This window comes from Vitis riparia, chromosome 13, assembly GCF_004353265.1.
Source record: "Vitis riparia cultivar Riparia Gloire de Montpellier isolate 1030 chromosome 13, EGFV_Vit.rip_1.0, whole genome shotgun sequence".
Classification (NCBI taxonomy): Eukaryota; Viridiplantae; Streptophyta; class Magnoliopsida; order Vitales; family Vitaceae; genus Vitis; species Vitis riparia.
The window spans coordinates 4,875,493-4,947,386 of NC_048443.1; the positions used below are offsets into that span (position 1 = coordinate 4,875,493).

At 34.7% G+C, this 71,894-nt stretch overlaps 5 protein-coding genes and 1 long non-coding RNA gene across 9 annotated transcripts in view; 4 read left to right on the forward strand and 2 right to left on the reverse strand.

The window, feature by feature from the left end:
• The first annotated feature begins 10,001 nt into the window (after positions 1-10,001).
• On the forward strand, positions 10,002-13,177 carry LOC117928199 (putative disease resistance RPP13-like protein 1). The gene has a single exon (XM_034848121.1). It carries the CDS (start codon positions 10,172-10,174, stop codon positions 13,175-13,177), a length of 3,006 nt encoding a protein of 1,001 aa, XP_034704012.1. The 5' UTR covers positions 10,002-10,171.
• A 3,526-nt stretch (positions 13,178-16,703) lies between these two features.
• LOC117928127 lies at positions 16,704-22,374 on the forward strand. The gene is made up of 8 exons (XR_004653511.1): positions 16,704-17,103; positions 17,681-17,776; positions 17,866-18,053; positions 19,228-19,398; positions 19,589-19,758; positions 19,836-20,053; positions 20,152-20,837; positions 21,184-22,374. It is a non-coding gene; the product is annotated as an uncharacterized LOC117928127 (long non-coding RNA).
• Positions 22,375-24,243: 1,869 nt separating this feature from the next.
• Positions 24,244-30,797, forward strand: LOC117928125 (putative disease resistance RPP13-like protein 1). Its single transcript, XM_034847987.1, has 7 exons — positions 24,244-27,080; positions 27,144-28,509; positions 28,617-28,690; positions 29,447-29,621; positions 29,696-29,906; positions 30,006-30,057; positions 30,341-30,797. Exons 1-3 carry the CDS (start codon positions 24,387-24,389, stop codon positions 28,652-28,654), a joined length of 4,098 nt encoding a protein of 1,365 aa, XP_034703878.1. The 5' UTR covers positions 24,244-24,386; the 3' UTR covers positions 28,655-28,690; positions 29,447-29,621; positions 29,696-29,906; positions 30,006-30,057; positions 30,341-30,797.
• Positions 30,798-35,008: 4,211 nt separating this feature from the next.
• Positions 35,009-41,214, forward strand: LOC117928825 (uridine 5'-monophosphate synthase-like). The gene is made up of 6 exons (XM_034848859.1): positions 35,009-35,864; positions 36,811-36,894; positions 38,483-38,565; positions 38,662-38,749; positions 38,849-39,103; positions 40,743-41,214. Exons 1-6 carry the CDS (start codon positions 35,064-35,066, stop codon positions 40,881-40,883), a joined length of 1,452 nt encoding a protein of 483 aa, XP_034704750.1. The 5' UTR covers positions 35,009-35,063; the 3' UTR covers positions 40,884-41,214.
• A 1,211-nt stretch (positions 41,215-42,425) lies between these two features.
• On the reverse strand, positions 42,426-55,386 carry LOC117928124 (golgin candidate 6). Its single transcript, XM_034847986.1, has 20 exons — positions 55,217-55,386; positions 55,058-55,119; positions 53,821-53,873; positions 53,456-53,583; positions 53,312-53,364; positions 52,513-52,659; positions 52,347-52,420; positions 52,183-52,252; positions 51,813-51,866; positions 51,611-51,706; positions 48,512-48,562; positions 48,354-48,440; positions 48,110-48,226; positions 47,956-48,027; positions 47,183-47,368; positions 46,898-47,001; positions 46,668-46,716; positions 46,156-46,221; positions 44,357-45,121; positions 42,426-43,322 (listed from the first exon to the last, which is right to left on the reverse strand). The coding sequence occupies exons 2-20, from the start codon at positions 55,079-55,081 to the stop codon at positions 42,771-42,773; spliced, it is 2,748 nt and encodes a 915-aa protein (XP_034703877.1). The 5' UTR covers positions 55,082-55,119; positions 55,217-55,386; the 3' UTR covers positions 42,426-42,770.
• A 9,699-nt stretch (positions 55,387-65,085) lies between these two features.
• LOC117928871 (E3 ubiquitin-protein ligase DIS1) overlaps positions 65,086-71,894 on the reverse strand; it is an 8,218-nt gene continuing 1,409 nt past the window's right edge. For 2 of the 4 annotated variants that reach the window (XM_034848944.1, XM_034848943.1), the window contains exons 2-5: positions 71,146-71,215; positions 69,043-69,276; positions 66,180-66,566; positions 65,086-65,634 (exon numbers count right to left, since the gene is read on the reverse strand). In XM_034848944.1, coding sequence (XP_034704835.1) covers positions 65,314-65,634; positions 66,180-66,566; positions 69,043-69,252 — 918 coding nt within the window. In that variant the 5' untranslated portion in view covers positions 69,253-69,276; positions 71,146-71,215 and the 3' untranslated portion in view covers positions 65,086-65,313. The remainder of the gene's footprint in view (positions 65,635-66,179; positions 66,567-69,042; positions 69,277-71,145; positions 71,216-71,894) is intronic. The other 2 variants (XM_034848945.1, XM_034848946.1) reach the window with 2 other exon arrangements.

Genomic DNA, 71,894 nt, shown 5'->3' on the forward strand with positions numbered 1-71,894 from the left:
GAAGGGAATGATATGAATGTGTTTGAATTGCTATGACCTCATATGAAAAAGTTTACAGTCAAATTCTATAGGGGAAGAAACTTCCCCAACAAAATAATTTTGAATTAGTCAATTCCACATCTCATTTTAGCTTTTGGTGTTCTTAAACTTTTAGGCTTTGTTTGGCTTCATAAAATTTGAAGAAAAATGAAAGAAAAACTATAAGAAATGAAAAATAAAAAAGCTACTTTAACTCATTTAACTTGTTTTAACTCTCATATATAAAGATTAAATAATTTTAAAATATATAAAATTTTGGCTAATTTTAATTTTATTTGATTTTCTTTTATATTTTATATGATAAAACAAAACATGAAAACATCTTTATTTAAAATATTTTTTCTTTTTCTTTTGGCAAAGTCACTAAATATGTTTTTTAAGGCTTTTTTTTCCACATTTACTTTGTACAATATTGTACTTCAAACAAGTTTTGTAATTAAAATACATAAACAAAATCACTTATAATGATTAATTTAAAAAAAGGTGTAGCAAACCATTTTCAGGTGTCTAAGCATCAATGGGAATATATTACTACCTAAATGGGATTGATTATATATTTTGGGGATTTTTTTTTATAATAAATTTAAGAAAAATGGGAGTGATTGATGAGGTATGAAATTCATTTTTCACAAATCAATATATAGTGAGTGTAATAGAAAAGCACTTGAATAAGATTACGACTATGTTTGGCTCCTAGAATGTACTGAGGAAAAAAAACTAAGAAAAATAGTTTTCTTATGTTTAGTTTCACTATGAAAAATATGAAAAAAAAATAAAATATAATTAAAATTAGTTAGAAATTTATGTAATTTGAAATTATTTAATATTAGTTGTCTACCATGAAGCTTGAGCTAGATGATGAGGTACAAGCTTTACTTTTGTTGAGTTTCTTGCCAGACGGTTGGGAAACTTTGATGGTATCCTTGAGTAATTCAGCCCCAAATGGTGTGATAACTGTCAACATGGTAAAAGACAACATATTTAATGAAGAGGTAAGAAGAAAAGAGTTAGGTATTTCCTCTAATACAGAAGCACTTGTTACAGAGAGGTAGGAAAGAAGTAAAAGCAGAAAACCTTCCAATGATTATAATCATGACAAGTCAAGAGGAAAGTCAAAGTTCAGAAAATAGATAAATTGTTTTTATTGTGGCAAGTCATGGCACATTAAGAGAGAGTGTAGAAAATTCAGAAGAGAACAATTTAAAGGAAAAGGTGAAAAACAGAAAGAGGACAAAGACATTGCAGCAGTTGCATCTGATGGTGATACAATTATTGTTTGTGATGCTGCGTGTGTAAACCTTGCATGCTAGGATTCCACTTGGGTTGTTGATACAATAGCGTCATTTCATATCACTGCACGTAGAGATTTCTTTTCTTCCTACACCAGTGGTAGTTTTGGTTGGGTTGGGATGGGAAATGAAGCAAAATGTGAAATTGTTGGCATGGGAGATGTAGAGCTAGAAACTAGCATTGGGTGCAAATTGGTTTTGAAATATGTTAGACATGTTCTTGAAATGTGCTTTAGTTTGATCTCTATTGGGAAGCTTGATGATGAGGGCTACCATAGTCACCTTGGAGAGGCTAAGTGGAAGTTTACTAAGGGTTCTCTTGTTTTAGCTAGGGGAAAGAAAAACAATACCCTCTATAAGACAGAAGCGAGACTAGTCAAGGGAGAGGTGAACATTGTTGAGAATGAAGCCTCTACTAAGCTATGACATAAGCGACTTGGTCACATAAGTGAAAAGGGACTTCAGGTTCTTACCAGAAAAAAGCTTCTACGAGTTAAAGGTACGTCATTATTACCTTGTACACATTGTTTGTCCGGAAAGCAAAGTAGAGTTGCATTTCATAGATTTCCCTCATGTAGCGAACCATATATTCACACTAATGTTTGTACTATGCAAATTAATACTCTTGGTGGTGCACTTTATTATGTGACTTTTATTGATGATGTTTCAAGAAAGGTGTGGACATATGCTTTGAAATCCAAAGGCCATGTACTTGATGTATTCAAAGATTTTCATGTGAAGTTTGAGAAACAAATTGGCAAGTAGTTAAAATTTGTTAGAGTAGACAACGGTGGTGAGTATAAGGGGCCATTTGAACAATACTGCAGAAGTCATGGCATTAGGCTTGAGAAGATAGTTCTTAAGACCACATAACAAAATGGTGTAGCTGAGAGAATGAATAGAACTATCTGTGATAGAATTAGGTGTATGCTCTCTCATGCAAAATTGCCTAAGTCTTTTTGGGGTGAGGCTATGAGGACAACCATTGATTTAATTAATCTGTCTCCATCATATCCTTTAGAGGGTGATATTCCAAAAAAGGTTTGGATAGGGCATCAAACTATGATTAATCTGTTTCCTTTGAGCACTTGAGAGTGTTTGGCTGTAAGGCATTTGTTCATGTTCCTAGAGACGAGTGGTCCAAGCTTGACAACAAGACTAAACTGTGTATCTTCCTAGGTTATTCAAATGAAGAGTTTGGGTATAGGTTATGAGATCCGACTACTAAAAAGATTACAAGAAGTAGAAATGTTGTCTTTTTTGAAGATCAAACCATTAAAGACTTGATCTGGTTAAGAAGACACAACCTTTTAGTGAAGAACATGTTGATTTGGGTCCAGTCTCTCTTAACTCTATGGGACATAATGAACACAAGGAAGTTGTGCAAGAAGAATAGATTGATACAGTTCATAGAAATGATGAGTCTATAGTTGATGATGTAGAAAAAAATCCTACAGTCGAGAATGATGGCCTAGAACAGCAGCAAGAACAAGCTACTTTAGAGTTGCCTACTAAAACACAATTAAGAAGATTTACCAGAGAGCGTCAACCTTCCAGAAGGTATAATAGTGATGAGTATTTGTTTCTTTTTTATGGGGGAGAGCTAGAAAATTATCAAGAGGTTTTACTGCATGATGAGAAAAAAGAGTGGTTGAAAGCTATGCATGAAGAGATGAAATCCTTGCATAAGAATAACACTTATGAATTGATGGAGTTGTCTAAGGGTAAGAGAGCATTGAAGAATAAATGGGTACTGAAAATGAAGCATGAACAAAACAGATCACAGCCAAGGTACAAGGCAAGACTGGTTGTGAAGGGTTTTAGTAAAAAAAAAGACATTAACTTTGAAGAGATCTTCTCACCCATGGTTAAAATGTCTTCGATTCGAGTTGTGTTAGGCTTGGCTGCCAGTATGAATCTAGAGATTGAACAGTTTGATGTGAAAACTGATTTCCTTCATGGTGACTTACAGGTGGAAATATATATATGGAGCAACCAAAAGGATTTACAATCAAAGGCAAAGAACACTTAGTGTGTCGACTGAAAAAGAGCTTTTATGGTCTCAAGCAGGCACCGAGATAGTGGTACAAGAAGTTTGATTCCTTCATGGTTGAGCATGGGTATAATAGAACTACTTCTGACCATTGTGTGTTTGTGAGGAAATTCTCTGATGGAGAGTTTATGATTCTCTTGCTATATGTGGATGACATGTTGATTGTTAGTCGTGATACTGGTAAAATTGATAAACTGAAAAAGGAGTTAAGCAAGTCCTTTGAAAAGAATGACTTGGGGCCTATAAGTCAAATTCTTGGTATAAATATTTCTCAATATAGGACGAATGGAAAATTGTGGCTATCTCAAGAAAGCTATATTGAGAAGGTTTTAGACAAGTTCAACATGGACAAGGTAAAACCAACGAGTTCTCCACTTGGACGTCATCTAAAGCTAAGTTCCAAACAAAGTCCTTCAAATGAGAAAGAAAAAGAAGAAATGCAAAAGGTGCCCTATGCATCAATCGTGGGTAGTTTGATGTATGCCATGGGTTACACGAGGCCTGATATTGCTCATGTTGTTGGAGTTGTCGGCAGGTTCCTTTCTAATCCTGGCAAAGAACACTGGGTTGTAGAGAAATGGATTCTCAAGTATATAAGGGGTACTTTTAAGACATGTTTATGTTTTTGGATTGACAAACCTATGTTTGTAGGATGCACATATGCAAATATGGTTGGGGATGTTGATTTTAGAAAGTCTACTTCTAGTTATTTGATCATTTTTTTTCAGTGGGAGCAGTGTCATAGCAATCAAGGTTGCAAAAATGTGTTGCTTTGTCGACCACAAAGGCTGAGTATATTGCTATCACTAAAGCTAGCAAGGAGTTACTGTGGATGAAGAAGTTCATATAAGATTGGGTTTACAGTAAGAAAGGTATCTACTTTATTGTGATAATCAAAGTGTTATTTATCTCAGTAAGAATCCAACTTTTTACTCTAAATCCAAGCACATTGATGTGATATATTATTGGATTAGTGATGCACTAGAGATGAAATTGTTTTGCCTTGATAAATTCCATATTGATGAGAATGGATTAGATATGATGACAAAACCAATACCCATAGAGAAGCTACAATTCTGTAGAAAGCAAGCAAGCATGGTAGAGCCCCTCACATAGTCGGGAGAGAGAGATTTGTTGGGCTCCCTCATATGTGAGGGAGTGGGCCCCATATTATTGGGGACCAAGTTAGTTACATTAAAAAAAAAAGTAGATTGAGAGAAAAAAAGAAAAAAAAAACAGAGAAGAGAAAAAAGAGAGGAAAAATGCATCTACCCAGATTTCATTAATAAGCTAATCTCGCTTCATTTGTGGTCCGATCAAGTTGAAATTTGGAGGAAAGGTTTGAAACTTGAGCAAATACAATCTGAATAGTGGAGATTAGATTTTGAGCTCGGGAACTAGTGTTACTGCCCATGAACAATAATGACTTTCTTTGTATACTTTCTCCAATTTTCTTTGGTTTTTTTTACCAAAAGAGATTATATAATCCAAGGCTATATGTGCTCTTGATGTATCTGGCAACCTCTAGAGATTTTTCTAGAATAGACAGGTGTAACCTATTATTGTTGATAGTGGAAATTTGAATTAGACTAGGTCCCGTAGTTTTTCCCTTCGCATTGGGGGGTTTTCCACGTAAAAAATTATGGTGTCTGATTTATTTTCTGTTGCATGAGTTTATTTATTTATTATTGCTAGTTGCTATTCCCTATTTAATTTTGCACAAAGAAATGGTAGAAAAATTCTGATGTTAGTTGAAATATTATGAATTCACCCTAACAGATCATTGTTAGATTGCAAGATATTGCAGTATAAAAAAAAATGATCTCTATTTAACAGAGATCATTGTTGGGGGGAGGTCTAACAGAATAAGTGAAATACCACCTACCACTTCTTTGGTAAATGAGTCTCGTGTTTATGGTAGGGAAACCGATAAAGAAGCCATAGTCAATCTGTTGCATGAGGATGAGCCAACTGATAATATAGTCCATGTAATTCCCATAATTGGCATGTGAGGCATGGGCAAACTACTCTTGCTCAGCTTGCCTTCAACGATGACAAAGTGAAGAGTCATTTCAATTGAGTGGGTTTGTGTATCTGATGATTTTGATGTCATTAGGGTAAGCAAGACAATTCTTCATCAGTTGTTTCTTGTATGTCTGATGTGAATGATCTCAATCTGCTTCAAGTCAAACTGAAATAGGGACTCTTGGGAAAAAAAGTTTCTTCTTGTTTTAGACGGTGTCTAGAATGAGAATTGTGATAAATGGGATGTTTTATACACTTTAATGAGGACTGGAGCACAAGGCAACAAGGATATTGTCACAACTCATAATGAAGGGATTATATCAACAATCGGAGCTAGTTCGGTCTATGTCCTCAATGAGTTATCAAATGATGACTGCTTATCTTTGTTTGCCCAACAAGCACTAGGTACAAGAAACTTTGATACTCATCCACACTTGAAAGAAGTAGGTGAAAATATAGTGAACAAGTGTAAAGGGTTACCTTTAGCTACAAAGACCTTAGGAGGAATGCTGTGCAGAAAACTAGATCATGATACATGGGACCAATATTAAAAAGCAAGATATGAGACTTACCGAAAGACAAAAACAATATTCTTCCGGCTCTTAAATTGAGTTATCACCATCTTCCTTCTCATTTGAAGCATTGTTTTGCATATCGCTCTATATTTCTTAAAGATTATGAATTCGGGGTGAGTGAATTGATCTTGTTATGGATGGGAGAGAGATTCTTGCACCAAGTAAAAGAAAAGAAACTGATGGAGGAGATAGGGGTTGAACACTTTCTTGAATTGTTAGCGAGGTCATTTTTTCAACAATCAAACTGTAGATCATCAAAATTTGTTATGCAGGACCTTATTAATGATCTTACTTGGTTTGTTGTTGGAGATGTATTTTTAAACTTGGAGGACAAATTGGAAGATACTATTTATAAAAAGAACTCGTCATTTATCTTTTATTTGTCAAACTTACGAGATTACTAGAAAATTTGAGGCATTTGGTAATGTGAAGAATTTTTTATCATTAGTAGCATTACCAAAAACTATTTGGGGTTCCTGGGAGAGGGGACATATATCTATGAAAGTGTTACATGGCCTTCTAATGGGAATGAGATGCTTACGAATACTATCTTTAGCTAGCTATTATATAAGCGAGCTACTAGATTAAATTGGTGAGATAAAACACCTACAATATCTTAATTTTTCTAATTGTTCAACAAGAAGGTTACTGGATTCAGTGGGTTATCTCTATAATTTACAAACATTGATATTATGTGATTGTGATGAACTCACTGGATTGCCTATAGGAATTGAAAAGCTAATAAACCTTCACCATTTTGTTATCACTAGTGCAAGTAAACTAAAAGGAATGCCTTTCCAAATGGGCAACCTTACAAATTTGCAAATATTGCCAAGGTTTATTGTGAGCAAAAGTGGAGGGCCAAGAACCGAAGAATTGAATAACCTTTTGAATCTACGAGAAGTGCTTTCTATTTCCGGGTTGCATGAGATAGTGAATGTTAAAGATGCAATAGATACAAATTTAAAAGATAAACAAAAAATTGAATAGTTAATAATGAATTGGAGTAATGGTTGTTGGGATTCACGAAATGATAAAGATGAATTGCATGTCTTGGAGTCCTTACAACCTCATAAAAATTTGGAAAAGCTCACTATTGCATTCTATGGTGGACCAAAATTTCTACAATTGTATTTAATAAAATGAAAGTCCAAGATCGCATTTTCAACCATGATAATAATTTTCACACAAATAAGGATTAGTTGGCTAGTTCTTCCAAAACCTTATGTCCATGCACCGATGAAACTCACACACCTATTCTTGTAGGCTAGAGACCCTTTGTTGTAGATTAAAGACCCTTATCCCACTTCTGAAATTAATGCAGTATATATATATATATATATTGCATTAATATAGGAAATATTAATGTTTTCCGTAGTGTTTTTACTTGAAATGTTTCGTTTGAAAGTTTTTTTTAGGAAAGTCACGTATAAAGAGTGTATTTGACAGTATTTTTATTTAAAATATTTTGTGTTATAAATATGATTTGAAAGACCTTTTATCTTACAATAATTATATATATGGTTGAAAATCATCACTCTTTCTTGCTTCAACCAGGTATGCTTGACTAACCACAGATAAATAAGTCTGTTTCTTATTGGTCCACATATTGGCTTTTTCTTACATAATTAATGGAGACTTCTTTTCTACGTGTAGAGAAGGAAAAATAATGCAGATGGAAATAAATTCCTATCATAGTTTATAGTTTTCCATTTTGATTGTTGAGCAAACATGATAGGTTTCTTTGATAGCAACCTGTTAATATACGGAATCAAAATCTACATGCACTACTCAAGGTTTTTTTTTTTTTCACTATTTTTCATTTCCTTTTTCTTCTCCATTTGTAGAATCATTGTCAAGGTCCATTCTTGATTGTTCAGGTATTGTACAATTTTCTGGAAAGGGGGTTTGGCCCCATCCTAGCTTCAGTTTGGGATCAAGACTGTAAGAAGCTTAGGACAGTACCTGTGTCCAAGTAGGAATGGTCCACTCGGACTTTACAGACCGTGAATTCATGCTTCTTGTTCCTCTAATTTCAAGCAAGGTTTTTATTGGAAGTTCTGCAAGTTACAAACGATGCTTGAAATCTAAGACACAGGTGCTTAAAGCAGTAGGAAAAAGTTTGGGCTATTCATATTGTGGTATGTTATTGACCTCCACCACAGTTGATGGTTTTCCTTTTTTAATACATTTTTTTTTTTTACTAGCTCACCCCCATGTAATCTGCGACCCTTCCATGCAATATAAATAGAAACTTCTTTGTTTCAAATTTATTATATACCCTTCCATGCACCATAACGAAGACACGTGAGTAATTTATTATTATTAAATTAAATATTAATATTACTTTATTATTATTATTATTATTATTAATATCATTCTTATTAACATTATCTATTATTATTCAACTTATTATTCATATTTTTAACGTTATATTAAAAATAATATCATTATATTTTTATGATTACTGCTACAAATAAACCTGGGAAGATAATTTCTCTTTTTTAATTCGTAAAACTTGTAAACTTTATTAAAAATTCTTCTTCTATTTTATTATTTTTATTTTATTTTATTTTTTATTTACCTTTTATGCTTTATATGCTTCATTAAGACTAATTATATTATTATTATTATCTCATTAATATTTATGATAAACTAATATTATATTCAAGTTATACGTATTGATCTAGGTAAATAAAATAAAATAAAACAATGTTTTTAATGCTATTAAATTTGTTACAAAATGTAGGTACAATATTTATATAGTGAACTTACAACATAAATATAGTAAAAGTATGGTACATTACAATACGTCCTAATTTGTTAAAAAAATATAGGCATAATATTTATGTATTGAACTTATAACATAAATATATTATAAATACAATATATTACAACATACCTTAATTTGGCTTTTTATATAACAAATTTATGAAAACTATTTAATAAAAATATAAAAATAAATATTTTATTGTAACATATTCTTAATAGTTATATTGCAAAATTAAACAATTTAAAATTTATGAAATTATATAATAAATAATATATTAAATTCATATTTTTGATTACTAGAATAAAACAATAATCTATAAAATTATTATATATTATTATTGGATAAGTTATTCATAATATTTTTAAAATAATAATTTATAATAATAATAATATTAATATTAATAATTATTTAATAGGTTATTGATGATGATGGTGATTAGAAAGAAAAAAAACGAGAATTGTAATTATAACACTTATGTACTAAATTTACAATATAGGTATTCTAAGAGTACAATACATTATGATATGCCTTTATTTCATTTTTTAACAATTATAAAAACAATTTTTTTATTATAATAATTTCTTAATAATTATATTATAAAGTCAAATAATTAAAATATTTTGAAATCTATTTAGTAAAAATATTAAAAAAAAAAAAGTTGTAATATTTCTTATAATATCTTTATAGTGAAAAATATAATAAATTTTTTTGTATTTTAAGACTTTTTGAAGGCTTATCAAAGTAGATGATCCGATCGTTATTAGACTCGGTCCACCTTACATGGTAATACTCTCTTTTATTTATATGTTAATTTAAACATGAGGTGTAGCTAACAATTCTCAAGTGTTTTTAAGTGCTAATATTTGGGTAGTTTATGTTTTAAAATAATTTTATTTATTTGGATAACATGGATACTGTTACTTATAATATGTATTATAAACCTATAAGAAAACACTTAGATAATTGAGTACTCTCTTTCTTTTACTTTTCCAAAAGCTTCTGTAGCATACGTGACCGTGCCTCCAACGCCCAGCAGCTTTTCCTGTCCGGGCCCCCACGGCCCCACCACTACCAATAATGCAGTTTCCTCTATTCACCATTTTTGGTCTAACAAAAGTTTTTCTGGAGAATATCTGCTAGATCTAACAAAAATCCTTTCTGCTTTTGTTGTTCTGAGTTTTGATTTCTGTTACTTCCTTTCCTTTCCTACAAGGATACCATGGCTTTTGTTGGGGAGGCTGCTCTCACTGCTTTCATTGAGACTTTGTTTGACAAGTTGGTCTCCTCTGAACTGCTCCAGTTTGCCCGTCAAGAGCAAGTCCTTGCTGCTATCAAGAAGTGGGAGAATATATTGCTGAAAATTCATGCAGTGCTGGATGATGCGGAGGAGAAGCAGCTGACAAGCCGGCGGGTGAAGATGCGGCTCGACGACCTCAGAGACTTGGCTTACGATGTGGAGGACATCCTGGACGACTTCGCCACTGAAGCTTTGGGGCGCAAGTTGAAGGCGGAAACTCAACCTAGCACAAGTAAAGTACGGAGACTCATCCCTTCTTGTTGTACTAGTTTCACTCCAAGTGCTGTTAAGTTCAATGTGAAGATGAGGTCCAAGATAGAGGACATCACTTCCAGATTGCAAGATATTTCTGCACAGAAAAATGATCTCCATTTAGCAGAGGATATAGCTGCAGGGAGGTCTACCACAACAAGAGAAATACTACCCACCACTTGTTTGGTAGATGAATCGCGTGTTTGTGGTAGGGAAACCGATAAAGCAGCCATACTCGACTTGTTGCTCCACGATCATGAGCCAAGTGATGACGCAGTCCGTGTCATTCCCATAATTGGCATGGGAGGCGTGGGCAAAACTACTCTTGCTCAGCTTGCCTACAACGATGACAAAGTGGAGAGTCATTTTGATCTAAGAGTTTGGGTTTGTGTCTCTGATGATTTTGATGTCTTGAGGGTAACAAAGACAATTGTTCAGTCTGTTGCTTCTGATATGTCCGATTTCAACGATCTCAACCTGCTTCAAGTCAAACTGAAAGAGAAACTCTCTGGAACAAAGTTTCTTCTTGTTTTAGACGATGTTTGGAATCAGAATTGTGATAAATGGGATACTTTGTACGCTCCAATGAGGACTGGAGCACAAGGCAGCAGGGTTATTGTCACCACTCGTAATCGAGGGGTTGTATCAGCCATCGGAGCCAGCTCAGCCTATCCCCTCAAGGAGTTATCCAATGATGAGTGTTTGTCTTTGTTTGCCCAGCAAGCATTAGGTACAAGAAACTTCCATAATCATCCACACCTGAGAGTTGTTGGTGAAGAAATAGTGAAAAGTTGCAAAGGGCTACCTTTGGCTGCAAAGGCCTTGGGAGGAATGTTGCGCACAAAACTGAATCATGATGCGTGGGAGGATATACTGAAAAGCAAGATATGGGACTTACCAGAAGAGAATAACACTATTCTGCCAGCTCTCAAATTGAGTTATCATCATCTTCCTTCACATTTGAAGCGCTGCTTTGCTTATTGCTCTATATTTCCAAAGGACTACGTGTTCGACGTGGATGAATTAGTCTTGCTGTGGATGGGAGAGGGATTCTTGCACCAAGTAAAACGACAGAAGCAAATGGAGGAGATAGGCACCGAATTCTTACATGAATTATTTGCAAGGTCATTTTTCCAACAATCAAATCATAGTTCATCACGATTGGTGATGCATGATCTTATTCATGATCTTGCTCAATTCGTTGCTGGAGGTGTATGTTTTAATTTGGAGGAAAAAATTGAAAATAATCAGCAACGTACTATTTCTGAAAGAGCTCGTCATTCATCTTTTGTTCATCAAAGCTATGCGGTTGCTGGAAAATTTGAAGCTTTTGGTAAGGCGAAGAATCTCCGAACATTAGTAGCATTACCAATAAATATTCAATTTTCTTGGGAGAGGAGCTATATATCTATGAAAGTGTTACATGGCCTTCTAATGGGAATGAGATGCTTACGAGTACTATCTTTGGCGGGCTATTATATAAGTGAGCTACCGGATTCATTTGGTGAGCTAAAACACCTACGATATCTTAATTTTTCTAATTGTTCAATAAAAAGGCTGCCAGATTCGATGGGTTGTTTTTATAATTTGCAAACATTGATATTATGTGATTGTGGTGAACTTACTCGATTGCCTATGGGGATTGGAATGCTAATAAACCTTCGACATTTTGTTATCACTGGTGCAAGTAAACTAAAAGAAATACCTTTCCAAATAGGCAACCTTACAAATTTGCAAATATTGCCAAGGTTTATTGTGAGCAAAACCGGAGGGTCAGGAATAGGAGAATTGAAGAATTGTTCCAATCTCCAAGGAGTGCTTTCTATTTTTGGGTTGCATGAGATAATGAGTGTTAAAGATGCAAGAGATGCAAATTTAAAAGATAAACAAAAAATTGAAGAGCTAATAATGAATTGGACTAATGATTGTTGGGATTCACGAAATGATGTGGATGAATTGCATGTCTTGGAGTCCTTACAACCTTATAAAAATTTGGAAAAGCTCACAATTGCATTCTATGGTGGATCAAAATTTCCAAGTTGGATTGGGGATGTTTCCTTCTCAAAAATGGTGGAACTAACTCTCAAAAATTGCAAAAAATGCATGTCAGTACCATCTCTAGGTGGACTATCGTTGCTTGAAGTTTTGTGTATTCAAGGTATGGGCAAGGTTAAAAGCATTGGGGCTGAGTTTTATGGAGAGTGTATGAATCCTTTTGCATCTTTGAAGGAATTGAGGTTTGAGGATATGCCAAAATGGGAAAGTTGGTCTCATTCTAATTCGATTAAGGAAGATGTAGGAGCATTTCCTTGCCTTAAAAGGTTTGTAATAAAAAAATGTCCAAAGCTGATTGGGGAATTACCGAAATGTCTGCGCTCCCTGGTGAAGCTTGACGTATCAGAATGTCCAGAATTGGTGTGTGGACTTCCGAAACTTGCATCTCTCCATGAATTAAATTTACAAGAATGTGATGAGGCAATGTTGAGAGGTGATGAGGTTGATCTTAGGTCCCTCGCTACTCTAGAGCTCAAAAAGATATCAAGATTGAATTGTCTAAGGATTGGATTAACAGGATCCTTGGTAGCCTTGGAAAGATTGGTGATAGGGGATTGTGGTGGCCTGACATGTTTGTGGGAGGAGCAAGGGCTGGCTTGCAATCTTAAAAGTTTGGTGGTACAACAGTGTGCTAAACTGGAGAAGCTACCAAATGAATTGCAAAGTCTCATGTCTCTGGAGAATCTGGAAATAATTGGATGCCCCAAACTGGAGTCATTTCCAGAAATGAGTTTGCCTCCAAAGCTAAGATTCCTTGAGGTGTACAATTGTGAAGGTCTAAACCTCATAACTACAACTCATGTGCCCTTGAACACTTGAGGATAGAAAAGTGTCCATCTCTCATTTGCTTTCCACATGATAAGCTTCCCACCACGCTCAAGGAATTATTTATTGGCCATTGTGAAAAGGTAGAGTCTCTACCAGAGGGAATGATTCACCGAAATTCCACCCTGAGCACCAACACTTGTTGTCTTGAAAAGTTGACCATTAAGTGTTGTTCCTCTCTCAAGTCCTTTCCAGTAGGGGAGTTACCTTCTACCCTCAAGCACCTTGAGATTTGGGGATGTAGAAACTTGAAGTCAATGTCAGAGAAAATGTGGCCCAGCAATACAGATCTTGAATATTTAGAGCTTCAGGGTTGTCCAAATCTAAGAACCCTACCAAAATGCCTTAACAGCCTCAAGGTGCTCTATATAGTTGATTGCGAAGGCCTGGAGTGCTTTCCAGCAAGAGGCTTGGCCACCCCCAACCTCACACGACTTGAAATTGGGAGATGTGAGAATCTGAAATCCCTGCCACATCAAATGAGAAACCTCAAATCTCTTCAACAGTTGAAGATATATCAATGTCCAAGGGTGGAGTCCTTTCCAGAAGGGGGTTTGGCCCCCAACCTGACATCACTTGAGATTGGTGACTGTAAGAATCTGAAAACGCCCATATCTGAGTGGGGCCTCCACGCCCTCACCTCTCTTTCGCGGTTGACCATTTGGAACATGTATCTTCCTATGGTTTCCTTTTCGAATGAAGAATGCCTTCTTCCTACATCTCTCACTAATCTTGATATCAGTAGAATGAGATCCCTAGCCTCCCTGGCGCTCCAAAACCTCAACTCTCTTCAGTCCCTACATATCTCATACTGTCGTAAACTCTGCTCTTTAGGGCTGCTGCCTGCGACACTTGGAAGACTTGAAATCAGGAATTGTCCTACACTAAAAGAAAGGTTCTTAAAGGACAAAGGAGAATATTGGTCCAACATCGCCCACATCCCCTGCATTAAATTAGATGGGGAATATATCCATTAATTGAAGTGTAATACTTGGAGATTGAAATGCACTAATTTTGTGGGTTGAGGAAAAGAAACAGAAGCAGAAAGCCATTCAACCCCCCCTTCCTCACAGGTACAAAATCACTACCATTTTCCTATCCTTCCCTTACTTTTCTTATATTTAGGGATGGCTTAATTGTGTGTACAACATCAATCTCGTTTTCTCTGGGGACCATCAATTTGGCTCAAAGGCCATTGAGTTGCCAAATACACCTTCTTTCCTTTGTCTTCTTTCTTTTAAATGACATTTCTTACTTTCCAATTTTTAAATCCATCATCTTGGATTTGCTCCCCAAGTAGTAAATTTATATATAAAGAAACAGTTGATATTCTATCATTTCTTGCAACATGATTTGATGTGACTCTACATTTATTCAGCCCAAACCACAGCTTATGAATTGTCCTACAGCAAAACAAATGCAGTTTCATGGCCCAATCTTTGATGGGATATGTTTTGCTAGTTCCAAATTTCATTTACTCTTTTCAATTACACAACTACTTTTACAAGTTTCTACCTTTGATATTATTGAAATATAGGTTTGCAGTTTTGATACTATTGACTATTTTTTTTACTTTTGAAATTCTCCAGCCTGTCTCATCTGAGGGGGCCTCAATTGGATCTTTGTCTTGGCATTGCCTACATCTTCGATATTAAGCATCATGACCTTATGAGAAAGAGATCACTCTTTCTTGCTTCGACCAGGTAGGCTTGACTAACCACAAATACACAACCTCGGTTTTTTGGGTCCACGTATTGGCTTTTACTTACATAATTAATGGAGACTTCTTTTCTACATGTAGAGGAGGAAAAATAATGCAGATGGAAAGAAATTCCTATCATAGTTTATAGTTTTCCATTTTGATTGTTAAGCAAACATGATAGGTTTCTTTGATAGCAACCTGTTAACATATGGATTCAAAATCTACGACATGCACTACTCAAGGTTTTTTTTTCATTTTCTATTTTTTAATTTTTTAATTTTTTAATTTTTTATTATTTCTCGTTACCTTTTTCTTCTCCATTTGTAGAATCGTTGTCAAGGTCAATTCTTGATTGTTCAGGTATTGTGCAATTTTCTGGAAAGGGAAATTGGCCCCATCTTAGCATCAGTTTGGGTTCAAGACTGTGAGAAGCTTAAGACAGTACCTGTGTCAAAGTAGGAATGGTCCACTAGGACTTTACAGATCATGAATTTATGCTTCTTGTTCCTCGGTTTTTACTGAAAGTTTCTGCAAGTTACAAACAATGCTTGAAATCTAAGACACAGGTGCTTAAAGCAGTAGTAGAAAGTTTGGCCTATTCATATTGTGGTATGTTATTGACCTCAATCATAGTTGATGGTTTCCCTTTTTGATTATTGAGTAAACTTGATAGGTTTTTTCTACTGTGTAGGCTGTAATTTCCACCGTCAACACAATTGCTTTCCAATTATAACTTCATTGAAGTCATGAAGTAGGGTTTATTGGTGGTTGTAGCTTCATGGCCATATTTAAAATGGATGGGCTTCAACATGTGCCATATGATGACTTTTCTCCCAGTTGATGGCTCTCCAAACAGAGTCCAACTCACAGGATGACAGTGCTGAGCTTTTGTGATCGTGATCCCTCAAGGAAAATCAAAGAAAGAAATTTGAAGCTTGTTTTTTCTGGACAATTGCAGCCCATGTTTTTGCAAGATTTTCTTTCTCCTATTTAGAAGTTTGAACATTTGTATTTCTCAAAACTTATCATATCTCAAGTTTTTGCTTGTTCTCTATTTATATTAAATTTATATTGAAAGGTTTCTTCAAGAGATATTTTTTCGAAAGACATATTTAATATAAATTTAATTTTGTGGAATTGTAAAAACGTCTTCAATGTAAATTCAATTTTTTTTTCACTATGTAAATGATATGAAAATATTAGAAGATGTTTCTCTAAGAGACATCTTTAGTATAAATTTAATTTTTTTAATGTGTATGATTAATAAAAAAATTATAAAAAAGTGTCTTTTGAATAAATACTTTTAGCATAAATTTAATTTTATGAAATTATGGAATGTGTCTCTTGAAGATACCTTTAGTATAAATTTTTTTTTTTTTTTTAAGAAACACCTTTAATATGAATTTAATTTTTTTTAATATGTCTCATTGATATGAAAAATAAGGGAGGCGTTTATTTAATAAACATCTTTCAAAGTGTTAAATTTATCAATAGTTTTGTAATTACCATATTTTAAGAATTTTTTTTAAAAGTACCATTTTTTAAAATAGTCGTACAAGTTAAAAAGGTCTAAGAGGAAGGATGTGTGTAGACTGTAGAGAGAGACGGTAGAGAGAGTATGGTTCAAGTTGTATGTTCTCGTAGATTAAAGGTAATAATTAGTATCAAATATAGTACCCTCTAAACAAAAAAATATTAATTATTTTTAAATAGTAGCCTGAAATTTGTTGGAGAGGGTTTAGGCCCAAACCTGACATCACTTAAAGATTGATGACGGTAAGAATATGAAAACGGGCATATCTGAGTGGGGCCGCCTCCACACCCTCACCTCTCTTTGGTCATTGACTATTAAGATTATGTTTCCAGATATGGTTTCCTTTCCAGATGAAGAGTGTCTTCTTCCCATTTCTCTCACCTCCAGTACAATCAATGGAATGGAATCCCTAGCCTCCTTGGCTCTCCGAAACCTCATCTCTCTTCAAGTCCTAGAGATATCAAATTGCTCTAACCTCCGCTCTTTAGCGTCGTTGCCTGCAACACTTGAAAGACTTCAAATCCAGAATTCTCCTATACTAAAAGAAAGGTGCTCAAAGGAGAAAGGAGAATATTGGCCCAACATCGCCCACATCCCCAGCATTCGGATAGTTGGAGAATAGATATTGAGGCAGAAACTTGTAGGTGGAGGCATTACGTTTCATCCATTCTTACATTCAGTCAGGTGTGCTCATTTGCAACTCACCCCCAGTTGCTTTTATTTTAATGCAATTTTAATACCACTAACTTAACTGCTTATGAATTAATTACTGGACTGTTGTTGAATATCTAAATGCATCCAGGAGGTGGCTTCTTGGGTTAGTGGCTTCGTTGTTTCTTGGAAATCTTTTGTTGAACGACTCCTTTGCATTATATATATATATATATATGCAGTTGGGGCATTCTTTCATTTTTTGCAGCATGATTTACTCTGACTTTACATATATAAGGTCCAAACCACAGCTTATGAATTGTTCTGCAGCGAAACAAATGCAGCTTCATGTCTTAATCTTTGATTATGAATTGTTCTGCAGCAAAACAAATGCAAATTCATGTCTCAATCTTTGATGAGATATCTTTCGTTAGTTCCCAATTGCATTTACTCTTTTCGATTACACAGTTACTTATTTAGATCCCTGAGACTGGCATGATATATCAAAGTAATAGAAGTTCATTGTTTACATATACTTCATTGATAAGGTAACAATTAATTTGGAGGTCAATTTATATTAAGATTATTAATAGTTATCTCTTGGTTTCAGTTTGATCTTAAGAAGATTGGAGTAGGCAGGAGTGAAAACCTTCTGGTTGACTTTGGATTTGAACTACAATATCTCAAGGAAGGTGCCTATACATAGGTTGATTTCCTGATTTCAGTCCTTAAGAAGGCTGCCAACAATGCTAAGGCTTATCGCAGGTTCTAAAAGACAGGTTCTAAAAAATGCAGGTGGAATCAAAAGCTTTTCAATAATAAGTTTGCGGTCTATTGAGATCAATGATGCGGAAAGTATCCCCTGCTTTTAGATAGATGGGGAATATATGCATTGAAGTATAATAACTAGAAATAGAAATGCAGTTTGTGGGTACTAGAAAGGAAATGGAAGCAGAAAACCATTCAACCTCCAATCCTTGCAGGTACAATATTACTACCATTTTCCTATCCTTTCCTTACTTTTACTATACTTAGGGATAGCTTTATTGTGTGTACAACATCAACCTCATTTTCTCCAGGGACCATCAATTTGGATCAAAGGCGCCATGCCATTGAGTTGCCAAATTCATCCTCTTTCCTTTGTCTTTTTTTCTTTTAAATGATATTTTTAACTTTCTAATTTTTAAAACCATTGTCTTGGATTTGGTTCGGAAGTAGTAAAATTATATAAAAAAAAAATTATTTCTTTTTCTGCATGCTAATTATATTTGGTGGACTTAGATATGGATACCTAGATGTGAATTGCTATTCCAATATTAGAGTAGCTTAGTAGAGGAAAAATAAACTGAAATTTTGACAAATGAAACAATTTTCTTTTTAATGAAGACAGAAACCTTTTTGAATGATTAAAGTACATTCACATGAGTCCTGCTTTGAGAGGGATGAGGCAGGTACATAGGGTGAAGAAAAAGATGAGAGATGTTTCCATTCCCTAATTAAGAAATGAAAGTAAGCAATTAGTTATATCCACCCATTTAGCTCTCTTCCAACTTCACTGACCCAATATCAAAATGTAGAAGGGAAAAAATTTGTGTAGATCAAATGAAGAAATTTATAAACATAATTGCAGTCTGTTCACTTACTGGTATATTTGTTACTTCTCCTTTGGATGAAATTTTTTCTTTTTGTTCTTGTGTAAGCCGATCAACTTCATTTTTTATGCTAATTATTTCTATCACCAGTGCATTTTGTCTTAAATTTTGTTCATCCTCCTGCTCTCATCCTTTGCTTCACACTATATCTATATATATATATATATATATATATATATATATATAAAGAGAAAGTTGGCATTCTGTAATTTTTTTGCAGCATGATTTACTCTGACTCTACAGTCCAAACCTCAGCTTATGATTGTTCTGCAGCAAAACAAATATAGTTTCATGCCACAATTTTTTATGGGTTATCTTTTGCTAGTTCTCAATTTCATTCACTCTTTTTAATTACACAATTACTTATTTAGATCAGTGAGACTGGCGCGGTATCTCAAATTAACAGAACTTCATTATTCGGATATGCTACATTGATAAGGTCACAGTTAACTAATTTGAAGGTCAATTTATGTTCAGGTTATTAATAATTTTATCTTGGTTTCAGTTTGATCTAAAGAAGGTTGGGGTGGGTAGGAACAAAAACCTTCTGGTTAACTTTGGATTTGAAGTGCAGTATCTCAAGAAACGTGTGAGAATCTGAAAACGCCCATATCTGACTGGGGCCTCCACTCCCTCACCTCTCTTTCCAAATTGATTATTGAGGATATCTTTCCAGGTATGGTTTCCTTCTTGGATGAAGAGTGTCTTCTTCCTACATCTCTCACTTCTCTTGAAATCAGGAGAATGGAATCCCTAGCCTCCCTGTCTCTCCAAAGCCTCATCTCTCTCCGTTATTTTTATTTTTGTTATTTCTTACTCTTGTTCATTATTTGTTTTTCTTTTCCATTTTTACATTCGCTGTCAAGGTTGATCCTTGCATGTTTAGGTCCTGTAATTTCTGGAAGGGGGATTTGGCCCCATGGTAGCTTCAGTTTGGGTTCAATTCTTAAGAGCTTGATGCACATGTTTCTGAGTAGCACTGGTCCACTAGGCCTTTACAGATGATGAAATCATGCTGCCTGTCCTCTAACTTGAAGTAAGCTTTTTTTCTGAAAGTTTCTTCAAGTGTTATTGATCTTAAGTTGTCCTGAGCTCTGGTCCTTTTTCCTAAAGGAAGGGTTGCATGTGACACCCAATGCTGGAAATCCAGATCAATTTTCCTGTCCTAAGACAAAGTTGCTTAAAGGAGAAAGGAGGAAGTTTGGCTCAGGGTTGCCTACATCTCTGACATTCAACAACATGACTTCATTGGAAAATATGAATTTATATTGAATTGTGTTTTGCCCACTCTGGAAGTTGAGAGGGAGATCACTCCTCGTTCCTTCAGCCAGGTATGCTTGACTAACCACAGATGTAGAACCGTCTTTTTTATTGGTCCAAATATGGGGTTCACTTCTATAATTAACAGAAACTTCTTTTCCACATGTAGGAGGGGGGGAAAAACAATGCAGATGCAAATTTAATTCCTAACATAAGTATGGTGGTATGTTATTGACCTCAATCATAATTGATGATTTTCCTTTTTGATTATTGAGTAAACTTGACAGGTTCTATGTAAGTTATAATTTTCATGCCATTGTATTTCTACCACCAACACAACTATTTCTTAATAATAATTTCAATGAGCACTTTTTAAAAGTTTTTGTCCTTGTTATATGGATGCATGGGGTACTTGATTCATATTAGTATCAAGATAGACCCATTATAGTTCATTGTTTGTGTATATAACTGTGTTGATATAGGGCATTTCACATTGCGGGCAATAGCATCCCTCTTACAACTCTAATTGGGCTTTATTACATTTGTGATACTTGGGTTAGGTAAATTCTATTCTGCTGGCCTAACTCTCTTTTCCTTTATCCTTTCTTTTTTTTAATACTTCCTGAATGTAAGCTGGTAGGTGGTGGAAGCATGATGGCCCATTTAAAATGGATGGGCTTGAGAATGTGCCATACAATGATTTCTCTGCTAGTTGATGGCATAAAAATGAGAGGAATTTTGAGACTTATGGCTCTCTAAGAAGAACTCAACTCAATGAATGTCTGTGTGCTTTTTCAGTTTTAGTGGCTCAAGCAAAATCAGCTGTCTCTGATTTTGGAACTTGACGTATATAATGTAAGAAGTTTGAAGCTTGTTTCTCGATCCTTAGACAATTACAGCAAATGTTTCTATAGGATTTGTTTCTCTAGTTTGATGATTTGAACAATTTTATTTTCTTAAAAGTTATAATACCTCAAGTCCTTTTTTTTTCTTTTTTCCTTTCTTAAAAAGAAAATTGTGAGAACATTGTAATTTCCTTTTTACTATAGTGGATTATTTCTATGATTACCCCGTGGTTTTTCCCTTGTTATTAGAGGGTTTTCTAGGTAAATCTTGGTGTACTTTTTATTTCATTATCACACCTTAGTGATACATTTTTCCAGTGGTGTCATACTTAATGACCTATCCTGGGACCATGCAGGATTTGTTATCAGGTTGGCTCCTAAGGATGATGACTGAGAGCCGGAAGGCATATGGAGAGCAGTTCTATTCTAGTCTAGCATTTAGGGGGAAAGGGGGCAAAGATGGAGCATATGTTCCTTAACCAATTATTTTGCTGGGAAAACATGACAAAGAGGGTCTTTGCTGTGGCTTTCCTTTATGAAATGTATTGCATGTGCAGTATATTTTCTTCCTTTAGCAGTTATCTTTTCTTTGTTCTTTCAGAGATCCACATATACATGAGATCTACTTTATTTGGGGTAGCCTACTTTTGTTTTGATGGTTTCAAAAAGAAGATAAAGACATGAAATAGACAGGTTATTACTCATCTAAGAAAGCAGTGTGATTATGATTGCACAATTTACATTGGATGCATAGCCCCTGTTTGTGAAGGTTTAAGCTTATTTTTAAATTATGATCATAATATCATCGAACACTCATTCAAAGTTCACGATGCTTGTGAACAATTGTTGATCACAGTAGCAAGATGTCTCCATTACAGTTACATGGTTCCTTCTTTTGTTATGGATGTACTTGATTTTCACATTGGCATTCATTTCTAAAATTTTTTAATTTTCAGAGGATTCATGTCTAGATGGGTTTTGCAGGGGATCAATTTCTGCAACAATGTGAGTCATGCCCCTCCCCTCCAAGAAGCTCACTTGGGCATATCGTATTCTTGAGTTCGCATGTTAAGAAAGGTAGGGAAAAGTATCGCCCCCTACCTAAAATCATCTCAAAACTATATAACTCTCACTCTTCTTCTGTGCTAACACTTACTTTTTGTTGTTTTGGTTTTGAATTGTCTGTAAGTCAACATGGTTGGTTCTCTAAGCCTGTTGGATACTTATAAGTTGACGGGATTGGAGAATAGGCCTTATGATAACTCCTTTGTAGTCTTCCATGGAAGACAAAGAATCTCAAGTCTGCATATTGATTTGTTCATCTGTTGTTGTTGCCCATTGGCCTGGACTTGGGGATGCATGAAAAGGGAATATGTTTCTTGGAGGCCTCTCAACATATTTCATGGTAACTGAAGACATGATTGTGAAATTACCAAATATTATCACCAAACAAGCCACCATTTTGGTAAAAATGTAGAGAAAATACAAGAAACTCTTGGGATCTTGTTAGAGACTTCAACTTGGCATTGAAACTTTAGGTTTTTGAAGCTTTGCCCCTTTCTTGATTGGTATTTTTGAGGGAAAAATAAATAAATAAAGAGCCGTGAACTTCGAACCCCATCAATAATTTGTAAACAGTAATGGTTGAGCTAGTTGGGTCTCATTATCTTGTTTTAGTGACCAATTGAATCAGTCTTTATTTGTTTTTAAGTATTTACTTTGTATGTAGTTGGTCAGGTATGGATCGTTGAAGTTTCCTTTGATGAGTGCTTTCGGAATTAGTCATTGGGACAATGGGGTAGGTAGCATTCATCCCAATCTCGTTCCATTTATTCAAAATATTTATCATCCTGTCCTATTAAAAAATTAAACAAGACAAGGTGAGTATGAGAAATTTTCGTACCCGCCCTGTCTACCTTGTTTTAACTTTTTTTTAATTACATTAAAATAAATATATTTTATTAATAATTAAAATATTATAATTTTTATAACATATTTTTATTAAAAATAAGAAAATTAAAATTAATTTCATTTAACTTTTTAAATTAAAATTTATATATAATTAAAACGAAATGTGATATGACAAGATAATACCTAAACCCATCGAAACCTTTCCTGAGTTTTAAAAAAATGTCAAATATGTCTCATACTTGTTTATTTAAATTTCAAATTCGTCCCATTAGGAGCGGGCCGGGATGGGTACCCAAAAAAACCTACTTCATTATCATTCCTAATTAGTCATTTACTTTCCAATGTTTACCCAAACTTAAAAAATCCCTCATTTTTATTTTCCATTCTACCCTCCCATACATGCTTCAATGTCATTAGCATAGATCATGAGAATTATTAATGTCACAAAAAATGGTAAATACTAAATTGACTCTCCTTGTTTTCCATTTTTCAATTTTTCAAAAAATAATAAAAAGAAAGTAATTGCCATAACTATTAAACCTAATCACCCCTTGCAAAATACAAATTAGAAAAAAAAGGTAAAAAATAAATAAAAATAATAAATAGGCCTACCCTCATAAATTATAGTAAAATAACCACTTTTATTTGGATTTATTTCCTCTTTTCTAATTCTAAAAATAAAAAATAGTAACAACTTCTCAATGATAACTCTTATTTCTTATTTTTTGTTTTTTAAAAACATAAAATAGTAATAATTGCTATATGAAATATACTAAATCGTATGTAAAAAGTGTGAGTTATCTTATGTTTTCAAAAATCATAATTAAAATTTTAGATAATAAAATTTTTTCAATACTTTAATTTTTTAGCTAAGCATACCTAGCCTTTAATTCTTTTTCAAAAAAAAAAAAAATGCAACAATAACAATAACAACACAAAAAGATTAGATTCGAAATTTCCAAAACTTTTCTTTTATTTTCCTTTATTTTGATACAACCAAACAGATAAAAGAGGATTGGTGAGGAAAATGAGGAGAAATTGATGGGAAAAAGAAAGAAGACATGCAGAGGAGAACGAAGAAGCAAGGGAGGGACTGGCGAGGAGGGCTTTGGCGTGTCGAGGCCCGTAGGTTTTGGGCCTAAATCCCAACTTCTCATGCCCACGACCACAAATACTTAGCCCAATGTTGTGGGGTCTTTTGACTCCCTTCGTGGAGTAATGCCAAATTGGGTAATTTTGATATGGTGAAAATTTTATTAAATATGATTTTTTTTTATTACCTATGGCACAAATATTTCTGAAAATATCATTAAAAATAAAAATGATAATTTAAATAAATTACACATTTTTAATCAATAATTTAACGGTAACATTTTTAATAACATGGATACTCTTATGCATAATTTGTACTATAAAAACATTTAGATTATTGAGTGCTTTTCTTCTACTTTTCCACTCTCACATAATGAAGCCTGGCAGCTTTTCCTCTTTACACCCTGTCTGGGCCCTCACTACCAATAATGCAGATTCCTCCATTGACAAAAGTATTTCTGGAGAATATCTGCTAGATCTAACCAAAATCCTTTCTTGTTCTGGGTATTTTGAGTTTTGATTTCTCTTGCTTCCGTCCCTTTTCCATAAGGATACCATGGCTTTTGTTGGAGAGGCTATTCTCTCTTCTTTCTTTGACACCCTGTTCGACAAGTTATCTTCTGTCCTGATTGATTATGCTCGCCAAGTGCAAGTTCATGCTGAGCTCAACAAGTGGAAGAAAACACTGAACAAAATTCATGCCGTGCTGGAGGATGCGGAGGAGAAGCAGATGGAAAAGCAAGTGGTGAAGATATGGCTCGACGACCTCAGAGACTTGGCTTATGATGTGGAGGACATCCTGGACGAATTGGCCACTGAAGCTTTGGGGCGGAAGTTGCTGGCGGAAACTCAACCCAGCACAAGTAAGTTCCGGAGCCTTATCCCTTCTTGTTGTACTAGTTTCACTCCAAGTGCTATTAAGTTCAATGTTGAGATGAGGTCCAAGATAGAGAATATCACTGAAAGGTTGAAAGATATTTATTCACAGCAAAATAATCTCCTTTTAACTGAAAAAGTTACCGGGAAAAGGTCCGCCAAAGCAAGAGAAATACTACCCACCACTTGTTTGGTAGATGAATCGCGTGTTTGTGGTAGGGAAACAGATAAAGCAGCCATACTCGACTTGTTGCTCCATGATCATGAGCCAAGTGCTGATGCAGTTCGCATAATTCCCATAATTGGCATGGGAGGCGTGGGCAAAACTACTCTTGCTCAGCTTGCCTACAACGATGACAAAGTGGAGAGTCATTTTGATCTAAGAGTTTGGGCTTGTGTCTCTGATGATTTTGATGTCTTGAGGGTAACCAAGACAATTCTTCAGTCTGTTGCTCCTGATATGTCCGATGTCAACGATCTAAACCTGCTTCAAGTCAAACTGAAAGAGAAACTCTCTGGAAAAAAGTTTCTTCTTGTTTTAGACGATGTTTGGAATCAGAATTGTGATAGATGGGACCTTTTACACCAGCCAATAAGAACTGGAGCACGAGGCAGCAGGGTTATTGTCACCACTCGTAATCAAGGGGTTGTATCAGCCATCGGAGCCAGCTCAGCCTATCCCCTCAAGGAGTTATCCAATGATGAGTGCTTGTCTTTGTTTGCCCAGCAAGCATTAGGTACAAGAAACTTCCATAATCATCCACACCTGAGACTTGTTGGTGAAGAAATAGTGAAAAAGTGCAAAGGGCTACCTTTGGCTGCAAAGGCCTTGGGAGGAATGTTGCGCACAAAACTGAATCATGATGCATGGGAGGATATACTGAAAAGCAAGATATGGGACTTACCAAAAGAGAATAACAGTATTCTTCCAGCTCTCAAATTGAGTTATCATCATCTTCCTTCACATTTGAAGCGCTGCTTTGCTTATTGCTCTATATTTCCGAAGGACTACGAATTCGATGTGGATGAATTAGTCTTGCTGTGGATGGGAGAGGGATTCTTGCACCAAGTAAAAAGACAGAAGCAAATGGAGGAGATAGGCACCGAATTCTTTCATGAATTATTTGCAAGGTCATTTTTCCAACAATCAAATCATGGTTCATCACAATTCGTAATGCATGATCTTGTTCATGATCTTGCTCAATTCGTTGCTGGAGGTGTATGTTTTAATTTGGAGGAAAAAATTGAAAATAATCAGCAACATACTATTTCTGAAAGAGCTCGTCATTCATGTTTCACCCAGCGAGTTCTTGAGGTTGCTGGAAAATTTAAAGCCTTTGATACAGCGAAGAATCTACGCACGTTGATAGCCTTACCAAACATGTATACATGCGGATGTATATCTATGCAGGTGGTACATGACCTAATAATGCGAATGAGATGCTTACGGGTACTATCTTTGGCTGGTTATCTCATGGGTGAAGTACCAAGTTCGATTGGTGAGTTAATACATCTGCGTTATCTTAATTTTTCCTACTCTAGGATACGAAGTCTACCTAATTCAGTGGGTAATCTTTATAATTTACAAACGTTGATATTACGTGGTTGCGATCAACTTACCGAATTGCCTATAGGGATTGGAATGTTGAAAAACCTTCGGCACCTTGATATTATGGATACGAGTCAACAACTAGAAATGCCTTTCCAATTAAGCAACCTCACAAATTTGCAAGTGTTGACTAGGTTCATTGTGAGCAAAAGTAGAGGGGTTGGAATTGAAGAACTCAAGAATTGTTCGAACCTCCAAGGAGTGCTTTCTATTTCTGGGTTGCAAGAGGTAGTGGATGTTGGAGATGCAAGAGCTGCTAATTTAAAAGATAAAAAAAAAATTGAAGAGTTGACCATGGAGTGGAGTGATGATTGTTGGGATGCACGAAACGATAAACGTGAATCACGTGTCTTGGAGTCCCTGCAGCCTCGTGAAAATTTAAGAAGGCTCACAATTGCATTTTATGGTGGATCCAAATTTCCAAGTTGGTTAGGAGATCCCTCATTCTCAGTAATGGTGAAACTAACTCTCAAAAATTGCAAAAAATGCATGTTATTACCAAATCTGGGTGGACTACCTTTGCTTGAAGTTTTGCGGATTGGAGGCATGAGCCAAGTTAAAAGCATAGGTGCTGAATTTTATGGAGAGAGTATGAATCCTTTTGCATCTTTGAAGAGGTTGAGGTTTGAGGATATGCCAGAATGGGAAAATTGGTCTCATTCTAATTTCATCAAGGAAGATGTGGGAACATTTCCCCATCTTGAAAAGTTTTTGATAAGGAAATGTCCAAAACTGATTGGGGAATTACCGAAATGCCTGCAGTCCCTAGTAGAGCTTGAAGTGTCAGAATGTCCGGGATTGATGTGTGGCCTTCCAAAACTTGCATCTCTCCGTGAATTAAATTTAAAAGAATGTGATGAGGCAGTGTTGGGAGGTGCTCAGTTTGATCTTCCATCCCTCGTTACTGTAAAGCTCATCCAGATTTCAAGATTGACATGTTTGAGGACCGGATTTACTAGATCCTTGGTAGGCTTGCAAGAATTGGTGATATACAATTGTGATGGGCTGACATGTCTGTGGGAGGAGCAATGGCAGCCTTGCAATCTTAAAAAATTGAGAATACAAGAGTGTGCTAATCTGGAGAAGCTGTCGAATGGATTGCAAACTCTCACACGTCTTGAAGAGTTGGTGATATGGAGATGCCCCAAACTAGAGTCATTTCCTGATTCGGGTTTCCCACCAATGCTAAGACGCCTTGAGTTGCTCTATTGTGAGGGTCTAAAATCGCTGCCTCATAACTACAACATGTGTCCGCTTGTAGTCTTGACGATTGAGCGTTCTCCATTTCTCAAATGCTTCCCAAATGGTGAGCTACCCACCACACTCAAGGAGCTTCACATTGGGGATTGTGAAAGTCTAGAGTCTCTACCAGAGGGGCTGACCTCCAGCAGCAACACTTGTTGTCTTGAAGAATTGTGGATAGAGAATTGTTCCTCTCTTAATTCCTTTCCAATAGGGGAGTTACCCTCTACTCTCAAGAACCTTTCTATTTCGGGATGCACAAACTTGGAGTCCGTGTCAGAGAAAATGTCACCCAACAGTACAGCCCTAGAGTATTTAGGGCTTAAGGGGTATCCAAATCTGAAAAGCCTACTCATAAAAGATTGTGGAGGTCTGGAGTGCTTTCCAGAAAGAGGCTTGTCCATCTCTAACCTCGAATACCTTAAAATTGAGAGATGTGAGAATCTTAAATCTCTAACACATCAGATGAGAAACCTCAAATCTCTGCGCAGCCTGACCATATCCGAATGCCCAGGATTGGAGTCCTTTCCGGAAGAGGGTTTGGCGGCTTTGGCCCCTAACCTAACATCACTTGAGATCGATAACTGTAAGAATCTGAAAATGCCCATATCTGAGTGGGGCCTCGACACCCTGACCACTCTTTCTAATTTGAAGATTACGGAAATGTTTCCAGATATGGTTTCCTTTTCGGTTAAAGAGAGTCGTCTTCCCATTTCTCTCATCGCCCTTACAATCAAAGGAATGGAATCCCTAGCCTCCTTGGCTCTCCGCAACCTCATCTCTCTTCGATCCCTAGGAATCTCAAATTGCCCTAACCTCCGGTCCTTAGGGCTGCTTCCTGCAACACTTGCAGAACTTGCCATCATTGGTTGTCCTACCATAGAAGAAAGATACTTAAAGGAGGGAGGAGAATATTGGTCCAACGTCGCCCACGTTCCCCGCATATCTAAAGGTAGTTGAAGTATGTCCATTCGCAACTTAGTTCCAAATTCTTTTATTTTTACTTTTGAGTTTTTGTTTATTTTACATTTTTCTATCTTAATGCAATTTTGTAACCAGGAGGAGATCTCATTCAAGATTGGTTGGGCCTGGATTGAATCTTAGATCACTCTCCCTTCCTTAATTTCAACTAGGTATGTTCAGCAATTCAAATTTTCTCATCTAAATTTTAAAATCATGAGAATCTTTTTTCTCATCTATCTTATCTCCTTGTTCTCTAAAATGTTTCTAGTGTATTTCTGTTTCTACATAATTAAATCATATTTCCTTTTGCATGCCACCCTTACGCCAAAAGATCTCATACAGATGAAATTCAAGTCAACACCCTTTATTCACATGCTAGTATGTTGTTCTCAATTATTCATTTGGTTGCAAAAATTTTATTGTGGCTTAAGTTTGATCTTAAGAAGATTTTTGGTTGCACTTGCTAAGTTTCGTTCCAATTGACCTGTTTTTTTCATTCAATATTTCAAAAATATTTGCTTATTTCTATTCCAACAATTTGATGAAGTTGGTTTTAGTCCTTAGAAATGGTACTGACTTCTTAATTTCTCAAATATTTAAATTAACATGTAAAAATGATTGGCCTAAGATTTTCACATCCCTATGTAGAGGGAAATAGCTAGGTTTTTAACACGTGAATCCATTTCAAATTGGATTTTATTTTTCAATCACAAAAATGGAAGCAGAGACCAGCCCATTATTAAGCTACTCCCATAATTCCATTAACATCAGAATAATAATCTTAACTCCCTAATTTTTCTGCACATGTAAAAAGACATAGTGCATTTCAAAACTCATCACAACTCAACATTTTTCCATTTTTTTTTAATTTTTTTTTTAATTTTACTTTTGTTCATTAATTTTTTCTTTTCCATTTTTACATCCAGTACCAAGGTTGATCCTTGATTGTTCAGGTGTTCTTTAATTTCTGGCAGGGGGTTTGGCCCCATTGTTTAGTTTGGGTTCAATTGTGGGAAGCTTGAGACGCCTCTCTATGAGTGGCACTGGTGCACCAGGCCTTTACGGATAAAAAATTCATTATGCTTGTTCCTCTAACCTCAGGTAAACTTAATTTTTGCTGAAAGTTTCTTCTATTGATCTCAAGTTGTCCTAAGATTTGGTCATTTTTGCTGAAGGAAGAGCTGAATGCAACACCTAGTGCTTGAAATCCAGAATCCTCCTTATGTGAGACAAAATTGCTTAAAGGAGAAAGGAGAAAGTTTGGATCAGCATTGCCTACATCTCCAACATTCAGCAACATGACCTCATTGGAAATATGAATTTATATTGAATTGTGTTATTCCTACTCTAGAAGTTGAGAGATAGATCATTCTTTCCTTCAGCCAGGTATGCTTGACTAACCACAGATGCTTAAGTCTGTTTTTTCTTGGTCTAAATATGGGGTTTCACTTCTATAATTAATAGAAACTTCTTTTCTACATGTAGGAGGGAGAAAAATAATGCAGTGGCAGACTAAGTTCCTAACAAAAGTATGACGGTATGTTATTGACTCAATCATAGTTGATGGTTTTCCTTTTTGTTTGTTGAGTAGAATTCGTAGGTTTCTTTGTTGTGTAAGTCATAATTTTCATGCCATTGTATTTCTACCACCAGCTCAAGTGCTTCTTAATTAGAATTTCAATGAGCACTTTTATAGTTCATTGTTTGTGTATATGTGAGTGTTGAGGGGCATTTCACATTGGGGGCAATGATCACATTTGCAATGCTTGGGTTAGACAAATTCTATTCAGTTGGGCTAACCTTTTTTTCCTTTTTTTAAGTGCTTCCTGAATATAAGGTGGTAGGTGGTGGAAGCTTGATGGATTTGCCATACAATGACTTTTTTGCTAGTTGATGGCATAAAAATGAAAGGAATTTTGACGCTAATGCCTCTCCAAGAAGAACTCAACTTAAGGACGTCAATGTTGTGCTTTTACAATTGTAGTGGCTCAAGCAAAATCAACCGTCTTTGGTTTCGGTGCTTAGTGTAGAATGTAAGAAATGTGAAGTTTGTTTTCTCCTTAGACATTAGCAGCAGATGTTTTTGCAGGATTTGGTTTTCTAGTATGGTGATTTGAACATTTTTATTTCCTTAAAAGTTGTAATACCTCAAGCTTTTTGTCATTTCTTTTTAAAAAGAAATTTGTGAGAATATTGTAATTTCCTTTTTACCATAGTGGATTACTTCTATATCGGCCCGTGGTTTTTCCCTCATCATTGGAGGGTTTTCCACGTAAATCTTGGTGTACCTTTAATTTCATTACTTTCACAAATGTCCATTTCTTGTGTCAAATTTTTCTGTCTTAGAGGATGAGGGGGTGATGACACAACTTAAAATGAAACCATAAACGTACATGTCTAGGTGCAACCAGAACTTCAACTCCAGCAATCAACACAATTGGAAGCTTAACCCAAAATATAGCTGTCTTTTTAGTGTTGCTTAAGTTACTTATGCTAGTGAGAGAAAATAATGTATAAAAAATGAAATAAAATACTTTTTGTGTTAACACGTGAGTCCCAAGCTTATTTCGTCATTGCGTATTTGAGATGTTCTCTCATAAATGGTTTCCTTTCAAATGATGAGTGGCTTCTTACATCTCTCACCTCTCTTGGAATCTGGATGATGGAGTCCCTAGCCTCCTTGGAACGTCATGCAGGAAATGGAGCCTAAATATTTTAATAAAGTAGACGATATCTGAGTGATGGATGCTAATTTAAAGAGAAAGGAGAACACTGAAGAGTTAATGATGGAATGACAAAGTGATTTTGAAGATTTGCAAAATGAAGGGACTGATATGAATGTGCTTGAGTTACTACGACCTCATAGAAATCTAAAAAAGCTCATAGTTGCTTTGAGGATATCTACTCTTTTAAGGTTATAGAAAATATTAGAGATACTATGGATATTAATTTAAAGAGAAAGGAGAACATTGAAGAGTTAATGGTGGAATGAAAAAGTGATTTTGATTATTTGCAAAATGAAGGGAATGGTATGAATGTGCTTGAATTGCTATGAACTCGTAGAAATCTGAAAAAGTTTATAGGCGAATTCTATAGAGGAAGAAACTTCCACAAATAAACAAGAGTTCTATCGATGAAGCCAAAATAATTTTGAATTAGTCAATTCCACCTCTCATGTTAGCTCTTGGTATTCTTAAACTTTTAAGCTCTGTTTGACTTCAACTCATTTAAAATAAAATAAAAACGCTACTTCAACTCATTTAACTTGTTTTAATTTTTATATATAAAGATTAAATAATTTAAAAATATATAAATTCTTGACTAATTTTAATTTTATTTGATTTCTTTCATATGTTATATAATAAAATAAGGCATGGAAACATCTTCTTTCTTTTTTTAATATTTTTTCTTTTTCTTTTGGTAGAAATCACTTAATATGTTTTTTAAGGCTTTTTTTTCCACATTTACTTCGTACAATATTGTACTTCAAATAAATTTTGTAATTAAAATATATAAACGAAATCACTTATAATGATTAACTTAAAAAAGGTGTAAATTAATGTCATGAAATTAATTTGAGGTTAGATTAGTCAAGATGTAATATAGGTTTTCTTTTCTTTTCTATTTTTGGAAAGAAAAATTAAAAAATATATATTTTATTTATATGTTAATTTAGAAATGAGGTGTATCAAACCCAAGGATATGAGAACCAACCTCCCACAACTTCAAATTAACAGTTGTGAGAATCTGAAATCCCTGCCATTCCAAATGAGAAGCCTCAAATCTCTTAAAGGGCTAAGGATATGGGGATTTGCCCCCCAACCTAACATCACTTGTTGTTGGAAGGTGTCACAACCTGGAAACGCCCCAATTCTATGTAAGAATTGACCATTATGATGTCTTCTCATAAATATAGCGAATGTGTAAGTTTCTTCACCACATACCTGGGTGTCAACACCCAGTGGTTGAAATCCTAAGACAGAGGTGTTTTTAAGGAGAAAGGAGGAACTCTGTCTCAGCATTGCCTACATCTTTGACATTCAACAACATGACCTTGTGAGAAAATTCCATGTATATTGAATTATTTGCTTTGCACATAGTGTCAACTACATGGTCAAAAGCCATCATCATCAAAGTCGCACTTATTTTAGAAAAATCATAATTAATAACTTAACTTTATAAAATTCAAAATTCATACATGTGTATAAAAATAATTAAGATTTTGTACATTTTTCGATCAAAGCTATTACTTTTAACTAGATACAATATTTTAAAGAAATAATTACTACATTTGATCATCTTAAATATTACATTTGACCGATGAGTACAAAAAACTTGAATTATTTTTATAGAAATTTTAATCTTTTTTTCTAAGTGAATGAAACACAATTTTCCTAATAACATTTCCCTTAACTTCGGTTTTCATTTTTCTCTTTTTGAAAAATTAAATAAACACACTTATCCTCTAAAATATAATAAAAAACCAATATATTTCCTATTTTTTATTTTTAAAATAAAAATAATAATAACTTCAATATAATATAAAATAGCTCTTATTGTAACTCATCTTATGACTTTAAAAATTATATTTAAATTTTTTTTAAGATTTAGGTAATAAATTTTTTTAATACCTTAATTTTTTTAAAACTATTTTTAAAAATTATTAAATTTTAAACTAAAATTCATAGAGTTTTCCATTTTATATAGAATATTTAAAGAAAAACGTATGAAATATTGACAAAGTAAATATGAGTAAATCTCAAAAGAAAAATGCAATCCTCCATTGAAGTGACCACTAGAAAGCCTTACCCTTGAAAGTGGATAGCAGATAACAATGACTTTGTTAGCGAATACCCTAAAAGTAAAAGAAAGGAAAGTTGGGGTGGCTTTTGCTTTCACTAGCAAGTGGCTGTCATCATCACTCAATTGCAATATTATCTTATCATTATCTCAAAGAAACTTTTTTATACTCGTGAAGAACGTTGCTTCAAATTCCCCTTCACCATACAAGATATAGCCTATTAACATCCTTGGGAAATGAAAGTAACATTTTTTTAATTAATTTTAAATCATAATTAAAAAATTCAAATTAAAAATCAAAATTTTTAAATATTGTTTTTAAAACACTATTTTTATATTAAAGTTCTAATTTTAAAATACAATTTCCAAACAAAGCAATTAATCTATTGTGTTAAATTCGAAGTTTTAAAATATAATTTCTAATAATTTTGTTTTTATTTTGAATATTTATTTAAAACATGATTTTCATTGGATATTTTGACACCCATAAAAGCCACTTTGAACCCACACTCTATAGTAGAAAAATTGAGGAGTGGTTCGGAAAGACTTGGAATGCTTTTTAAAATCTTGAAAATGGCTTAAAAGTGATTTTCAAATACTATTTAATAGATATCATTTTTTATAAAATACTTCTCAAACCACTAAACTTTAATACAAACTTAAAAGTGATTAAGTTAAATTGACGTGATAAATTCACCTTAGGTGGAATTTGGGTGGGTTGATATGACCCAACTCAATGTTTAAGTGAGTTTAGACAAATATCAAGGTTGAACTCGGGTTAAGTTTTTTCAATCCAATTTTAATTTAGGTTGGGCTCAAGTTAAGATTCAAATAACCTGAACTTAATCCAATTTAATTTTTTTTATTATATTTATAATGCCTATTATCTTTAAATTTTAAAGATATCAAGTTATAATTATATTCATATACTTTTTCAATTTTTTAGAAAGATATACAAGTTAATTTAATTTTATATTTTTTATTGTTATTTTAAAATTTTGTCTTATTTAATATCTAAATTTTGATATATATATATATATATATATATAAATGTTTTTTAAAAATCACTATAAGTAGATTTTGAAACATGTAATCCAATCAATCCAACTGACTCGGGTTTGATTTAACCAATTCGAATTCAATCCAAATTTAGAAAAATAAAATTGAGGTTGGCTTACATTGAATACCTTGAGATAGCGATTGGGTTGGGTTAAGTTGGACTTGAATTAATTGTTTTGTAATTCGAGTTAGACTCGAGTTATCCATCAATTCGACCAATCTATCTAAGTTATAGACTTATTTAAACTTTTGATATGTAACTCTACTTATAGAAATAAAATGACTAAATTATATAATATTTAATTATTAAAATATTAATGATGATTTGAATTAAATTGATTAATATAAATAAATAAATTTCTTATCTTCCATGGAGAAGATTTGAACAAATATTTAATTTTTAACAATTAAGCTAAAAAATTAATTAACTAAAAAGAGACAAACCAAAGTTAAATATGAAGGACAGAAAATATTTTTATATTTTATAATATTTCTTGATAAAAAAATAAAATAATTTAAATATTTATTTTAAAAATTTTGGAATTTTTTTTTCAGATAAAATAATAATTTAATTTTTGATAGATGTATAAAATATTCACAAAATTTGGATGCCCTCGGTGCTTTAAAGGCTACACCAAACATGAGTCTTTCTTCTCCTCACAGGCGATTGAAGAGGGTGAAGGGATGACAAGCTCGGCAGCATCATCATCAATGGAGTCTCTCATCCTGAAGCTCCATGAAATTTCTGCCGTCAAGTTCGGCACCTTCAAGCTCAAGTCTGGCATCACCTCCCCAATATACATTGACCTCCGCCTCATCGTCTCCTACCCCACTCTCCTCCGTGAGATCTCCCAAACCCTTGTCTCCACCATCCCTTCCACCACCCACTATGATGTCATTTGCGGCGTTCCCTACACCGCCCTCCCCATCGCCACCACTGTCTCTGTGACCACCGCCGTCCCTATGGTCATGCGCCGCAAGGAGATCAAAGACTACGGAACCTCCAAGGCCATCGAGGGCTCCTTTAACCCTGACCAGACCTGCCTCATCATTGAAGACCTCGTCACCAGCGGCACCTCCGTCCTTGAAACCGCTGCCCCGCTGCGTGCCGCGGGGCTGAAGGTGGCTGACGCTGTGGTTCTTATCGATCGGGAGCAGGGCGGGAGGGAGAATCTGGCTGAGAATGGGATAACGTTGCATTCCTTGATGAATCTCAGGGAGGTGGTTGGGGTGTTAAGGGAGAAGGGAAAGGTTTCAGAGGAAACGGAGGCGACGGTGCTGAGATTCTTGGAGGAGAATTCGAAGGTTTCGGTGCCGGAGAAGGCTAAGGTTGCGGCTAGGGTTTCGTCGTATGGGGAGAGGGCAAAGCTGGCGAAGAATCCAACGGGGAAGAGGCTGTTTGAGGTGATGGTGGAGAAGCAAAGTAATCTGTGTTTGGCTGCAGATGTTGGCACTGCTGCTGAGTTGCTCGACATTGCTGAGAAGGTTGGGCCAGAGAAAATTTTGTTCTTTTTTAATTTTTTAATTTTTTTGGTTTCTTGGTAAAATCTTCAAACTAGTATTCTTTGTTTGGCTGGAAGTGAAAAAAAATCTGAAGTTGAATCAAGCTTAGGTGATAGAAGATTGGAGTGCTTTGAGGTCCCAAATCATTAAGAGATGAGTTTTTCCTGTCCTTTTATTGTATTTTCTCAGCAACCAAACAGAGAAAATGAGAAATTAATTTATATTTTTCACCTTTTCACGTGGCTTAGGTATTTGAATATAAGAATATCTTTAGGCAGGGTGTTGGGTATTTTATCATTCCCTTAGGTTTTGAGATGTGTAGTAGGGGGAAATGTTAATTCTACTGGGGCCGTGACATGCTCTGATCATAGTATAAGCATCTGCTCTGGAGCCACTCTCCCCAGATTGGTCCCACTTGCTTTTGAGCTGTGTTTGATCAGAGTGCCCAAAAGATGCCTGAACTATTTTTGGGCTCAGCCTGGTTGGCCATAAAGTTTTAGGCCCAACCAGTTTTTGGGCTTGGCCCAGATTTTGGTATTCGAGCATTGGACCTGAATTTCTTGTCCAAAATAGCGTTTCGGCCTGCCCTTGGCTTTTGATGTTCAAGCCTGTGACATGTTGACTTCAGTTGGATCTTCCTGAAAATGTGAATTTAAGATTGGTGGAATACCTGCTGTGGCATTGACATTGAAACTAGAAGATTGAGTTTCCATTTTTTGTGGCTCATGCTGTTGTCTTCAAGATATGACTAAGTTAATATTGTGAAATAGGAGAAAATCCTCAAATAAAATTTTCAAGTTAAAATTGTAATGTTTAGTTCACAACACGGTACAACATTTTGGTGAGGAGAAGATTTGAAACGAAATGTAGAATCTACTAGGTTAAAAGTTACCTGTTGTTGCTGATGCTGCCTTGGATATTCTTGCAGGTTGGGCCAGAGATCTGCTTATTGAAAACCCATGTAGACATATTCCCTGATTTCACCCCAGATTTTGGTTCCAAACTTCGATCGGTATGGATATACTTTAAGTTTCCTTTGACCAAGTTTTTATTGTTTTCTTGTTTTTGAATATTTTACTGTTTGGAATGAGTTTGCCTTGTACAAGATGAACACTCTGTTTCTTTGCGTTATAGATAGTTGTAGCATGCACAGATTATCTACTGCATGTAGTTAGCAAAATTTTTCCACATTGCATTGGACTGTTCTATTGCACCTCACATAAAACTTGAAGAAATAAATTGCCCATTTTAAAGGGGGTCCAAATATCACTAATGATGGTAAAGGTTTGAATTGATGCCATTTTGTGGAATCCTACTAATCCTATACCAGCAATGCTGTCGATGCCTCACAGTTCGTTAATGGCCCCATGTTGAATGATGGGCTACATTATGGCATCATTGAAATTCAATGGTACAGGAGACTTGCCCTGAATATATATATATATATATATATGTATGTATGTATGTATATTCTTTTATTGGATTGGTGATCTATACATATACCTAACATGCACACGCGCACACACACACATTTGGTGGTGATGAAATTTTTTTGTCAGTGATTTATCAAATAGATTAAGGGCACAAGAATTGGGGTTGAGGTGGGTAACCCATGTATATAATGGCAACTAATAAAAAAAAGCGTCAATGCAATAATTCACCCTGAAAACTTTTCTTCCTGCCTATAATCATAAAAATAGAGAAAGTTCAGTTTTCTGAAAAGTCTGAAAGTGCTTTATAGTACCCTTATGAATTATATCTCAGAACATCATCATAAAACAAGATACCGAAACTATGCACGATTGTGAACCTTATCTCTTGATCACTTTCTACAGTCCACCATTGCCTCCTTGACATTTTCCCACTCTCAACCTGATAATATGTTAAAAGTTGCAGCTTCCACATTCAGTCTGAATGATAGGTTCTGAAAACATAAGATCACTATAGACCTCTCTTTACCAGTTTACCTCTTAACTCATATTGTTCTCAATTAAACTCAATCTTTCTTTACCATAATAAATTTGCTAAATAATATCCATTTTCATGTCTTCTTATGGAAGCCATGTAGCTTGACATGTATAAAGTAGCAAATAGGGAGAGAAATGATTTATTTTTTTGGTTAATGGGATGTAGCATTTGGCAATCTTCTTTGTTTTCATATGTTGTTAAAATGGTTAACATGGAAAAGCTTTCTTTCTGTGTTTCCCATAGGCTATGTAGCATTATTTAGGGGAAATTTTCGTTATTTTTACTGTATCATCTCTTTTGGAATTAAATTAGGCTTATAAGCTCTGATAAAAACAAGCCCTTTAGACCTGGCTCAAGTGGTAAAGGGATGGGGAGGGTTTGTGGGAGGTGCTAGGTTCAAGTCCCAGTAGGGACAAAGATTTACCTAAAAAAAACAAAAAAGGCTCTGATAAAAAGAATAGGCTTGTAAGCATAGATATTCTCTATTTGCTTTCTGTCTTTGAATTGTCAGGCATCAATGTTCCTTGTGCAATAGCAGTTCCGAAGTTCTGAGTTTTGTCATTAGCTGATTGGGTAGTCTTATTGTAGTTATTGTTAAGTTATTGCTGATTGTGTGTTTAATCCTTTTGAAGATTGCAGAGAAACATAACTTCTTAATCTTTGAAGATCGTAAGTTTGCTGACATTGGTAACACAGTGACCATGCAGTATGAAGGGTGAGTCTCACTTTTCCTGCATCTGGTATGTCTTAATTTCTTTTTCTGTTGCTTTTCTTGCATTTTCTTAACAGCTCTTGGCACTGCTGTTTGCAGAGGTATCTTTCGGATATTGGACTGGGCAGATATAGTTAATGCTCACATAATCTCTGGTCCTGGAATTGTGGATGGTCTGAAACTGAAGGTTTGCATTAATAGTTTAACCTAATATCAATCTGGACTTGTAGAAAAGCCTTGGAACTATTGTTTCTCTAATTTCTTATTACTCTTGCAATGTTCCTAGGGTTTGCCTCGTGGTAGGGGCCTGTTGCTTCTTGCAGAAATGAGTTCTTCTGGTAACCTTGCCAAGGGAGACTACACAGCTGCAGCAGCAAAAATTGCTGAGGATCATTCAGATTTTGTGATTGGTTTCATTTCAGTTAATCCAGCATCATGGCAAGGGGGGCCAGGAAATCCAGCATTCATCCATGCAACCCCTGGAGTTCAAATGGTGACTGGTGGTGATGCATTGGGACAACAATATAATACTCCATATTCTGTAAGTTCTGTTCAGTGGTTGACTTTATTATTCGATGGATTCTCTTCAAATTGTTATACATGTTTTTCCAGGGGGTTTGCACAATTCTCCTGTTTTTTTGTGAAAGTCTACTAGAAAATACTATACTTATGATGTTTTTTTCTTTTATTTTTTTATATTTATTTTCTGCTGAGGGGACACAAGTTGGGTTGTCCATGATCCTTAACCTAAGCCAATAGGGGGAAAAACCCAGGGACATATCTAACTCCCAAAAACCATCGAACATGTCCAATTACTCTCACATTCTTATTGCTAAATTGGGTGATGGTATTTTAAATTCTGGCTTTGATTTATTTATCTTAAACATTACATGTAAAAAATTTGCTAGCCAAAGAAATGTTTTTTGTTCTTAAGGTGCCAACACTAAGTTAATGGATGTGTATAATGGGAAGTAGAGTTAACCTGGGGAGAAAGAAATTAGGAATTATTTGATTCAAATGAAGTGCTTACTGGATGCATATAAGCTTCTTTGAAGTTGTGGAAGGTTGTGATCATGCATTAAAACAATAAGAAGTGGATGTTAGGAAAATGTTGGACAAAATATAATATTCCTGAGGATCAGCATGGTCATGTCGGCATCTACTGATGCATTGGGTGCAGACATGCACTTATTTTTCATAAGATTTCGTTTTCCAGTTGAAATATGAATTTTCATAATATGTTGTCCTCTAAGAGGGATGACATATTGAAAGGATTCTTTGTAAAGGTCTGTCCCTGTAGATAATGTGCTACATACCTGGATTGGTTCTCTTATCATTTTGAGGCTATCTTGATACACCAGTAATTTATTCTCTCGTGGAATAAGACAAAGTCTCAATATGGGGTCTCCATAATGATCCAACTGGGTCAATTGAGAAAATGGCAGCCATGCTTATAGAAAATTTTTATTTAAGGTCCAAATGGTATATGATTCTCCTTGAGAGAGATTTATTAATGTGATTAGTTTACTAGTGTGATTAGTTTACCAGTCACAATGCACTTCAAGTTGGTGTTTAATTTTCATAGTTGCTGATGCAAAATGATTTTAAGTCTTCTGTCAGACTGCTATGAGTACATGTTGAAATGAATGTACAGAAATTAAATATCAGAAATGAAAAAAGATTGCTATGCAATTGAAATTGAAAATCAATAGAATAATTTTTAAAGCATATAAGACCCCAATAATTTCACAATCTCAGTCCTCTATTAGTCCTAAAACTTCATGATCCTAGCTATTGACACTAGGTTAAGAAGTTCCATGACTATCACATGATCTGTGACCCAATTAGTAAACCTCATGATCCTAGCTATTGACACTAGGTTAAGAAGTTACATGACTATCACAAGATCTATGACCCAATTAGTAATCCATGATAGTAAATATAACCTAAAAAATCAAAAGCAAATAAAAGAACAAATTAAAAGCTGAAACTCAATGGTAATTAGAGACCCAAGCTAAGCTAACTTATGGATCTGCTTGTCCTTGGTAAGCCTCTTGGATGTCCCCAACATACAAGCATTTTTTAACTAACTCATTGGTGACATTTCTTTATGCATTATTACATTTATCAAAAAAAAAAAAAACATTTCTTTATGCATTATTATCTTCTTTATGTTTCAGGTAATCCATGATAGAGGTAGTGACATCATAATTGTTGGGCGTGGAATTATAAAGGCAAAAAACCCTGCAGAGGTAGCTCATGAGTATCGTCTTCAAGGTTGGGATGCTTACATGGCTAAATGCAAAACTGACTCCATTTAAGTTTGCTCCCTTGTTTATTTATGCCCACATTAATTTGAAGGGCAAGGATGACTGAAGTTTTGTGATTTTAGTTTTTGTTGCATTGCACATGTGGGGTCATGTAAACCCACAGAACCAATCTCTCTTTTTGTTGCAATGTTAATTTGGTTGAGCTCTGTTCAGCTAAATTTTGATAGGTGTTGATGCCACATGTATGTATGAATTTCTGGTTGGCCCAGCAATGGTTCCAGGTTGTTACTTGTATAATGTGGCAGATTAAGCTTATAACTCTTGAGCGTCCTGCTTTGAAAATATTAAAATTTCAGAGCCCTTTTCAGGGTTTATTATTGTTTGTTGCAATGACATTATTCAATTAGGCTTCTGGCTAGTTAGGCATGACACTATACTCCAAATTTTATTAGACCTTGACCGGAATGATCGACCTATGATAGGCCCTAGGCAGGCTGCACTATACAGATGAACATTTGATGGCCTCTAGAAAGTATATCTAAATGATGTGGTTTATGGAAAATGGATACTTAAGCATGCCAGCAGGTGAGTTCCATGTGCTTGCACACATACACCTAGAATTTCTCCAACACTCTTAATCCATATTAGCGTTCTGACGTAGGAAAATGAATTCATATGGGTGATACATTCATTGTTTGCTTTGTTTCACACAGAGATAAAGATTGTTTTGCTTGTCTCTGTACCCCTGAATTTATGGTTTGTAGTCCAGTTCACTTTTTTGGACTTGAGGTCATTAGACAGACATCCATGTAGCATGAGATATACCAAACACAAACAACCCAGAGTTCTGTATACAGCCAACCTTTGTTCGCTGAAGTCACAAAGGAAGCTATTATGGGTCATTTCCATTGCTTATTGGCTACTTTTTGTTTATTTTTCTCTTTTTTTTACACTAATTTTATATTTAGCAGATTTTTTTAAAAATAAAACATGCTCGTTAAAACCTGAGAAACATATTATGCGTCGATATGTAGGAAATAGTGGCAAGTCCTGTATGGGTCTTGTGTTGCATGGTGTCAATCACCCTTCAAAGAATTTCCTCAAACCCTTGTCAAATTAAAATTAAAGGTTAGCATTCATAACCTGAGAGTAAATAGGGGTGAAGGTAGCATAATCCACAATAATCAGGTTCGAAACTCTTAAAAGGCCACTAAAAATGATCTAAATGTTCCCACACCCAAGTTCTTGCGAGTCTGCTGGAGTCTGCTGTTGTAAATGTTGGTATCTTTTTCCTGAGAAGAGAGGGCAGTAGGGACAGTAGAGAAAAGCTATTCAAGTCTTGAAATTTATTTTTCATTCGAGGAAACAGACACTTCAATATATAAGCGGAGATGGGAGGGTGAAATGTATACTGATGTTTGTTTCACAATTCCACTTTACTAGGCCAAGGAAAAAATAGGGAAAAATATTTTTACCCTTCTTTGGGATCTCAAAGTTCTTGACGGATGTTTTCAGAAAGCAGGATACGCTATTTTTGATGAATGATTTTAAGAATTTATGACACTTCATTACTAGCATATGATAAAGCTACACTAGAGCATAAAATCTGGAGAGCCCAACAAGATTACAAGAGTCATTTACCGGTTTCCCCACACCATTGTTTTTTGTCTGAACATGGATAAACACTCATATTCACAGACAGGTAAGGGTAGACAAAGCAAACATTAACATGAATGATCCAGGAAGGTCTCAAGGAATAATAAATATAAGCCCACCTTCAGCAGATGATTATATAGTCCCCAGTGTTTCACCATCATTAGCAATACCAATAGACTGTACAATTCACCAAGAAATGTACAAAGGAGCAGTCAACACAACCAGCCCTTGCTAGGAAAAGACTAACTTTAAACATAGAAAAACTCACAAGAAAAAGTATCATCAGTCTTCTTCGTCTTCACTATCTTCAGGTAGCCCCATATCATCACCAATCCCCTCAAGCAGTTTGTCTACATCCTCTCCTAACTCCAGCAACCTTGCACTCAGCTTCTCCACTTTGCTCTGCTCTTGCCCAAGGCACACAAGCAAATCATTCAACTCTGCTTCACTCTCCTTCTGGGCTTCTTCCCTTGCCTCTGCCTTTATTGCCTCAATATCAGGACTTGGGGTGGCCCCTCCACTCTTTAAAGCTTTCACCTCCTTTTCCAGATGGTAATTGGCCTGTTCTAGACTGTTGTAAGCATCAGATAAGCTCTGCAGATCAGATTCCATCTTCCCAGCTAAATTTTGATACATGGATGCCTCAGATTCGACCTTGGCTTTCTCTGTCTTGAGCATCTCCAAACGTTGAGATGCTTCTTGAAGATCTCTTCGGAGTGTCTCCACCTGAACTCGCTCTGAGGCACCACCAGCTCTCTGCTCGGGTTGGGAAATACTGCCCCCACCTGTCTTGGCCAGGTCCTCAGCCAAATTTGCATTCCGACCAAGAAGATCCTTAAAGGAAGGGAAGAAACACAAAAAGAGCCAAGTCACTGGCAATTGAATACATGCTTAAATAAATGCACATACTGCTATTCTTTTCATCTGAAGTCTTATAGTTGTAATTAATTATTTTCCACCTAGCACTTGGAGAAACATCATGATAAGGACCTCAATGCAATTTACCAGATGTTCTAGAACCTTAACGCAATTTGGAGCAAAGTTTAACATGGAATAGCTAGTGATGATTGAAGCATTTCATTTGCTGAGGAAAATGAAGTTGTGTAATTGTGAAAATGAGTGAAGCAAAAGATGAAAGAACTTGACTGCCTTATGGGACATTAAAAAGGGTAGTTGCAGTCCACAAAGGCCATAACAAGAGATACAGCTCCAGAAACACAACTTAATGCGCTCCACTATTATAAGTTCCTGATCAAAATAGTCGGGATGGCATCAGTTCAGGATAACAAGAAATGAAACTATCTAAGATCGCTTGGCCATGCGCAATGAAGACCAGAAAATGCATCAGCCATGATTATGATGAGTGATATAAGTTGAAGGTGTCAAAAGGACAGGAAGGCCAACAAGAACATGGATCTAAGAGCGTACGAAAAGATAAGGAGTTGGCAGAGAATGTGGATATAAACAGAGCCATATGGTGAAAAGAGACTCATGTAGGTCTGATTACAGTTAAGGCTTGGTAGGTATTCGTCACCAACACCGGAAGTTGATACAAATACAAACTAATATAAAACCAATTTAGCACCAACCATCAGCTAAAGGACCAAAAAAAGTTGGATGGATATAGTCCTAAGCCGTCACCAACACTAGAAGATAAAAGATGGCTTCTGGAGTGAAAAGTGACACAAGTACAAACTTAAGTATGACCCATCAAATGGCCTGTTCAATTCTATTGCAAAATGTGGACATGAAGAAGCAGTGTGCTTCATGCTAGCCTTTCTTTTTCTTTTTTTTTCGCTTTCTTTCTTTCGAAAGGTTAACTTTTATTAAGAAACAATTCCAAAACACACAACTTGTATGTGAAATACCTGTATCTCAGAGCACTGCTTCTCCACAAATGACTTCAACCGCTTGATATAATCTCCATCACTTTCCCCACTCTTCTGTTCTAATTCCGCTGGCACCACTGCCACCTTGCTCTTTGGCTGACTGTAAACCTCTATAATGTTTTCTCTAATATCCAACTCCAATTTTTTCACAAGGTTAACAAATTGAGCATCAAAAGTTGATATGAGAATTGGATGGTCCTCATTATGATTGCTTGAATCATTCTCCTCAACATCTTCAATCTCAGCCATACTAGCGGCATTAGACCTTGTTAAGGCTTTACGGGGCTGGGCTGGCTTTGCCGAGGAGAAAAGAAAGCTTTTTTGCATCTCATCAAACTTCAGAAAGTATGAAGTCAGTCCAACTTTCTGGCTTATGGAATCAACTATTGTAAAAGCATCCTTCCCACTTTCACTAGACTTATTATAGAGAACACATTCACCCAAGAGAACTGCTGTCAGCCCCCTTATGCACACAGTTGCAGATGGATTTGACACTAACTCCAGCAGATATGTAAGGTGGGGGCGTGAATCAAGGAAGCAGTGTACTGCATTTGGGCAATCTGCTAGCCAGGTGACCAGAAGTTTCAGAATAATAGGTTGAACATACAGGTTTCCAGTTGGGCTTGACTTTCCATCTTTACTTTTCATGGAAGATGCAAGAGCCAAGTACTTCACCATACGGTGCATTAATGGCTCTGGGGCTCCAAGGGAAGGCATAGGTGCCTCAAGTTCAATTCGCAGGACCTGCAATTTTTGTCCAAAAATAAAAATGTTATAAGGAGACCACCAAAGAACTTCATGCATGGAACAGATCAAATATTTAAATTTTCTTTTGTTTGTTGTCAGAAATGAAACATATTACAAGGAAAAGGAGATACAGAAGGGAAGATGATATCTAATCATTGATTTATTCATCCCCAAATTTTTTACTTTCTACATGCACAAATTTAAGTTTTTTCTGAAACTTTCCATTTTGTAAGTAAATATTTCTAAAGATGGTAAATATTTGGGATGGAAGGTGGAAAGCAGAGCAGGTCAGTAGACAAAGAAGACCAGCAGTAAGCTTAAAGGTGCAACTCTCTCCACAAAAACACAACTTCAATCAACATCCATAGCTGCTAACAACAAATAATATGTGAAGAAAAGCATGGCATTTACCAGCAAAGTTCATGGAATCAAAATGAAACTCAGGAATAAAGAAATAATATAAAGCTAAAATAGAAATAAGCAGTGAGTATTTTTTTTTTTTTTTTCCTTTTTGATAGTGAGGATAACATTAATAAGTTTAAGAATTAATCGTTTAAAAAGGATGAAATGATCCCAAATTTGTATATCTAACCTCTCCAATTAACTCATTTTGACATAAATGTCCTTCAATATTTTGATTATTTACATGTAAGTTTTAAAATAGAAGGTTATTTTTACAAGAAAAAAGTGAGGATATTTTTATCAAAATTGGGAATTTTTTAAGCTAAAAAAAAGTGGAGGGTTAAATTTACAAATTGAGGATTATTTCATCATTTTTAATCAAATAACCTTAACTTTAAAGGGAGAAGAATTGCCAAATATTGATGCACAATATGGGATTTCAAATTTCCCTCCAAGAATGGAATGAAAAATAGCAAATAGGGAGGAGGTGAAAGAACTTAACTCCAGGTTAGCTAAAAGGTTGTCCATAATTTTCAAGGGCAATATTTTTTTTTCTTTGTACTTTATAATTATAAAAACAGTACTCTCGAACTGAAAAGCAGAAGCGAAAAGGAAACATAATGGCTTACCCTTTCCTTGCACTGTATATTGTTCTTCAGTATGTAAGAAAGAACACTAGCAGCTCTGCAGCAAGTCTGCAATTCAAAATATTAGTTGGATGCTTTCACGTAGTAAGCAGCAAGCAATGAAAAAAATAATGCTATGTGGTGCAGATAAAATATTAAAGATTATCAATGAGATTATCAACGATGTTATGCAAGTAAACAAATAATACTGAGATATAATTTAGTCCCTACAAAGAGAAAAGGAAACAAAGGGTGGGTCCAATTATTTTCAAACTGGCATATAACCACTTCAGGGCAACCATCAAACACCAACTGTCTCAGTAAGGCTGAGGATTGAGTTTGATGATTTCCAAACTGGCAGATAGCCAGGCAAGAATCAAACACCAGCTGTTTCAGTACAAGGCTAAGAATAGTATCCCCTTATGAAAGGACAATGTCCTAAATGGAAAAAGGGGAGAAAATTTGTGCATGCATTTGCTCCTTTATTATGGGCTTACTTTAAGCAGTTATGTTACCTCAAGATCACCATCATTTTCATTCATTGTAAGACCACGTAAAAGCATGCTGCCATAGGAACAAAGTATTGAAAGATTATTCCTCAAAAGTAGCTAGTAAAGATGAAAAAATGGAAACGGATAAGTTTAAACTAATGCAATAGAAATTGATACATCATGAAATATTAAAATCTCAACATGCACTTATAGAAGTAAAATTGCAGTATTGAATACATTAAGAGTCCACAAACCTCCCAAATGACATGTTCACGTCCTCTTCAAGTGGAGCATGAGTCATTAAATGTGGTTGAGGGATTAATGTGGATGCCAACACGGTTTGGCCATCAGAATTTTTCTGCTTGAATGAGGTAAGGAAACAAATTTAAAAATGAATCAAAAGTGGGATCAAGGTGCAATGGTTTACATGATTGAAAAAATCTAGTCAGTAATTAATGTACAAAGTGTGTGCAAAAAGGAAAAAAACAAATTATTAAAAAAAAAAAGACCAACTGAAAGAGCAAGTATGCAATATGAACCTCACAAAAGCACTTAAAAACATAGTCAGCTGCAATGAATTCTTGCACACTAGAGGTCCGCAAAATGATACGGAGAATAGAATTCAGAGCAGGTTCTACATGTGGCTCCTCTCCAAGGACTTTACTTGCAAGAGCATCAAGATTCTTAGGGTATCCAGCAATCAAATCACCAATGCATTGAAGTGCCTGACAAAATATATTGATGGAGTTTTAGAGAGGTATGAACTAATTTAGACATTTAAGAAAGAGATGGAGAGAGGGATAGACACATTAGGAGGAAGGAGAGATGTGTAAAACCCTACATGACACTTTCAGGCCCCACATGCTTGCACATTTAAACAATACAAATTTGATAACAAGTTTAAATCAATTTAACATTTTCTGATCTAAAATAATAATAAGAATAATAATTAATAAATAAATTTAATCTTACAGAAAGGTTGACAGGATATAATATAACAAATAAACAAGACAACATTACCCCATATATGGGGTAAAATTTCAGCCGGTACCAAAACCTATCATCAACAACACTAAAAGTGAATCTGGAGTTCTTTAATAAGGTCTGAAGCTGCTTACATTTGCACATTGCAAGTGAATCTTTTAACTATGTGTGAGAGCTACCAAAGCATATAACTCGATGTAATAAAAGCGAATCTACATTATTCTTCACATCAATTCCAAAGCTGCTTATGTTCTTTTATTAATATTGAATCTTTTAACTCAGAGAGAGACAAAAGGAGTGGAGGGGTTGTTCCAGATAGCTGTCTTACCGCACAACGTACTGCAACAGGAGCCCATTGGCTCTCAACTCCCAACATCAGAAGATGGTCCAAAACCTTTTTCTGCAATCGGTCCAACATAATAGGCGAATGAGGTGATAATTCTCCAGGTATGACCATAGCAAATAATGAGTTTGTAACAAACCTGAACCAAGACTGTTTTATTGGTCAACAACCTGTTGGCATCTTTCGTAGACTCGGCTTCTGGACCTCCCATCAGTAGCAAGTTAATGGTTTCCAATGCACTGAGAAGATTTATCGTCTACTGGCATGGTGTTTGTTTAAAAACGACAAAAAATGACCAGTAAGGTTTTATGATATCATAATCAAGGATCTAAAACGTCAAATCATAGCAACCAAGTAGAGTTACAAACAACTGAGTATCTAACCTTTTGTTGTGTAAAACTGTAGGTACTTCCTCGAAGCTTCAGAATTGATATCAGGGGGTCAAAGCCCATAGTCTCTCTCAATAGTATCTAAACCACAACATGCAATGGTTAGGGAGGGGAAAAAACAGCAACCATATACAACAACAAAGTTGACAAACCTGATTAGATGCATTATTACGGAGGAGATTATTCAACAATTCAAGACAGTCCTGAGAGATAGCAAATGTATTAGTAACATAATCAATGCATTCACAGAATTCTCTTCACTTTTTTTGTTTTTTTGGATATGCACAGGAACGATATACATATAAATAAAAACAATTTACAGAATGAGATACAGCAAAGGCCCACCAGAGGCCGTAGATCACAGGCCTCTAGCTTACCTTTCTATGGAAAGGAAGCTTTAAGTACGCACAAGCAATATGGGAAGTATACAAAGGATACCAAACAAAAAAACATAATCATGTTTTCATATATCATGCATAATATTGCATTGTGTATCAAAAAATTTTCATATAGTAAAAACTCAAATAGAAAAATACGCATTTATGTACATATGTATTGGAAACGTGAAGTACTAAAAACGATGCCCATGGAGTGATGTGTAAGGTTGACATTGAAAAGGCATATGATCATGTGAACCAAGGCGTTTTGCTATCAATTCTTGAAAAGTTGAGCTTTAGGTCAAACGCATAAATGGATCAAATGGATTAAGTGGTGCATATCTTATTTGTTCTTGTTAATGACACTCCCTCTAGCTTTTCTCAACATGGTAAGGTCTTGAGATAAGGGTACCCTTTCTCTCCCTACTTATTTATGTTAGCAATGGAGGCCCTTAGTCACCTTCTTAAGAAGGCCAAGAGGGAAGCTACCTTTCGGACTTTAAGGTGGGGGGGAGAGGCAGCAAGGGGTTGGAAGCATCCCATCTCCTTTTCATTATTGATATTATTTTACTTTGGGAGACTTCTCAAGATCAAATAACCAATTTATGTTGGTTGTTCATGTGATTTGAAGCCATCTCAGGGCTTAAAATAGATTCAGATAAAAACAAGTTGATTTCAATTGGAATGATAAACAACATGGTGGAGTTGACCACTGAGAATGGTCGTAGGGTGGAAGAGCTTCCAACTACTTACTTAGGTTTTCCTTTGGGTGCCTCTTTTAAATTGATGTCAGCTTGGTATGAAGTGGAAGAGCATTTCCAAAAAAAAGCTATCAATGTAGAAAAGGCAATATATCTCCAAAGGAAGGAGACTTACTTTGATACAACACATATTATCTATGTATCTATTTTAGGCCCTTATTTGGCATCTCAAGGAAAGTTAGATTAAGATGAGGAAAGATTCAAAGAGATTTCCTATAGGGAGGTGGTGCTCTAGAGAAGATCCGCATCTAGTAAAATGGTCTATTGTTTGCACAGACAAGAGGAAAAGGGGTTTGGATGTTAGATGTCTCACTTTGCTTAACAAGGCCCATCTTTGCAAGTGGGGTTTCGGAAGTAGGTTATAAGTAGTCAATATAGGAGGAAGAAGAGGAGGGGGTGGGGGGTGGGGGTGCTCTTGTGAACTAAAAAATGCATATGTGGTCAATTTATAGAAAGCTATTAGGAAGGAGTGGGATCTCTTTAACTGTAAAGATTCCTTTTTTATGAGATAAAGAAAGAAGGGTAAAGTTTTGGAATGATAGGCAATGTGGTGAGAAGCCTTTGTGTGCCTTCTTCTGCTCATTGTATGCCTTAGCCATTTCAAAAGAGGTGTGGGTGACAAACTTATGGGACCAAATGTGTGAAGGGGGTTCACTAGAACCCTCATTTCTCTAGGCATTTGAATAACTGGGCGTTGGGCAATATGGGACATTTTCTTTATAGACTACAAGGGAGGTCAATGAATAGGGAAAGAGGATAGGGTGGTTTAGTTGGATTCTAGTAATGGAGCCTTCTTCGTCAAAGCTCTTTATTTTATCTTAAAAACAAGTTGTTCAATTCCTTTTTTATTAGGGATTATTTGGAATTCTAGATTCCATCTAAGCCAATTTTTTTTTGCTTTGGAAGCCAATAAGGTAAGGTGTTGATTTTAGATCAGTTCCAGAGAAAAAGGTGGCTGTTGGTAAGCTTGTCATATTGAACAACCAATTTTCCTAAAAGCTTAAGCTTATAGGATTTGGGCCCACAATACATATAATGCACTCTAATACCCTCCCTCACTTGTAGCATCCATTTTTTGCCTACACTTGGGCTTAATAAATTGAGTAAATAAACATATAGTGGTGAGGTTCAAACATTTAAACTCCCACCAACCAAGGCTCTAATATCATGTTGAATCACCATTTTTCCTAAAAGCTTAAGCTTGTATTGTTAGAGGTCACAATGGATATCATACACTCTAACGATAAACAAATGCTTTCTTTGTAAAGTCAAGGAAGAATCTATTGATTACATTTTTCTTCACTGTTGCTTAGTGTATCCTAAATTCTTTTTTCCACAGTTAAAGGGACTCCACTAGGAGGAAACAAACTAAACAAGGTGTGGATAGCTACTCATTTATGCATTTTTTTCATACACCATGGGAGAAAAGGGATCAAAGATTGTTTGAAAATGAGGGAAGTTGGACCAAAGCCCATAAAGCACTTTTTTCAATAGTCTTTTCTTGTGGATTAAGTTTTGCATAGATGAAGGCTCCATGCCTCTAATTGATTTGTTGATTGGTTGGATTGTTGATGAGGAAGGGAGTAGCTTTCTATGTTCTCTTTTCTTGGTTGTGCCTTTCGGCGCCTATTGTATATGTCCTCTATATTTTGATGCTATTTCCTTTGGTGCTTTTTATATAACGTTCTCACTTTCTCCTTTAAAGTTTTTTTATCATGGTTTTAAAAACTGGACCAGACCGACTGGTCCAACTATCAGCCGATCAGGGTTCTGATCCAGCAAATTGGACAGGAAAGTGATCGAACCAGAATCAGACCGGTTGAACCGACGGTCTGACCGGTTCCCTCCAAACCGTCCTGTTCAACCATTTTTTTTCCTAGTATCAAAACAAATTTTAAATGTTGTAAAGATTTTGACAAGGTAATGAATTTTAAGAATCAATCTACTATGTACTTAAATCATTATATCTATTCCATGTTGAAACAAATATCTTACAACCTAAAAACCATGGATTGCACAAGTCAACTAGCAGAAACAAGTATTTCATCAGCAAACAAGCAAATTAGTTGTCTAGACCATCAAATATAAACGAGACTGCAAGGCAATGGATCACCTGCACAACAACACCTCCTTCTGATCCTCCTTCCTCCTTAATGATGCTAAAGATCTTCTCAAATGCACCCTCAAAGACCAAAATTTTTTGAATTTCCTAAAATTATTGAATTATATTAGTTTGAGGCAGAACTAAACACATTGTAAGGAAAGGTACCAGAAAAAAAAAAAGGTCAAACAACCATTAAACAGAAAAAACCCACCTCAGCTTCACGGGTCAAGTAAGTAAGAAGTAACAAGGCCTCATTCCTTATAACCTAGAAGAAAGAAAAAACAAATATTTTACCAAAATCCAAAAGCAATGAAGAAATGGAAACTGTTTTTAACTTTTTTCTTTCTTATAAAGTTCTGTAAAGCAAAATGTCCAGAAAAATTTTCAATAATACTTTTTGATGTATAAATGAAAAGGTGAAACCATAACATTCATGGGTTAATCAAGAAAACAACTGAGAAGTTACACTAAAAGTATTTATGATTTGATATTGTAATTTCTAGAAAGCCCAATTAACTTTAAAAAAGTAGCAATTATAATAAGAAAAGGGTAAAGTATGGTTTTGTTAACCAGCTTCACACCTCACGATCCATAAGCATATCCATAAGCCGAGTGATACCACGAGGAATAGTCAGAATTGCTTCCTGTAACCTGAACCAGAATTCAGGACGATTCTTTTCCAAAAGAAAAAAATGATAACCTAAAGTTCAAGTACAAGAGCAAAAAGTATCTGAGGAAAAAATACCTATTAGGCGAGTTTGTAAGAAGAGCTGTCAATAGCTGAAGTGTATAATACCGTATATAGAAATCCTCCTCCGTCTGTCAAAGTACCAAAACAACAATTAAACTAACAAATAAGCCAATCAAATTGGTTAGCTAACATGTTGTAGGCCAAAATAAAGAATTCTCACCAACAAACTCAGAAGAAGAGAAATGTTTTCTGCTTCTCTGGAAAGCAAATCAGTGTTCATTAAAGCTGGTTGAACCTCATTCTTTGGCCCTTTTCCATGATCTATAGGAGTCAAGGCACTTACAAGAGTTTCTAGAGCACCTCGAACCTACAGGCATTCAATGCAAGGACATTTTCTCTCTTCAGAGTATAGTAAAATGAGGATAAGGAACATATTCATGTCAAATTCATAAACATTACAGGAGATAGGGAAGATGGAAAATGACCATCTTAACATAAGCCAACATTGCAAAAAATTACAGTTCCATACAAATCATTTTCCATCAGTTATGTAAAACATCCAGTCAAATAATTTTACCAATCAGTGGGTTAACAAACTGGACTGCTATAGTGCTATTTTTAAAATAAAATATGTAAATTGCTTTAACTATTAAAAAAATCTATTTAAGGTTTTAGAGTTAACAAGGTTAGTTAATTTGAAATGTTAAATTTAACTTTATTGTTACAACTATAATTTCATTTTGGCTGTATCATTTCTATATTTCATGGTTTTTATTTTAGTAAATACATTTTGCATATGACAGCCAGCACAGATGGACTAGAAGAATGATTGCTACTCTGTTTACCACTTAAATTTATATTTTGTTCTCCAGTTTATTTGTTTAAACAGAGATCATTAGGCATCCATGAACCAGAAAAAGTATCAAACGGAAAACATGGGAAGTGGTGAAAGATAAAAATAAAAAATAAAAATGGAAGATAGTGGAAGATTAAGAAACAAGGAAGAGAAACTGAGAAACCATTTCAACATCATCACGCTCTTCCTTCAGGACACCCATGAGTATTGGAAAGCCTGCAATAAAGGGAAAATGAAACATACAATACATCACATAAATGATAAAAAAAAATTAAGCCACTTCATCAATATGCAAAAACCCACTCACCCATTGCTCCAAATGCTAGCTGGGCAGCACGACTTTCTGCTACAACAGACTGCAGTTCAGCAACAGCAGTCCTTCTATCTTCTGCTAGCGCACCATTGCTTATACGATCAAGCAAGCGTTCAACATAGCTATTGATACAAGTTGTAAGTTATCAAGGTTCAAGATATTGGATTGGAAGAAAGGAGGATATTTATTTATTTTTTTATGAAATTCACATAGCATAAAATTCTGATAACCATATCTTCTATCAGTATATGCCAAAAATTGGCAGGCCCTCTACGGGATGGTGTTGCATCACCATGTCAATTATATACCCAGGAAATTACTTCAACCTAAGAACACGTCAACACAGAAGATCACTTTACCTATCTTCACTTGAACCAGAATTCTCATTTCCAAAAACCAGCCCAACCATTCCCTGCAGAAGAAATGCAACTTAATTACTCAGTAATATAAAATCATGCATAGTAAAATTTCTGTAACTATCATATAACTAGTTTGGCAATAAATGGACACCAAAGGAATACAAAACAAAATCCGTTCAATCACAAATTAACTTAGAAATGGGAGCAAAAATCATGAATCCAAAGGTTTAAAGCATTACTTAAGAAAAAGTAAAATGAATAATAGCAAAAAAGAACTATATCATTGACAAGTAAACTCAACAACCAACTGCTAAAAACAATTCCTGAATTCTTCACTTTCTACAACAATGTTTGCATGTTAAGTGCCCTATGATTGGTTGACTGTCAAGGCCGAATTTATAATTCTAGTACATGTGGACACTCGATGCAAAACCAGAACTATATCATGGACAAGTAAACTCAATAACCAATCACCCAAAACAATTCCAGAATTCTTCATCTTCTACAACAATGTATGCAAGTTAAGCTTCCAATGATGGGTTGAATGTCAAGCCTGAATTTAATTTCAAGTACATGTGAACACTGGATGCAAAACCACCAAGGGTTAGTTCCATTACCAGTTCACCCCTCTTAGAATCCCAGAGACAGGACGCCCAAGGCAGTGGCAATCTTTCTAGGCTGCGCACATTCTTAGACTAGACTCAACCAACATAAATGAACCAATTCAAGACAAAATCGACCATTACCCAACATCAATCTGGTTCCAACACCTTGAACCTGAATTCCTTGAAGTAAAATGACTTTGTTTGTTTATTTTTTTTCCATTCTTTATGGAGATATATTCAGGATTCAGGCTTAAGCAAAAAATCTCTAGACCCGAGTAAGTGGAAAAGAGAAATGAAAATCACAAAGGACGTGCTCGGATACTGCATGGAAACTGAATACCTCCGCTGTAATCTTTGTAGCATTCAAAAGTATATAATCCTCTAAAGTTGGACCATTTGAGACAATTGGAATCATTCCCACAACCGATTCAATGGGTCCTCTTCTATAATTCCACTTAATCCCCATACTCAAAAAAATTCCATATTATTTACATTGATCGGAAAGCTGTTTCTGCAATGACTGTTTCGCAACACAAAATGGAAACTCGATCTGCATGCTCTATAATCTATTCAAAGCACATTTCAAGCAAGAAAGATTGGAATAACTAACCCAAAAGAAAATTTCAACTTACCTTGTAACCAGAAACCAAATCCATTTTCCCCAGTATCCGAACACCCGAATTGTATCAAAAACCTAAACCAAATTCAAAAAAGGTCACCGCACACGATCTGATCAGAAACAATTAGGGTTTCGAGAACAAGAAAATATAATAGAAATTTACGTCAATGACCTGAAACTAGCTAGAAGAAAGAGAGAAAGGAGAGTGGGCAACTGAGTTGACTAGGATAACGCGGTGGTGAACACCGATCACCGTCGTCGGAAGTAGTAAGGATACGAGAGGGCAAGGGTTTGGAGCTGCAAGAGAGGAGAGGGAGGGACAACGGAGATAGAGACTTGATTCGACGGGTTGCAATATACGTGAAAATTTTGCAAAACAGGAAATCATTTCCCATCTCAATGACCTGTACAACCGGTTGCCACTTCATTACAGCGCAAATGACCACATGGGAAATGATCCCATACTTTCCGAAATTTTATAGGTGTTACACCCTTCTTTCAATTGGTTGAACTAAATATAGGATATTTTTTGAAGATACATTTACTAATTTATTAAATTTGCCTGAGAAGAATGCCCTTGTCTTACAGTGGGAGGGCAACTCCTATCAAAAATTTTATAACCAAAATTAAAATAATTTTAAAAAAGTAAAGTTGGAATTTTGAGTGGACAAATCTTTTGAGTAGTAACGGGATACTTTAATTCATTCACGAATATTAAAAAGTGTGATCTCAATAAGTCGCGCAAAACACAATAATATTCAACATTTACTAGAGAATCAGAAGCACCACTGCTTCCAAGCATCAATAGAATCGAAAAAAAGGGGACAACATATACACCACTTTATCACCATTTCTAAGGCACTTTCTAGGTCTCCCAAATGAAAAAAAAAAAAAAAAACTATCCAAAAACGAACCAATTTTATTCTTATAAAAAAACTCAATTATCGCAATGAAATTTAGAGTCGCTAAATGCATCATGAAATTGGATGAGAGAGAAAATGCTTAGTATGTGCTTTTAAAAAATCTATTGCCTCCTCGGTAAAAAAGAGATTTAAGATAATTTTTTTATTTATATGCATTATGCATACTTTTTAAACCTTTTGTTTTTCTATAAATAATTTCTTTATTTATATGAAATAAAACACATTTTGAGATAATTATTGTGAATTATTATAAAATTTATATAAAAAATTCAATTTTTTTCTTAAAATTAGAATTTTTTTTCATGTTGAAAAAGACAGTGTGCCAAATAATAATAATGATAAAATTAATACTTACCAAATATACTTATTTTTTAATTATAATAGATGTCACAACATTAAAACCTATTTTTTTTCAATATTTATAAATGTCCCTATTTTCGTACCAATATCAAATCATGAAAAAGAAAAAGCATGAGAAAAGAGCATATTTTTTTTTCTTTTTTAGTTTTATAAAAGTTATATACATTATTTGAATAAAATTGTTATTTTAAAATTCAATAAATAATAAAATATATTTGTTTATAAAATAATAAAAATAAATTAAATTAACTATATTTTATTCATTATAATTAATTATTTTAATAAAAAATAATTAATTATTTTTATTTAATATTAAAATTTTCTATTCAAAAACAATAAAAAATATAAAAAATAAATAAAGATGTTATTAATTTATTATAAAACTTATTTCCAATTTTAATATAGATAATACATCATTAAATTACAATTTAAAATATTATTTTTAAAAAAACAATAAATAAATTTTAATCTTATTTTCTCTATGAAAATATAGATATAATTTGACCTCTTAATATAATTATTTAATAAATATGAATGTTTTAAAATAAAATATATTCAAATACAACATCAACATTAAATTTTTATAAAATTTAGATTTAAATATAAAAAAAAAATATGCTATTAACTAGCCATACGTGCTTGGCACATGCACCAAGCCTAGTGTTATAGTCAAATGCTGATATGTAATTAAGATAAAAGTGTAATAATATTTTTATAAGCAGAGGATCTGATCTCATCTGAGTGCAGAGTAGAGGTCTTCACTTGGGAAGAAGAAATCACATCGATCAAGGTCTGAAAAGCTGGCATACATTATAGGCTATCATATCTAGACAATCCAGACCTTTGACAAAGACTCATTGTAATGCCTGTTCCAACCCCATCAAGCTGTCTTCACTCTTGACTTCCAAGGGGCAATAACTTTAAAAAATCCAGAAGAATCATTCGTAATCACGGATGAAAATTTCGGAAAATTTCGCTCAAAAATCGCCCAAATTTCGTGTGTCGGCGACAGTGACACAAACAGGTAGTCGAACAATCGATTTCGGCGATTTATCGGAAAATTTCGGTGAATTTTTTTCGAAAAATCATATTTCTACCGATTTATCGCCGATTTTACCGAAATTTCGGCCCAGTCAAACCGGTCAAAGCCACCAAAATGTGAAATTTTGGCGAGGCCGCTAGGCTAGGTCTCCAACCCAGACCCAAACCCCAAAACAAACACAGCCTTACCACCATGGATTGAAAAATCGGAAAATGTCGCCGATATTTCGGAGAAATATCGGATATCGGGAGGCACCGAAACGATAATCGGCACCGATTATCGATCGACGGAAAAATCGGCCAAAAATCGGCAAAATCGCCGATATATCGACGAAATATCGGTTAAACACCGATAAATCGGAGAAAAATCGCGAGTGGATCTGACGCGCGGAGCAACCGGGGGAGAATTTCAAAATATCGCCGAAAATATCGCCGATATTTCGGTATTTTTACCGATTTTTCGGAAATTTTCCCGACATTTCCTACCAGTCCAGCCCGCGCACAGGATACAAAATCTGGCTCAAAAATCGTGGATTTAGGGTTCCTGAAATTTAAATACAATGGCACAACAGCAAAGAGACCCTTAAAACAGATCCAGAAAACACAGGGAGCAAAAGAAAAGCAATTTTTTTGGTTTTCTTTGGGGGTTTTGAATGGATTTTCTCGGTAGTCAAACGAGGATGAATTTTCCCGGAAATCGAATGGGGATGGATTTTCTTGGGAATCAAACAGGGGTTGCAAAAAAAATAATATCAACGTGATTAGATTAGTACCTGTGAGGATTGAGAGTGGCAGAGGAAAATCGGTCTTTCTTAGGACTTCTCTCGGCTGGAGGGCAACTTCAGTTCAGAAAAGGGGAATTCTCTCGGCTGGAGGGCAACTTCAGAAGTGGCCCAAGTGGGTGGCCTTTTAATTTTTAGATTTAGTAGAGGTAAAAAAAATAAAAATAAATCATGAGAACAATTTTCCTCTATCTATATAAATAATTATTAATTATCGAATTTTATTTTGATTATTAAATAAATTAATATTAATAAAAAAAAGTTGTTACTATATATTTTTAATAAAATTTTAAAAATTAAATCTCAAATAAAATATTTTATATAAATTAATTTAATTTTCATTTAAAATATAATAAAACATGTTTTAATAAAAGTATTTTAAATTTTTTTAAATAAATATTGTTTTCAACAAATTGGGTTCTCTTCATCTAACAATATAATGAAATTATATCGATCTCTTCCTTAATATAAGGACTATTGCAATCTCATATGTATTATATTTATATATAAATTGTTTTTATTTAATAAAATCAAATATTTTTTAATTCAATTCTAACTTTATACACTTTCAAAATTCATATATATTATTTTTAAAATTTAAATATCGAATCTACCCATATATCTTTGTTTACGATATTTTTCTTCTTAATTATATATATGTCAATTACACTTACAAGATAATTTTAAAATGTATATTTTTACTTATTTTATCATTTTTTGAAGTTTTTTCAAGCATTCCTATTAATTTTAAATAATTTTCACTCTATCGATATTTATGAAAAAATATCCACCGATATTTCTCCGATATTTCCGATATATCCGTAAAATCGAAGTACCGATATATCCGTAAAAACCGATATTTCAATCCTTGCTTACCACCACCCGGCTAATTGTCCATTTATTAAATAATAAGCACATTAATATATAGTAAAACCAGCATAAAACAAAATATTAAAAAAATATTTTAATAAACAAATTAATCCTAATTATTTTATTTTTAAATTTCATTTAATTAATCACTAAAATTATAAAACCTATCATTATAATTTTCTTAACAATTTTTTTATATCATTTATATATTAATTAAATATAAAAATATAAATATTTAAAAATTTATATATATATCATCATTTATTTTACATCATTTAATATAATTAAAATGAAATGAATTATAATTTTAAAATAAGATATATTATAATTAAATATCATAATACTCTTGAATAATATTTTAACACATACGATATTATCATCAAAATATGATTAATTATTTTATATATATATATATATATCATTTTTTTAAAGAATTATTGTGGACCCCGCATTTCGGCTCATGCGTTTTCCACTCGATGGCGAGCTCGATTTTTATTTGAAAATGATTTTTATTTATTAAAAAAAATGACTTGGAGTTGCCACTTATTTTTGTTTTAGTTTTAAAAAGGGTAAACAAAATAAGAAAGAAAACCCTAAGTGTGACTCTTTATTTTGAAAAAGGTGGTCTGTGAAAAACCAGATTAGGCTCAGGAATCAGGTTACTTATTGAGAAGGTACGATAAAGACTGTAGCACCCCTCTAAGTCCCTAAAATCAGGTCTCTACTAATAAAATGAAACTGACGTGGCAATCAATAGGAAAGTCAATGGATATTCAAATCGATTATGCACATATGGGAATCAAAACATGCAATCGAGAATGACCAGAATAAGAGTGGATGCATACCTGGGCCACGAACGAGTAATGCGCTATCCACGAAACATATCACATGCATCACCAAACAGAAATTAAAATGGTTCGAAGGAAAATTGGATTTTTGAAATTCATTTGAAAATTGGAGTCTTAGAGATTATTTGAAAATTGGAGTTTTAGAGATTATTTGAAGATTGGATTTTTATAAATTAAATGTAAGAATGAGAATTTTAGAAATTAAATTTGAAAGAAATTGGGATTTTGAAGAATTATTTGAAAGTTCAAAATTTTTAAGAAAAATTAAGTTACGAAAATTGGGACTTTGGGAGTTAAATTTTGAAAGAAATCAGAATTGTAAGTTATTTGAGAAGTAGAAATTATGAAAGTCGATTTATAAAAAAAAATTGGAAATCTTGGAAATTGCTCGAAGGCAGAATTTTTAGAAATAAATGAATAAAATAATAATAATAATAATAATAATAATAATAGAATAAATGCGAGAATTGGAGCGTTGGAAACTAGAAATTAAGTTCGGAGATGGGAAAATTGAAATTTCAGATAACTAAGTTTAGAAATCAGAATTTTGAAGAATTAAACTTTAATGATTGAGATTTTTAAGAGAAATAAATAGGTAAATATGGAATAATGTTTCTAATTAGTCAAAACGATATTTGAATGGATGAAAGTGAATAGTGAGATTTTTGAGGTTGAAAATTAAATTTGGGTGATCGAGATTTTTAAAAGAAACAAATAGAAAAAATATGGAACGATGTTACTAATTAATCAAAAACGATATTTGAGCGGATGAAAGTGAATAGTGAAATTTGTGAGATTGAAAATTAAATTTGAAAGATTGAGATTTTTAAAATAAACAAATAGATAAATATGAAATGAAGTTACTAATTAGTCAAAAACGATATGGATGAAAGTGAATGGTGGGATTTGGAGATTGAAAATTAAGTTTGGACGATTGAGATTTTTAAAAGAAACAAATAGATAAATATGAAATAATGTTACTAATTAATCAAAAACGATATTTGAATGGATGAAAGTGAATAGTGAGATTTTTGAGGTTGAAAATTAAGTTTGAACGATTGAGATTTTTAAAAGAAACAAATAGATAAATATGAAATAATGTTACTAATTAATCAAAAACGATATTTGAATGGATGAAAGTGAATAGTGAGATTTGTGAGTTTAAAAATTAAATTTAAAAATCGGATTTCAACAAAAATAATATTTGAACGAATGAAAGTGAATAGTGGGATTTTGAGGTTGAAAATTATGTTCGGACGCTAGATTTTTGAAGAGTTGGACTTTAATGATTGAAATAAATAAATAAATATGGGATAGCAATACTAATTAACGAAATAATATTTAAACGAATAAAAATGAATAGTGGAAATTTTGGGATTGAAAATCAAATTTGGATGTCGGATTTTTTTGAAGAATTGAACTTTAATGATTGAAATTTTTAAATAAATACAGAATAATAATAATAATAATAACAAGAATAATATCTAAATGGACGGAAGTGAATAGTCGAATATTTGAGATTGAAAATTAATTTAAGAAGTCGGATTTTTGAGGGATTGAATTTTAATGATTGGAATTTTTAAAAGAATTAAATACATAAATACGGAATAATAATAATAATAACAAAAATAATATCTAAACGGATGAAAGTGAATAGTTGAATATTTGAGATTGAAGATTAAATTAGGACGTTGGATTTTTGAAGAATTGAATTTTCATTATATGAATTTTTAAAAGAATTAAATACATAAATACGGAATAATAATAATAATAATAATAATAATAATAATAATATCTAAACGGATGAAAGTAAATAGTCGAATATTTGAATTTGAAAATTAATTTAGGAAGACGGAATTTTCGATAAATGGCTTTAAAAGATATAAGTTTTGAAGATGGGACTTAAAATTTGGAATGTAGAAAATTCATTGAGACCAATGTAAAAAAAAATTTCATATATGATGATTAGACATAACTAAAGCAAGGAAGATGAAATATAAATTATTTTAAGTTTCAAAAACGATATTCCATCCTAATGATTTATCTTTTAGTTGTGTTTAAATTGAGTTAACAAAATAGGTAAAAATAAAATAAGATAAAAATAAAAATGAATGAATAAATTAATTAATTACGAAGATTAGAGGTTTAAAAACTTATTTAGAATTAAAGTAGCCAAATGGGCTATCTTAAAATGGACATAGGCCATGAGAGTGATTGGCTTGAGGAGCAAAGAGGCCCTTCATCAACAACTTTAGGTCTAGGCTCCAACTCAAACCCATACTCGTCACCATGGGCAAGCCCAAGCCCCCATTTCCATCACAGCCCGCCTAAACTCATCCACGTTCTCTTCGTTCGAATTCACCGGAAACGACAACGAAGCTTCGATGACTTGGCCACCGGCACGGTAGACATAGGCGTGGATGGACTTCTTGAAGGCGCCGTAGGCGCAGTGGAGCATGACGACAGCGTCGCCCCTCTGAAATTGGCCTTTCGCAAAGGTCCAAGCGACTTGCTGGAAGGCAATCACAGCGGCGGCAGTGGCGCTGCCGACGAGGGAGATTTCATCGTCATGGTCGGCGTTGACGAGGTCCTTGATCAGGGTTCTTGAACGAAGAATGGCTGGCTGGAAACGGTTGAAGTAGAAGTGGTCAGACTGGCTGAGAAGTAGGGGCTGCCAATGGTGTTGATGAACAGCAACCATGGGGGGTGGCCCTGCATGCATGGTTCCCATGCCTGTAGGTGGGTGGCTTTGGGATTCCTATGGAGATGAGCAAGGCGTGGGCATGGTGGGCAGCTGGGTATGCAAGGTTCCACGCATGTGAGTAGGAAATGGGTAACACAAAATGGACGGTTATTCCATTTTCATAAAATGATTATTCGATTCTTTTTCCTCTTTGGATCACAATTCAATCAAAACTTCTCGAGTTATCCTAATCTCTAGGAAAAATTCCTTGATTCTTCAACTTCGATGAAATTGGAATAGTTATCTTCATTAGTATACTACTACATTTGGATGAATCAGATTCAAATATTTCTTATTGATTCCTGTCAAAAAGAAACAATTTGAGTAGAAGGTCCATATCTTTTTTTTTAATGATTCTTTTTTTATGTTATTTCGTACTGTACAATTCCTTTGTTTGTGGGATTCTTTTCCCACAAGAGGTAATGAAAAGAATTATAGAATGGATTGCTACCTATGCCTAGATCGCGGATAAATGGAAATTTTATTGATAAGACCTTTTCAATTGTAGCCAATATCTTATTACGAATAATTCCAACAACTTCAGGAGAAAAAGAGGCATTTACCTATTACAGAGATGGTGCGATTTGACTTTTTTTTTTATTTACCGCTCTCAGTCTTAGGAGAAAGACACATGATTCAGGATAGAAAGAAAAGACACTAATGGGTGAGTTGGGTATAGGGAGGTGGGAATGAGAGATGGGTACGTATGCATGGGGATGGACGGGAAAGGTGAGTGATGAGATGGTGAGGTGCAAGATAGGCGTGATGGGTATGATGGAATGGTTGTGGTGTAGAGAGAGAGAGAGAGAGCATGCGAGTGAGAGATGGGAGGGGTGATACGCATGGGTAGAGAATGGGCATGAGGAATAGGTATGGTTATGCATGATAATCGTTGCATGCATGGCTAGGAAGTGGGCGAAATGGTGGAGGTGGCCATGCAAAAGATGGTCCCATCAATACCCCAAAGCCTTATCGTCATTTCACACGCTTAGAGCACCTTGTTGATACAGTCATAATCAGAATTCTCAATTACCTCAATGTCTAATGCATAATTCGTATACGCTTTGTACTAGATCAGAGGATATCAGTAAGCCCATTATCACTGTTCACAAGTCTACGTATTCTAAGACCCAATTCGGTACACAACAAAACTGGATAAAATACCACTTTAGGCTATCGTCTCCATCTTTCTTTTCTAGAAAATGCAAAAGGTGATCCGGATCATCCTCTATGATAATGTCCTATCCTGTTTCTGCGGGTCTAGTATCAAGACTAACATCGCTTCCATTTCCCTCCCAACGAGAAATAGAGCAATGAACAAGGAATAATGAAAACATGAAAAGAAAAAAAAAACAGAGTAAAGATTCGGTCCCATGTCATGAACTGTCAAAGAGCTGTGAACGAGTGGAATCTAAAGGGAGTAAAAGCATGGTTTTGAAACAGAAATTCATGGGAAAGAACAGAGCATCAAACACTTCCAAGAGAAAACAAAAAACAACCAAAGTGCATCCAAAAACAGAGTATGCATAGCCAAAGTCCCCCAAGGCAAAACGAGTGACCTCTAGCATCCACACCAATCAATAAACCAAATACCCAGGATAAATGCCAAAAATGAGAGTTAGTCAAGAAGGAAATGAGAAATAAGGAGCTCACAAGAATCATACCTGGAATGCTCATTTCAAGCAAAAAGTGGGTTGGCTTCCAGCAAAATTCTCCTCTGTTCCTCGTTTTCCCTGTTGAAGCCTCTCCTTATTAGCACCCCTCCCGAATACCCCACTCCTCTGTGACAAAGCCCCCCTTCAGATATCTAGCTCCCCCCCTGTTTCTATATCTTCCACAGCAAGCCATTACTAGCTCCCCTGTTCCTCCATCAACCAGCATAACTTCTTTCACCCACCCTCTTGGCCGGCCATGCTTCCTGCCATGTCCATACAATTGGTCCCATGCGTAGGGAAAAGGGTCCCCCACTTGTCTAAGGTGCTGCCAACTCCTCTAGGTGGTGAGACGATATCCTTCCCATGCTATAAAAATCCCTCAAAAAAAACTAATAGCCTTAGGCTCTTGAAAGGGGTCTACAACTATATATAACAATTTTTTTTATAAAACAACTTTAAAATATTTATTGTATATTTTTAAAGTTTTTCACGATATTTTCATAAGTTTTGATTAATTTTAAGTCAAACAAAAGTTTTTTTCAAAATATCCACCCCAATATATTCATAAAATAAAAATACCGATATATCTATAATTAGTAATTACCAATATTTTCATCAATGTTTGTAATTTGCTCAGATTATGAAACATACCAAAGAAAAGTTTCCTTTTTCAACTCCTTTCAAAATCTTACAAGCAACATTAGTAAAGTGCATCACCAGCAAATTTAGTCTGAAACCCTTTTTAAGTCTCCAGGCACAGATCCATGGCTTGTGTACTACTCATCCAAGCATGAACATATAAAAACAATAAAAGAAGTATGATGGATTTTAAATCTCTATGGATTAAAATTAATATTGTATAAACAATAGTTATGTCTTCCCATTCATGTATTTGATGCACAGATTGAGCAAAGAGGGTTTGCCTCCAAGAATCCAAAAAATACATGACCAGAAGACCTAATATGGCACTACAACAACAACAAACTGATCTACTTACTAGGGCAAAATAGAAGGCAAAAAGAGAAGCAAGGAGGAGAACAAATCACTTCACTGTTCCTTCCAAATCCTACCAGTCACTCTTAACTTCAATTCCTTCCGATCACCTCCTGAGAAGAAGAGAGCCATGTTGCGCTGGATGATGAGTCCATCAAAACTGTCACGAACCTTTCTGTGGCTGTCCCTTATGCTTCTGGGCACCCCTTGCCAAATCATCTTCCTGCCAGTCCCTCCCACCTCTAGACTGTAACTGTAGTTCTTTGCCTCATTGTCATCACCCATGAACCTCAAGAATGCTATATAGACTGGCGCCATTCCAAGCTGGAAGGCTTCAAAATGCAGACAGAAGTACTGACCAAAGCAACTGAAAACCTAAGACATAGGAAAAGGATTCAACAATCTATTAAATCCCCTATGAAATAAACTTACCAGAAAAAAAAAAAAGGTTTTATCACAATCCAGCACATTGTGTCATGGGAGGGGAGCAGTTTAGTCATTCCAACGGAAAAAATGTGGATATTTCGATAAACCCTGATTGGCATGAAAAATCCTCCTAATGCAAAGCCCAGGTTGCCTCTTTTAGATCCCTGTTCTATTTCATGCAAAGGGCAATTTGGGATTGGTTAATTGTCATTAATTGAGACTCCATAGTTGACAGGAGGCACATTGTTATATAAAAAAGAGGGGCATCAAAACAGTAATACTGTGATGTGCTCTTTTTTTTTTGGCAGAATGAAAAAACAAACCCATACATGTGTTGCCAAGATTAGTGAAAAAATAACTGGATATAAATGCACCAAACAAAATTCTTGCACTGAAATCCACACAAGAAAAAAAAAAAAAACAAACACTCTTATTTGCTTGGTTTGGAGCACCAAACAACAAAGGATAAAAGTGAGACAAGAAAGAGATGATACCGTTAGCATCCAAGTAGCATTTTCAACTTCATGAGGATTTGATTTAACATAGCGATGGTTGAAAGTACTGCCATTGTGCATGTCAACTTTATGATCATCTTTTAGGTGGGCCACCAGATAAGGAATGTCACCAATGACTGTGCATTCTGATCCAGCATAGGGGCAGTTATAGGGTCTATAGACACACTGAGATTCATGCTTTAGCTTGCTGTAATAAGGATATATGCCCAAGCACCCAAAACTCTGATATTTACATGGAAGTTCAAGGGACGCAGCTACCTTCTCCAAGGCAAGACATCTGATATTGCCAAGTTCATGCCTGCAAGTGGGACATCGGTTATGCACCCTAGGTTTGCATCCAGAACACAATGTGTGACCATTTGAACACTGCATAAAGAAAAAAAGGGGGGAAAACAATTAAAAGAATAACCACCAAAAACAACACTGTTGCAGTTCTCTTTGTTTGATACACGATAATTATCATAATACCAGAGAAACCCAAAAATAGGAATATAAAATGGATGCTTACGGATTAATAAACCTAAATTTAGTTAATAGAGGTAAAAACATCAAGGTTAATGCTAAATAGAACAGGTTAAATAATTCAAATTCTTTAAGCCTAACAATTGAATCATTAGCCAGTTAGGATATAAGAGCATCAACAGTTCACAGGTTAAGAATCTAAAATGTTCTCCTATTTTAGGTTTAGGCAGCTTCTTAGAGTAGGAAGAACCTTGCAAGGATGTGGCTGCTAGGGTCTTCACAAAAACAACTCTGCAAGAGAATTGATGTTTGACAAATCCATTCTCTGGAAGTGCATTTGGATCAAGTTGAACTCTACTCAAATGAATTCTGTTTGGCTGATCCTGCTGATTTGATTTTTAAATATATAATTATAAAGTTTATAGTCATTCAGACCAATTCCAAATGTTTTAAGAGATTTAAGTTGTCAACAACATAGATCTTTCGCTGCATCTCATGTAACAGCATCAGTTAATAAGTTAACCTACTTACAGGACGAGAAAAAAGAACAAATAATACCAAAGATATTGCAGCCAAAGCAATCTATTCATCCTCCTGATTTTCAGTATGTTAATCCTTACACTCCTGGGCATAAGTTTAGGGTTGTAATCTAGGTCAAGCTAATGAAGGAATATCACCATGGAATACAAGTTAATGGGGATAAAAATCAGAACCTGATATTATCACATGAGTCATTCTCCAGCTTCATGGTAGTTTCATTTGATATAGGTCAAGTTAATGAGGGCAAGATCACCATAGAATACTACAAGAAAAGGATTCATCTAAAGTCTATTCCTATATGCCCACCAAAAACTTTCTAAGGGTCCTTTTACAGTAGGAAATTCATTAAGACCTTTGGAAAACCATCCCAAATGCTATATTAGCCTCCAAATTGGATTCTTCAGACTGTAATGCTTCTGCCAAATCACCTGTACTGTTCTCCCATATGTCATTCCCTTCTTTTTTCAATGGTGCCCATGACTGCAGAGCAATTTGTGTTCCCAGACGAGATAAGGCATAAACAGGGATACAAACACTTGAAGGTTTCATTTTTCTCTAGAAACCGCATCCACTGAAGACTTTACTTTTCCATATTGGGTGACTTCTATTTCTCATATTTCTTCTTTATTTATTGATTTTTCTTTTCTTAATTTACCTTGAGAAGGCAAAATGTCATTAACTAGATACATGGACCTTCATGAACTAGATTTTTTACTTTTGTCCCCTGTTTTCTGGGGGGAAAAGCACTCAGTTTTGAGTTTACTCAGATCAAAATGAGAACACTTGGAAGTTATCCATGCTCTTGAAAGAAAAAAGGGGCACAACCCAAGGACATAGATGCATACAGAGGCCAAAGCGTGCCAAGAAAAGGGGGAGAGAGAAAAATGCAAACCAAAGCTTGTGTCAAAACAGTCAACAAAATCAAACAACAAACCTACATCAAAATCCAATAAGACTGAAAACCAAGGATAGAAGGTTTTTTAGATTTAGTTTTTCACTATAACTTCTAGACTTTCCTCCCTCATCAAATTTTTCTATCCTGCCATTTCCAAAATTCACCTAATCATGCGTAAACCATAAAGGAGCAACCCATATACCCTCCTTTGCTCCCCTCTATGGAACAACCATTCAATCCCACCAGCAGCTCCTTCAAATTGGAAGCACGCAAAAAATCTCAAACAAAAAATAATGGGCATAATGGCAAATAAGATATATTTATGTGATCAACCATAACTATTTCTTATTACATATTTATCCCTGTTGGTATTTAACTTGAATTAAAAAAAAAAAAAGGTCATTTAAATAACTTCAATAAGAAAATCCATAAGAGCAATGCATCTAGCATTAAGTGGTAACCTGAAAACTCCTAAGTTACAAAATATAATTGGGATTTAGGCAACCAAAAAACCCCCCAGAAACTGATCAAAAATAAAAAAACTAAAAACCTCTCCACAAATTTCTTCAATTGTTTAAGCCTTCTTCCTCTTCACAGTTGATTTATTGATTCAAAGTTTCACATATACTTAAGGTTCACTACCCATCAAGAAACCATTAAAATATAAGTTCAAGCACAAGAAGGCGACTCATATCTTGCCAATATTAGAATGTTGCTTTTGTTGCTTTAAATATATCAATAAAAAAACATCATATAAGAGCTGACCAAACGACAATAAAACTATTAATAAGAATCTTAAAGTCTTAGAAAAGTAGGAAAAATGCAACAAAGGTGAAAATAAAATGCAAATGAACTTAAGTTTTGTAAAGAATTCATGAATGCAAGTTATGTATAAACACCAACTCATTTCATGAAAGAGATCCCAAGAATGATATATAACCAAACCTGATGGATGGGAGGGTACATAGCATTTAAGCACACAGGACACTCTAATAGCTCCCGCACACTACTAGAGACGGTCACGTTAGGTTTCAGAGTAGTTTGAGCTGGATCATTCACATGTTCACTGACTTCCATCATATCTTCACTTTGAGGAGGATCAATAACCTCAGATTTGCTCCGCATGTCATCAAAATATGTATTCCCAGATGCCATTACAAGTATGGCCTGCTGCTTACTCTATGTACAAAGACGTATCAAGTTAATTCCCACTATTATCTTTTATTAAATGTGTGTGATCCAAATTGTGGTACAGACAGAAAATGAAATGTAGGGCATGCATGATGTAAGATTAAATTTGTATTACCAATCCAATAATCAGATTAATGACCTTAAAGGAACAATAACAGATGTTTCTCCATGTCCTGGAAAGGAAACTTCTAATCTTCCACAAGTAGTCTGTTCTAAAAACGTACAACAATCAAATCATCTCGGACATGAAACAAACTACTAAACCCTTCAAAAAGCATAAAATTTTTCAAATTTTCTTAACTTTGATCTTTGCAACTTAAAGAGATGGCTTGCAGAAGAAAGCCACAGCCTGGAAGTATGGCTTTGACAGTTAGGAGCAGTGGTCCAAGAAGTTTGCTGAAGTTATGAACCTATGGTTTTCAACTATTGAAGGCTTTGAACAAATCTAGTTGAAGTTAAGCATGGTGAAGGCTGTATAAAAAATTTGGTGCCACTGGGATGAAAGTAGAAGGTTTCATTTAAATCAACTTATTCTTTTATTCTTTTATTTTTTATTTTTTGAAGTATAAAACAAGAGAAATTCATAAAAGGAAATGCCAACAGAGTACCCCAAAGTACACAAGAAGTATACATTGACGCCTAAAAGCACCACCGTTCATTTAAATCAACTTATAAATCACTAAACAATATACAGAAGCAAAATTGAGCAACAGAGAATATGAGTTGCTTGGATTCCTGTTAAAATGCCTTGTTTGGTATTCTTGGTGTTCAACGCATGATGAATAGTAGGATTTGGATGACCCTAATAGGGTGTATTATGTCTAAGAAACAGGCAGAATCAGCAGATCACTTAGTTGCTCATTATAAAGTGGCTTTGGAGCTGTAGATTCTCATCTTCTCGTATTTGAAATCTATTGGGTATTACTGTGATTGGTTCTTGAGTTAAGAGTTGGGTTAATGCATTAAATCTGGTTGCAAGAATGAGTAAGATAATTGGAAGAGGGTCTTCTATAATTTTTCTTTGGTTCACTTGGAAGGGCAGAAAAAGATAACATTTTATAACATCGAACTTTACATTCTAAAGTTAACAAGTATTATCCTTAGATAATTCTTTGTATGGTCTGCTTTAAAGGAGAGCAACCACAAGGTTTTTTGGTTTTTTTTGGATAGGCAAAAAGACGATATGCATTAATAGAACCTAAGCAAATGATGCAACAAAGTACACATGATTCATACGATCGTCACAAGAGCAATAGCAGATTTTTGTGATATTGAGCTTTCTATTATAAGTTGAGGAGTACTGTGGCCATAAAACTCTTTGTTTGGAGTTCCTTATGGGACTTTGGGGATGATCATTTCTCAGTATGCCCATCAATATAAATATATCTCCTCTCTAACATTTTTTTATCCATGAAAATATAATCTTCACTGTATTTCTAAACTATAGAAATAATCTTGTTGAGTTTTTAAGTTTCCATTGTCTACATTCAAGCATCCCTACATATCTAACTCTTCCACATGTCTGGGTGTAAGAATTGGTGTTTGAGCAGTGAAAAAATATTATGAAATTGGGCTCAATTTCATGTACATTGCATAGCAATACCCAGCCAAGATGACATTTATAAACATCTGCACATTCTAGTAAATATATGATACATCAAGGATATCGTGATGTCTAGACAATACCAATGTTGTACCAAAAGATAGGTTGAGAAAATTTTCACAATTTACTCACCAACATCCAAACGGATATTTAGACAATCTGTGTTAATTAAAAAGGAAAAAGAACAACCCCCACCAACTCCCCACCTCCCTCAGGAGCAACTGCAGAACTTTTTGTTTAAAATAAATTCTTACCTCCAAATCACACTTTCCACCCTTGCTTCTAGTCTTCTTTCTCTTAGAAGATGCCAACCAATTACTTAACCTGCCATATATTATCCATTAGATTTTATGATTTCTCCATCAAAATTAAAGGGAATGGGAAAATGTAGGACCCAATAGATGATCATAGAGTTTAGAAATAGGTCATGCATGTTTACACTAATTAAATCTACCTAATTAAAATATATATATATATATATATATAACATTGAGATCTGGCTGAAGAGGCAAGCAGAAGGGGAATGTGGGAGGTTTTAGGTTCAACAAATAAAAAAATTTACCTATAAAAAAGAAAAATGATAAATCACAATTATACCCTGCCAGTGCCCCATCCATCATCATCCTGATTGTAATATGTTTTGTATACATGCATGCACTAATTGAATTCTACAATATTAATGTGCAAGTTTTTCACCTACAGTATTTCAGGTGAATAATAATGACAATGAATGTCCAGTGTCCTCTACAGATGCCATCAATAATTGGACATGTGTACCAATCCAGGGATGCAACAAGGATTAAGCTCTACCTTGTGTTCCATATTGACAATCAAGGGGCTTCTAGGAATTCCAGCCTATTGAGGAATTCCATTCACTCATTAAGTCCATGGTATGGATCAAACATAATTCTATCAAATGGTGAGACAACAATAGAATCCCATTCTATCCGGATAGTGCACTAGCAAATGTTAGGTAATACTTCAGTAAATCCACATATGATGC

Excerpts from the sequence above, each read along its gene's own strand:
- LOC117928125 (XM_034847987.1), top strand. The coding sequence starts at position 24,387 with ATGGCTTTTGTTGGAGAGGCTATTCTCTCTTCTTTCTTTGACACCCTG. Across the intron at positions 27,081-27,143 it reads TACCGAAATGCCTGCAGTCC|CTCCGTGAATTAAATTTAAA; the intron begins CTAGTAGAGCTT and ends AAACTTGCATCT. Across the intron at positions 28,510-28,616 it reads CGTTCCCCGCATATCTAAAG|GAGGAGATCTCATTCAAGAT; the intron begins GTAGTTGAAGTA and ends TTTTGTAACCAG.
- LOC117928825 (XM_034848859.1), top strand. The coding sequence starts at position 35,064 with ATGACAAGCTCGGCAGCATCATCATCAATGGAGTCTCTCATCCTGAAG. Across the intron at positions 35,865-36,810 it reads TGCTCGACATTGCTGAGAAG|GTTGGGCCAGAGATCTGCTT; the intron begins GTTGGGCCAGAG and ends ATATTCTTGCAG. Across the intron at positions 36,895-38,482 it reads TTGGTTCCAAACTTCGATCG|ATTGCAGAGAAACATAACTT; the intron begins GTATGGATATAC and ends ATCCTTTTGAAG.
- LOC117928124 (XM_034847986.1), bottom strand. The coding sequence starts at position 55,081 with ATGGATTTGGTTTCTGGTTACAAG. Across the intron at positions 52,421-52,512 it reads CTCTTCTTCTGAGTTTGTTG|ACGGAGGAGGATTTCTATAT; the intron begins GTGAGAATTCTT and ends GTACTTTGACAG. Across the intron at positions 47,002-47,182 it reads TTTTTAAGTGCTTTTGTGAG|AAAAATTCTGATGGCCAAAC; the intron begins GTTCATATTGCA and ends TCATTCAAGCAG.
- LOC117928199 (XM_034848121.1), top strand. The coding sequence starts at position 10,172 with ATGCGGCTCGACGACCTCAGAGACTTGGCTTACGATGTGGAGGACATC.